Source organism: Scyliorhinus torazame, chromosome 5 (genome assembly GCF_047496885.1).
Source record: "Scyliorhinus torazame isolate Kashiwa2021f chromosome 5, sScyTor2.1, whole genome shotgun sequence".
NCBI lineage: Eukaryota > Metazoa > Chordata > Chondrichthyes > Carcharhiniformes > Scyliorhinidae > Scyliorhinus > Scyliorhinus torazame.
Genome location: NC_092711.1, coordinates 175,993,651 through 176,065,739, shown reverse-complemented (window position 1 = coordinate 176,065,739; position 72,089 = coordinate 175,993,651). Strand labels below are relative to the sequence as shown.

The 72,089-nt window shown below is 46.9% G+C and overlaps 1 protein-coding gene, 3 non-coding genes and 1 pseudogene across 4 annotated transcripts; 3 read left to right on the top strand and 2 right to left on the bottom strand.

Annotated features, from left to right (window-relative positions):
- Positions 1-3,227: 3,227 nt before the first annotated feature.
- On the bottom strand, positions 3,228-4,609 carry LOC140422726 (josephin-2 pseudogene; annotated as a pseudogene).
- A 9,404-nt stretch (positions 4,610-14,013) lies between these two features.
- Positions 14,014-69,385, top strand: LOC140418058 (uncharacterized). The gene is made up of 3 exons (XM_072501485.1): positions 14,014-14,272; positions 16,926-18,303; positions 68,233-69,385. Exons 2-3 carry the CDS (start codon positions 17,284-17,286, stop codon positions 69,328-69,330), a joined length of 2,118 nt encoding a protein of 705 aa, XP_072357586.1. The 5' UTR covers positions 14,014-14,272; positions 16,926-17,283; the 3' UTR covers positions 69,331-69,385.
- On the bottom strand, positions 33,617-33,688 carry trnae-uuc (transfer RNA glutamic acid (anticodon UUC)). Its single transcript has one exon. It is a non-coding gene; the product is annotated as a tRNA-Glu (tRNA).
- Positions 34,939-35,010, top strand: trnae-cuc (transfer RNA glutamic acid (anticodon CUC)). The gene has a single exon. It is a non-coding gene; the product is annotated as a tRNA-Glu (tRNA).
- On the top strand, positions 36,194-36,265 carry trnae-cuc (transfer RNA glutamic acid (anticodon CUC)). Its single transcript has one exon. It is a non-coding gene; the product is annotated as a tRNA-Glu (tRNA).
- Positions 69,386-72,089: the final 2,704 nt, after the last annotated feature.

Here is a 72,089-nt window from a genome sequence, read left to right as displayed (position 1 = left end):
AGGTGGGATGCCTGGAGAGATGGGCAAAGGGACCAGGGGTCAGCCTGCATTGCAGAAGAAAGTGACAGAGGCATCATAATGTCATAATGTTTGTGCAAAGAGGTATTTATTGTGCTGTACATTATCCCACTCCTGGTGGCGTGGTGCCCCCCCCCCCCCACCCCTGCGCCCAGTACCCTCGGTGATCCTCGCCGTGCCTGGCCCTCCTAACTCTAACACTATGTCTGGCCGTGACCAACGTTGACGAAGCTGCACAGGCGTGACTGACACTCATTCACGTGTCTATCTGAAACCGCGCACCAGGGAATGAACGCAGGCGGACCATTTTGGTTGAAGCCACGCTAACGTGACTGACGGATTCGAAGCCGCGGAGGTGGGCCAACGCTCACTCGAGCGTCTGGTTGAAGCTGCACAGGTTGTTGAAGCCATGCAAGTGGGCCAATGCTCACTCGAGTGTCTAGTTGAAGCCGCATAGTTCACTGCTTTTTCTTTCCCTTTGTCTATTTGTTAGATTTCTTTCTCCATCGCATCAGAAAATAAATAAATAAATATTGCCGAATACAAAAAGAAAGAGAATGTTCCGGGTTCTGATTGAGGAGCCGTGAGCTCCATCACAGGGTTCACAGCGGAACATCAATCTCAGTCAATGCAGAAAGATGGTTGGGACCCACACCTTACGGCTGGGGGACAGGAAAGCTGGCGGATGGGTCAGAAGAAGTTTAGAGAACAAAAGGGGTAATAATTCTGAGCAGCCTATATTTAGTGAATAATTAGACAAAGGAATGAGACAATCCAGTCCAGCCGGTGGCTGCAGTTTGCAGCAACACAGTTGGGCAGATAGGGTGGGGCCGCCCCAGTGGATAAAACGTAATCACCAATCGCCCTTGGGCCGAGGATACTGAGCCTCATCTCCCTGTGGCCAGAACCAATAGATACTGAGAACTGAAGGAAAAGGAGAGACATTTAGTAAACCCACAGGGTAAGACTAATCCTGAAGGAACACAAATTTGCTGAGGAATGGCAATGGTGTCACTTTACCTGCCTGAAGACACAGGAAACTGAGCGATAAAATGAAACAATTCAGCTGGACAGCTGGAAACGAAATACAGGCTTGTGTCTCAAAGGAAAACTCCGTCTGTGAAAAAGCATTTTTGCAAACTTTAAACCAAGGCCTTTCAGAGCAAGTAGATAAGGACAAGTACAGCTCCTCCTGCGATTACCAAGGGGGAGGCTGCCCTAAACATTACAGTCATATATTCTCCCCTCCCTTGTTCTGGCGAGTTAGCCACAGTTATAGTTAAAAATGTAACAAATGAATTTACTGTTCCATTTGAGATGCTAATAAGAGGTTTTTTATTGTGTTTAGTTCTAAAAAAATGTTTACAATTAGTTTGGATAGGAAACTAAACTTCATCTAATGTGAAACTCTGATTTAAATAAAATTCCAACCGCTTGGATTTAAGAGATAGGTTTGAAAGTAAGTAACCCATGTTTAGGTCAGTCTGTTCCAAAACAAATATAATACGCGTTTGGCAGCAATCCAATTTTAACTCCCCAGTACATTTGGGTGATAAAAAATGTTGAGAGTGAGTTTTAAAAAAGATATTTTTTTATTCTCCTCTTTTCTCCCAGATTTACACCCAACAATAATCAGTAACAAATATGTCAATCCCCATATCAATAACAATGATCCCATCCTCCCACCAAACCCCAAACATTAGCCCGCATGTTTACATAAACAAATGACAAAAAGAAATCAGGAATCACCCATAGTCGCCATTAACACACACAGCCCCCCTCCCCCCTCCCCCAACCCTCCCCCCCCTCCAACTAATGTTCAATGTTATCCAGTTCTTGAAAGTGCATAATGAATAATGCCCATGAATTGTAGAACCCCTCCATCCTTCCCCTCAGTTCAAACTTAACCTTCTCAAGAGTCAAGAATTCCAACTGGTCCCCCCGCCACGCCAGGGCACAGGGTGGAGAGGCTGCTCTTCAACCCATCAGGATTTGCCTTCGGGCGATCAACGAGGCGAAGGTTACAACATCTGCCTCCGCACCCGTTTCCAACATTGGCTGGTCGGACACCCGAATATGGTTGGAGTTCTGTAAACATCTTCCATGACCAAAAGGGGGAAGTGTTGGAGGTCATTTTGTGATACTGGACTATGATATAAATTATAGGTGGCACTGTAACTACATCTGTGCTCCCATATTACTTTTAAATAGTTCTGATGAAACAAAAGGTACTCATTGGCTTAGATGCATGTTTAGAAGAGGCAATTTGTAGAAATAGATAGTGTATACACAATGCTGTTAACATCAGAAAAGACACAAAATGGCTGTTAGCTATTTTGTGATATAAAATGGCTGAACAAGCCACATTCCCTGTAAACTGTCTCATGAGACCCAAGCGTGGGTATGTATAGAGAGTGTCCCAACAGCCGCTGATAACAGCTTCACAGAACAAGACTTGCAATGTATCCTTGATAAGCTCAAGGTCTAAGGCTGTAGACAGGGCACATTAGTTAGTTTTGAATGACTTCTGTATGAAGTTAGGGGCGGGTAAGACAACAGCCACTTTAACCATATATGTGATAATTGGGTATGCCAGGAAAATTGATTGACTGCATGTAAAAAGTGTGACGTGAATATAGTTGATTGATTGTATGTAAATGAGAAAACAACTAATTCCGCCCCTTGAATCTGTATATTATCCCATGTGAGCTTTAGCTCAAGTGAGAGAAGGTGCTGTCACAGGCTGTGGAGTCTGAGACCTTCCCTCCCAGAATTCTGACATAATAAACTGCTTTTTTTACTTATACTCAGGTCATTGTGTGAATATTTTCACCCCTAACATTATAATTCTTTTATTTCATGATGTGATATTCCCAATGAGAGAGTGACCTCGAGGAATTGAGCTGAGTTCTAACTGTACCATCAAGCAACATTGCATAATATTATGTATTAAAACCCCATTCCTGTTTGTTTCAGTCTGGTCAAGGAACTTAAACTATGTGACGATGGAGCAATATAGGAAATGATAGAGGCAATGATTCAATAACAGTCCTGCTGATATTGTCTCTTTAAACATTTCAAGTTCTTTTATAAATACATTTAGAGTTTCCAATTATTTTTTCCACCTCCCCAGCACGCTGGCTTAATCCATCTCAGCTGGAGGTCTGAGTCAGCCTGCCATCGGCGGCGAGACCTTCCCCCCCCCCCCCTCACCGCTCCCGCTGTCCGATCTCCCGCGTCTCACGTTCAGGGAGCGAGCAGCCAGCTTCCGTCCTCCTCCACCTCCCTCGGCACCACCAGCAGCAGCTCAGAGGGATCCTGGGTGATCTGGTCCTGCAGGAACTTCCTCAGTTCCTCCTCATTCCCGATTGGAACCGGGGCCTTTAGCTTGGAGTCCAGGTTGTAGTAGGCCCCGTTGATTTGCCTGACTGCCACCCAGTGCTTGCGCTGGATGGGGAGTGAGACAAAGCCCAGCGTCATGTTGGAGGGAATGTTGAGGATGAAGCCATGGACCCGGCACAGCACCAAGCTGCTGAGCGACTTGCGTTTATCCCACCAAATCGCAGCGAGACCTTGAGTTAGCAAGGCGGCCATGAGGACGTTGACATCATAGTTCCCGGTTCCTAACAAACTGCGATGTGGATTCACCAGAGAGTCGGGAGCCAGCTCAGCCCGTCCAGCTGCTGCTGGGTGAAGAGCGGCTGCTGCAGGAGGTTGTTGAGGGTGTGGAGGGCGCAGAGCTCTAGGCGCTGCCGCTCGTGGTACAGCGGAGGGGGAGGGGCTCCAACATCCCCACACCCGGGGGGGGGGGGCTCCGACATCCCCACACCCGGGGGGGGCTCCGACATCCCCACACCCGGAGAGTGAGGACAGGCCGCCGGGTGAGTCACTGCCAACCCCGAGGAGGCGCCATTCCCGCCCAGGCCCAGACAGAGAGCCCTTTTTGCATCTTTTAATGACTTATTATTTTTCTTTTTCTTTCTTCAATCTAAAAACAAAAAATTTCTTTAAAAAAAAGTTTTTTTGAATATTCCTCAAAACGTCCCCTGGGACCGGACTTCCGACTTCTTTAAAAAAACACACTCTTGGCGGGAGCCACCCGGTGTGGAACATCTCCACTACATTGCGCCCTGGCTTCGGGCCTGCCGCCTCATCCTCAGTTTGGCTCCACCCCCGTTGCTCCAAATGCGTGTGTCCCGGGCCCGACACCTCAGCTCCGGCCGCCAGACACTCGCGTGGGGTTCCTCGCCGGTTCTGAAAACGGCCCGGCTGGACGCCCGGGACAGCCCCAAAGGCCACCGAAAATCGGGGGGGGGGAGGAGGGGTGCAAAAAAACACGGTAAACCCCCGAAAGCGGCGTAGACAGTGGCCACCGGCGGGAGCTCCTCGAGGACAGAGACTTGAACTCTTTCCACAGTCAGTCCCCTGGAACACTCTCACTCGGGTGTGTGTGTCTCGGTGCTTTTCCAGTCACACTGATGGTTAAAATCTTTTGATGCCGACAGATCGGGCAAACATTTCTCCTTCTAGATTCAAAGGCCGATGATACTCAGATTCCAAGGTATCGAGTGACTCTGTAAGACCGAGACGCGATAATTGAGATTTCTGTCTGTAATTCCTCCTCTTGTAATATCTGTAAAAGGAGTTTACAAAAGTCAATACTCAGTACAGGATAGAAATTCAGAACAGAGAATTCTAGTTTCTGTGAAAATTCCTTCCTCTCATTCCCCAATACCTCGTCTCCAATACCTATTCCCCAGACCTAGTCTCCAGGGAGGGGACTCGGATGGATGGAGCCGAGTTTCCAGGGAGCGGACTCGGAGGGGCAGGGTATCGGAGGAGTGACTGTAGGAAGGATGAGTTATCTGACCACTGCACCCTGGTGCAGGAGGCCATTTAAGCGGGGGAGGAAGTGGTAGTTGTCGGGGATTCTATAACTAGGGGAACTGCTAACATCCTTTGGAAGCAGGACCGAGAGTCCCACATGGTATGTTGCCTGCCCGGTGCCAGGGTGAGGGGCATCTCCAACCAGCTTCAAAGGATATTGGAGAGGGAGGGGGAGGATCCAGTTGCTGTGGTCCACGTTGGGACAAACAACATCAGCAAGACTCGGAAAGAGGATCTGTTTGGGGAAAATCAGGAACTAGGAACAAAATTAAAGAACAGGCCCTAAAAGGATATAATCTCTGGATTATTACACGAGCCACGTGCAAATTTGGCACAGGGATGAGAAAATTAGGGAAGTAAACACGTGGCTAAAGGAGTGGTGCAGGAAAGAGGGCTTCCATTTCATGGGGCACTGGCATCAATGTTGGGACAGGAGGGATCTGTACCGTTGGGACGGTCTCCACCTGAACCGATCTGGGACTAGTATCCTCACGGAAAGGATAGATAGGGAGGTCACTGTGGTGATACACCACTGTACTTCCCTAGCATTGTATATAGTTATATAATAGTTGTGTGTAACGTGGCCCTGTAATCCTGTGTATGGTACTGTGTATTGTACTGTAGCTCTGTAGAGGTTCGGTCACCTGTATGTAACCTGACCTGGCCACAGAGAGCCCCGCCTTAGCCACTCCCCCGGGAGTTCAGTATAAGACCAACTTCTGTGACCAGGTCCCATTTTGTCTGGGGTCGTCTGTGTCAGGTAAGCTTCCTATGTAGTGTATTAAAGCCTTAGTTAAAGTCTCACATGTCTTTGTGGTTCTTGACGCTTAGTGCATCAAGCATTTCATGGGGCACTGGCATCAATATTGGGACAGGAGGGATCTGTACCGTTGGGACGGTCTCCACCTGAACCGATCTGGGACCAGTGTCCTCACGGAAAGGATAGATAGGGAGGTCACAAAGACTTTAAACTAACAAATGGAGGGGGAGGGGAAGGCCTCAGGGGAACTCAATACAGTTCCAAAAACAAGTAGCAGGATGGTCTGGACTGGGTACCAAATACACCGGTTATAAAGTTTACAGGAGGGACAGAGAATATGGCAGAGAGGGTGGAGTAGCCTTACTGATTAGAAATACTATCACCTCAATGGTGAGGATTGGATTTGTTTATTGTCACGTGTATCGAGATACAGTGAAAAGTATTGTTCTGTGTACAGTTCAGACTGATCATTCCATACATGAGAACAATACATAGGGCAAACATCAATACACAAGGCGCCTTTTCCTCCTCCAAAATAGCCCCGTAAACCACCAATACTACCCCTTCCCCAGTCCCCCTGTCGTCAGCACCTCATCCAGCAATGTGGAAGCTGGCTCTACTGGGAAGCTCTGTATCTCCTTTCTGGCAACGTCTCGAACCTGCATATATCTAAATATTTCCCCCTGCTCCAGCCCATACTTCGCTCTCAGCTCCTTCAATCCTGCAAAACGACCCCCAAGAAATAAATCTTTTAGTGTCCTAATTCCTTTCCAATCCCATCTCCTAAAATTTCCAATCCCATTTCCCTGGCTCAAATCTATGGTTATCCTCTCCTTTCTTAAGGAGAAAGTCGACATAGCTTTATTACAGGAAACTCATCTGGATGATAAGGAACACTTTAAATTGAGGCGGGATTGGGTGGGGCAGGTTTTTTCATCTCCTTTTCATCAAGTAGCAGGGATGTGGCAATCCTTATTAATCAAAATACCCCTTTGAAGGTTGAAACCTGCACCAAGGACAAAGGAGATAGATAGGTGATCATTAGAGGTTCGGTGCATGGAGATGTTGCTTCAATAATGAATGTTTATGGATCCCCGAATTACTCCCCGGAGTTCATTACTAAGGCCTTTGTGGATTTTGCAGAGTTAGCTTCAACTAACTCTTTTGTGGTTGGTGACTTCAACTGTCCCTTAAATCCGCTGGTAGATAAGATCCTGGTTACCAGGACCCCCCAACCCCCTTCCACCCCCACCCCCCCTCCACCCCCACCCCGCAAGCCAGGGCATTGGCCTTTACTTGTGAGGAGGTGGGTTATGTGGATGTTTGGAGAACTTTGCACCAGAGGGGCAGAGATTTTACCTTCTTTCCAGCCCCACATCAATGTCATACTAGAATCAACAACATTTTTATGTCAAGGACGATCCTACACCTGGTGTCCTCTTGCACCGTTGTGACCATCGATTGTGGACCATCCCACTGTTTCTCTGGAATTCTACTCGAAAGTTCACCCCCAGGTCGAGAATGTGGAGGTTGCTGCCTCTCTGATAAGAGATACTTAATTTACTAAGCATTTTAAGAACGAGTTGGAGTTTTTCCTTTGGATTAACTCAGCCCCTGGTATTCCCCCTCCATTTTATGGGAGACATGTAAATTTTATGCTCGGATGCTGAAGAACCAGCAACGTCTGGGGGTTTGTTTCACGAAGGCCGAGCAGAATTATGAGGAGATCTCGAATAAGCTATTGCTGAAGGAGGTTAATGTGGCAAGAGTGGCTTTGGACTCCCTATTGATGCAGCAGGTCGAGAAAGGTTTGCGAGGCAGACGTTGTACCAGTTTGGGAATAAACCGAACAAATACTTGACCTGTTTGACAAAGAAAAAGGCCGACATTGGAACAATTCCCTCTGTGCGGCTTGGGGGGGAGAAAAGGGTTGTGAGGACAGAGGAGATAAACAGGGATTTGGGGAATTCTATGCAGGATTATAAAGTCTCTGAAGTCTGGTGAAGTGTTGCTGGATATGGAGCATTTATTCTCTTCCCTGAAGCTTACGGAGGCCTCAGAAAGCCAGTGTGAGCCTCTTAATGCTCCCCTTTCCAGGGAAGAGGTCTCAAAGGCCATGAATGAGCTGCAGCTGGGTAAAGCACCAGGAGCGGATGGCTGTGGGTGTGATTTTTATAGGGGGCTTGAGGACTTGTTGTTGGACCCATTGATGGGTATGTATTGTCACTCTTTTGACTCAGGGATGCTGCCATCGACTCTTCGGGAGGCTAATATCTCTTTGATTCTGAATGACCCAGAAAGTGTGCCTCTTATTGGCCAATATCTCTTTTGAATCTTGACTTCAAATTACGATCTAAAGTTTTAGCGAGAAGGCTGGAGGACATCCTTCCAACAATCGTACGGGGGAGGGGGGGAACCTGGGTTTATAAGGGTTTTCCAGTAACAATGTTGGACGGTTGCTGAATGTGATTCAGGCTTTTCAGAAATACACAGTGGATGGGCTGGTGATCTCCTTCGATGCAGAGAAAGCTTTTGCTCAAGTCGAATTATCTGGTGCATACGGTTCGAGGCTTCGGAATGGGTGAAGATTATATCGAGTGGATTCAATTGTTCGATTAAAGATAAAGTCGCCAAGGTCCCAGATGACCATAGGCTGCTTTCCCCTTTTGAGGGGTAGAGCTGACTGGTGGTGATTTAACCTGAGGATCAACACACCTCAAGCAAGAGACAAGGTTGAGAAGGTGGTGCCTTCATGAATAACCTCAGCCGGGAATTGAAGCCTCGCTCTGCATCACGAACCAGCTGTCCAAACAACTGAGCTAAACCGGCCCCTGTTATATTACAGGCTGGTCAGGGGCAGGGCTCATGGATGGTTTATAGTTGTCGTATTTGAGCTTCAGAGAGGGTCTCGACAAATAAATGTGTCAAGCTGAGGGAGCAAAGGATGTCAATGTCTTTAAGAGAGAGAGAGAGCTGGCCAAGCTTTCCAGAGTCTCCACCCTCCCTGGATTCACTTCCCTTCAGTTGCTGCAAGTCACAAATTGAAGGTCAGAATGAGAAAAGAAATGGAAAGGGGGAGAAAAGAAAGTGTTTTACTCACAGATGTTGGAGACAGGGAGAGGTTTCTAGTCTAATTTTGCTGTTTTTCAGTTAAAAGTGCAGTGTGTAGATTAGTGTATGATTGGCTGAAGCTGCCCCACCCTAATTGCTGAGAGGCAGTTATCTGGCAGTCACCTGAGGCCAGTTTAGGGGCACAAAGGTACACATTGTATTCTTCTCTTTGAAGTTTAAGTAGTGTGAGTCATCCTGAAGTCTGTATAAAAGACAGACAGAAAGCGCACTCAGTAAGCGCTGCGCAAGTCAAGGAGACACAGTCTGAGTGAGTGAGACACATCCAGAGTGGGAATTTGGAACTTGGTAATTTGGTGCAGTGAGGTAATTCGGTGCAGAGTGGGAGAAGGTGCTTTTTCCCTCCTGTTTTGTTCTCTCTCTTTCTTCTGGCCTGTAACTTTTAATCAGCAGGGAGAGAACCTGAGAGCATCTGAGACCCTCAGAAGGTAAGTTAGTGATTTTTCCTCATTTTTACTTTTATTACCTTTTCAAATTGTGTGTGGGGGGATGGGGACGGGAGGACGGGGGGATGGGGACGGGACACGGGGGGTGGGGGGGGGGGGGGGGTGGGGGGAGACTGAAGTGACATCATAGAAAAGCTGTGACCTGATTGGCTGGTTGGGAATCTACACTAAATTAAAAAGATTAACCATTGGTAAACTAATTAAACATAATTACTTAATTATAATTTAGAGGGGTATCTAAGCCAGAGATCGGAGAGTACTGTATTTAGCTTTCACATTTATAGTAGAAATCTAGTGCTAGGAAACATATAGTTAACAGTAACTTTTAAAAAAACTTTTAAATTTAATTTACTAATTAATTGATGCAATGTCAATTAGAGGGGTGCAGTGCTCTGACTGTGAGATGTGGCAGGTTCCGGAGGCTTCCAGCGTCCCGGATAGCTTCATCTGCAGAAAGTGCACCCAACTGGAGCTCCTCATAGACTGCATGGTTCGGTTGGAGCAGCAGTTGGATGCATTTAGGAGCATGCAGGTGGCGGAAAGTGTCATAGATAGCATTTATATAAATGTGGTCACACCCAAGGTGCAGGCAGAGAAATGGGTGACCACCAGAAAGGGCAGGCAGTCACTGCAGGAATCCCTTGTGGTTGTCCCCCTCTTGAACAGGTATACCCCTTTGGATACTGTCGGGGGGGATAGCCTATCAGGGGAAAACAGCAGCAGCCAGAGCAGTGGCACCACGACTGGCTCTGATGTTCAGGAGCGAGGGTCAAAGCGCAGAAGAGCAATAGTCATAGGGGACTCTATAGTCAGGGGCACAGATAGGCGCTTCTGTGGACGTGAAAGAGACTCCAGGATGGTATGTTGCCTCCCTGATTCCAGGGTCCAGGATGTCTCCGAACGGGTAGAGGGCATCCTGAAGGGGGAGGGCAAACAGGCAGATGTCGTTGTACATATTGATACTAACGACATAGGCAGGAAGGGGCATGAGGTCCTGCAGCAGGAGTTCAGGGAGCTAGGCAGAAAGTTAAGACAGGACCTCTAGTGTTGTAATCTCGGGATTACTCCCTGTGCCACGTGCCAGTGAGGTTAGAAATAGGACGATAGAGCAGCTAAACATGTGGCTAAACAGCTGGTGTAGGAGGGAGGGTTTCTATTATCTGGACCACTGGGAGCTCTTCCGGGGCAGGTGTGACCTATATAAGAAGGACGGGTTGCATCTAAACTGGAGAGGCATAAATATCCTGGCCGCAAGGTTTGCTAGTGTCACACGGGAGGGTTTAAACTAGTATGGCAGGGGGGTGGGCACGGGAGCAATATGTCAGAAGCTGAGAGCATTGAGGGAGAACTAGGGAATAGGGATAGTATGGCTCTGAGGCAGAGCAGACAGGGTGAAGTTGCTGAACACAGCGGGTCTGGTGGCCTGAAGTGCATATGTTTTAATGCAAGAAGTATTACGGGTAAGGCAGATGAACTTAGAGCTTGGATTAGTTATTGGAACTATGATGTTGTTGCCATTACAGAGACCTGGTTGAGGGGAGGGCAGGATTGGCAGCTAAACGTTCCAGGATTTAGATGTTTCAGGCGGGATAGAGGGGGATGTAAAAGGGTGGCGGAGTTGCGCTACTGGTTAGGGAGAATATCACAGCTGTACTACGGGAGGACTATGGGCAGTGAGGCTATATGGGTAGAGATCAGAAATAAGAAGGGTGCAGTCACAATGTTGGGGGTTTACTACAGGCCTCCCAACAGCCAGCGGGAGATAGAGGAGCAGATAGGTAGACAGATTTTGGAAAAGAGTATAAACAACAGGGTTGTTGTGATGGGAGACTTCAACTTCCCCAATATTGACTGGGACTCACTTAGTGCCAGGGGCTTAAACAGGGCAGAGTTTGTAAGGAGTATCCAGGAGGGCTGCTTAAAACAATATGTAGACAGTCCAACTAGGGAAGGGGCTGTACTGGACCTGGTATTGGGGAATGCGCCCGAATGAGTTTCAGTAGGGGAGCATTTCGGGAACAGCGACCACAATTCAGTAAGTTTTAAAGTGCTGGTGGACAAGGATAAGAGTGGTCCTCGGGTGAATGTGCTAAATTGGGAGAAGGCTAATTATAACAATATTAGGCGGGAAATGAAGAACCTAGATTGGGTTCTTTTGGAGGCTTTCAAGTGTCAGTTGAAAGGAATTCAGGACCGGCATTTTCCTGTGAGGAAGAAGGATAAATACTCCAATTTTCGGGAACCTTGGATAACGAGATATAGTAGGCCTCGTCAAAAAGAAAAAGGAGGCATTTGTCAGGGCTAAAAGGCTAGGAATAGACAAAGCCTGTGTGGAATATAAGGAAAGTAGGAAGGAACTTAAGCAAGGAGTCAGGAGGGCTAGAAGGGGTCATGAAAAGTCATTGGGAAATAGTGTTCAGGAAAATCCCAAGGCTTTTTACAAGTACAAAAAAAGCAAGAGGGTAGCCAGGGAAAGGGTTGGCCCACTGAAGGATAGGCAAGGGAATCTATGTGTGGAGCCAGAGGAAATGGGCGAGGTACTAAATGAATACTTTGCATCAGTATTCACCAAAGAGAAGGAATTGGTAGATGTTGAGTCTGGAGAAGGGTGTGTAGATAGCCTGGGTCACATTGAGATCCAAAAAGACGAGGTGTTGGGCGTCTTAAAAAATGTTAAGGTAGATAAGTCCCCAGGGCCTGATGGGATCTACCCCAGAATACTGAAGGAGGCTAGAGAGGAAATTGCTGAGGCCTTGACAGAAATCTTTGGATCTTCACTGTCTTCAGGTGATGTCCCGGAGGACTGGAGAATAGCCAATGTTGTTCCTCTGTTTAAGAAGGGTAGCAAGGATAATCCAGGGAACTACAGGCCGGTGAGCCTTGCGTCAGTGGTAGGGAAATTACTGGAGAGAATTCTTCGAGACAGGATCTATTCCCATTTGGAAGCAAATGGACGTATTAGTGAGAGGCAGCATGGTTTTGTGAAAGGGAGGTCGTGTCTCACTAACTTGATAAGAGTTTTTCAAGGAGGCCACAAAGATGATTGATGCAGGTAGGACAGTGGATATTGTCTATATGGACGTCAGTAAGGCCTTTGACAAGGTCCCTCATGGTAGACTAGTACAAAAGGTGAAGTCACACGGGATCAGGGGTGAGCTGGCAAGGTGGATACAGAACTGGCTAGGTCATAGAAGGCAGAGAGTAGCAATGGAAGGACGCTTTTCTAATTGGAGGGCTGTGACTAGTGGTGTTCCGCAGGGATCAGTGCTGGGACCTTTGCTGTTTGTAGTATATATAAATGATTTGGCGGAAAATGTAACTGGTCTGATTAGTAAGTTTGCAGACGACACAAAGGTTGGTGGAATTGCGGATAGCGATGAGGACTGTCAGAGGATACAGCAGGATTTAGATTGTTTGGAGACTTGGGCGGAGAGATGGCAGATGGAGTTTAATCCGGACAAATGTGAGGTAATGCATTTTGGAAGGTCTAATGCAGGTAGGGAATATACAGTGAATGGTAGAACCCTCAAGAGTATTGAAAGTCAGAGAGGTCCCAGGGCAACACGGTAGCATTGTGGATAGCACAATTGCTTCACAGCTCCAGGGTCCCAGGTTCAATTCCGGCTTGGGTCACTGTCTGTGCGGAGTCTGCACATCCTCCCCGTGTGTGCGTGGGTTTCATCCGGGTGCTCCGGTTTCCTCCCACAGTCCAAAGATGTGCAGGTTAGGTGGATTGGCCATGATGAATTGCCCTTAGTGTCCAAAATTGCCCTTAGTGTTGGGTGGTGTTACTGGGTTATGGGAATAGGGTGGAGGTGTTGACCTTGGGTGGGGTGCTCTTTCCAAGAGCCGGTGCAGACCCGATGGGCCGAATGGCCTCCTTCACTGTAAATTTGATGAAAGGATCTCGGTGTACAGGTCCACAGGTCACTGAAAGGGGCAACACGGGTGGAGAAGGTAGTCAAGAAGGCATACGGCATGCTTGCCTTCATTGGCCGGGGCATTGAGTATAAGAATTGGCAAGTCATGTTGCAGCTGTATAGAACCTTAGTTTGGCCACATTTTGAGTAATGTGTTCAATTCTGGTCGCCACACTACCAGAAGGATGTGGAGGCTTTAGAGAGGGTGCAGAAGAGATTTACCTGGTATGGAGGGCATTATCTATGAGGAGCGGTTGAATAAACTCGGTTTGTTCTCACTGGTCCGACGGAGGTTGAGGGGCGACCTGATGGAGGTCTACAAAATTATGAGGAGCATAGAGAGAGTGGATAGTCAGAGGATTTTCCCCAGGGTAGAGGGGTCAATTACTAGGGGGCATAGGTTCAAGGTGAGAGGGGCAAGGTTTAGAGTAGATGTACGAGGCAACTTTTTTACACAGAAGGTAGTGGGTGCCTGGAACCCGCTACCGGAGGAGGTGGTGGAAGCAGGGACGATAGTGACATTTAAGGGGCATCTTTACAAATACATGAATAGGATGGAAATGGAGGGATACGGACCCAGGAAGTGTAGAAGATTGTAGTTTAGTCGGGCAGCATGGTCGGAACGGGCTTGGAGGGCCGAAGGGCCTGTTCACGTGCTGTACTTTGTTTCAGTCTGTGTGAAGATCAATTGCCATTTCCACAAAACCCGCGGTGATTGGCTGGAGGACGAGAGTTCTTCCGGTCCTCCACCTCTTCCCATTGGTCAATGCCTCAGCAGACAGGTCAGGGGTGAACCTTCCCTCGCACATGCGCATTCTCTCCTCACCCTCGGACATGCTCAAGTTCCGGTCCGGGCCGGGGTGGGGGAAATCACCGAGAGGCTTCTTGTTCTGGCCGGAGCAATCAGCTGGTTGCCTGGAAACCTTGTCTCGAGGAGGGGGAAACAATGAATGAGGCGGAGGAAGGTTGTTGACCAATGGGAAGAGTTGATAAACCGCAAGGACTCTCTTCCCCATCCAATCAGCTCCCCCGTTGTCTGAACGCGGAAGCTGGACACTGAGGAAACCTGGGGCTTTACACAGACTGAAAACCTCCTCCTGTCTCCAACATCTGTGAGTAAAACACTTACTTTTCTCCCCCTTTCCATTTATTTTCTCATTCGGACCTTCAATTGGTCACTTGCAGCAACTGAAGGGAAAGGTAGTGAATCCAGGGAGGGTGTAGACTCTGCAAAGCTTGGCCCAGGTCTCTCTCTCTCTTAAAGACATTGACAGCGTTTGCTCCCTCAGCTTGACACATTTTTTGTCTGTGTAAAAGGATGGTCTCTTTCCTAATGTTCACAATTAAAGGGCTGGTTTATCAAGGAGCTGGCTAACATTCAAGGAGATAGTAAATTAATACCAGACAGAGACATGTCTCGTGCTGTTATATGGTACACATTAGATATATTATTTATGGTTCTGCAATAAAGTACAATCCAGTCATCTCTTCCCTTGGAGGGTTATTCATCTCTGGATTTCTCTTCCACATGGACCAGTGGGGTGTGGGGTCATTGAATATATTCACGGATGAGTTGGACAGATTTTTAATAAATTGTTATGTTTTACATCATTTTTAAAGAATGAATGCAACAGAGTAACAGGAAAAAATGGTGGCAAATGGGCACAGAATGGAACAAGAGATATTGCCAACATAAATCCAAGCAACACATTGCAGAATTAATTTGGAACAGGATATTTGAGGGACCAGAGCCTCGAGATGAAATGCCAGATCAATTGAAGAACCAGTTAACAGGTTAAAGTAGTGAGTGGGGAAAGAGGGTAAGATTATATAACAATTCAGTTTGTAAATCCAAAAATATCACAAACGGACTAACAGCATAATCAAATTAAAATGAACAACAGAACATAGATGACATAGAACTCCTGTAGTGCAGAAGGCCATTCGCCCCTTCACATCTGCACTGAGCCTCAGAAAGAGCATTTCACTGAAGCCCACTCCCCATCCTATCCTCATAACCCGGTGCATTGATCATGGTCAACCCACCTAACCTACACATCTTGGACACTAAGGGGCAAATTAGTGTGACCAATTCACTTTCGCTGCACAACTTTGGACAATGGGAGGAAAGTGGTGCAACCGGAGGAAACTCACAAAGACACAAGGAGAATGTGCAAACTCCACACAGACAGCCACCCAAGGCTGGAATTGAACCTGGGTCCCTGGCACTGAGGTAGCAGCATTAACCGCTATGCCCTACTCCCAGCTTAAGTTAAATTTAATTCACTCATGGAATGCCCAGGAGGAGCAAGTCAGTCAAATTGCAGCCTATGTATTTGAGATAGGAGTCCCATACTTTACCCAATGCATCAGACTCGGAATGAATTACAGACATTAAAAATTGCATGGAGATGCTTTCCATAATCAGCCTATGCCAGTTTTGGATCGAGGGAGACCTGACTGGTCTGCTTCTGTATTGAGCCAGATGAATGTTGAGTCCATCCTACCCCAATCCCTTATGAACCTAAGACGAGAGGCCAGTTGATGAAGCCTGATTTTCAGGAGACCATACCCTCCCTTAGCTGCTGGTGATTGGAGCTTAACAGACTTCAGGCGAGGTTTATTTTTGTTCCAGGTAGAGTCATAGATGTTTACAGCTTGTCCATGCCGCCCAGTTTCTATCACTAAGTTAGTCCCACTTGCCAGCATTTGGCCCATATCCCTCTAAACCCACCCTGCCCATGTAACTCTCTAACTGCTTTTTAAAGGACAAAATTGTACCCGCCTCTACCACTGACTCTGGAAGCCATTCCAGATGCTCACCACCCTCTGTGTGAAGAAACTTCTCCTCTGGTCTCATTTGTATCTCTCTTCTCCTATACCCTCTAGACTCCTCTACCTTGGAGAAAAGATGTTGACTATATAACTTATCTATGCTCCTCATTATTTTATAGACTTCTACAAGGTCACAACTAACCTTACCCGTCTCCAGGACCCTCTGGTAATCTATAAAGTTGTGGAAGTGAATGAGCACAGGCCTGGGATGAAAACTCCCTCAGTCTCAAAGACCGGATCCGATGCCCTTTCTAATTTAAAACACCCAGTCTTCACATCCAGCTTGAGAAAACGTGGCAGCAGGTCCTCGAAGAACCTAACCAGAACCTCACCCTCCACACCTTCTGGCAGGCCAACGACTCGGATGTTCTTTTTCTGACCCGGAGTCCTGCAAGTTCTCCATGACTCCACCACACCACTCAGCCGGTTTTCCAAGGATTGAATTCTTGCCTCCGCCGAGGAGTATCTTGCTCAACATTCAGAATTCTCTCCTCCGGATCATCGAGCCTCCTCATGGTGTTTTGCAGCTCAGCCTCATGAGCTCACAGATATTGAGTCAGCACACTCAGCCTCTGGTCAATAACACGGATAATGTCGCTGACAGAGATCGGCCAATGACCGCACAGAATAGATGAGCAGGCTCGATGGGCCAAATGGCCAACTGCAGCTCTTATTTGTTATGATCTCTATGCCTAGGACAGGAAGCAGTGAGCATGGATCTTTCAATCAGCCTGAATCAGCACCTTCAGGAGAATTGGGAGGATGAATATTAGATACAGCAGAGTGAGAATGGAGGGAGAGTGTGTGGGATGGAGATTTACAGCTTTTGGGGAATGAGAGAGGAAAGAATGTTCTCTAGGAACTAGAATTGTCTGTTCTGAATTTCTATCCTGTACTGACCGTGATGTCTTTTGTAAATTGTTTTTACAGGATATTAGAAGAGGAGGAATTACAGACAGAAATCTCAAACTTCACATCTCGATCTGACTGAGTCTCTCAATTCCTTGGAACTGGATATCACCGGACTTTGAATCTGGAAGGAGAAATGTTTGCCTTTTCTGTCGGCTTCAAAAGATTTTAACCATCAATGTGACTGGGAAAGCACCGAGACACACACACCCGAGTGAGAGTGTTCCAGAGCACTGATTGTGGGAAGAGCTTTCACCAGTTGCACAACCTGAAAATACAAAACACCATTTACAGCGGGGAGCGACCGTACACGTGTTCTGTGTGTGGACGAGGCTTCAACTGATTGCCCAACCTGAAGAGACACGAGGAGACCTAAAACATGGAGAAACCGTGGAAATGTGGGGACTGTGGGAAGGGATTCAGGGCTCCATCTGAGCTGGAAGCTCATCGGCGCAGTCACACTGGGGAGAGGCCGTTCACCTGCTCTGTGTGTGAGAAGGGATTCACTGTGTTATGCGCCCTGCGGACACACCAGCGAGTTCACACTGGGGAGAGGCCATTCAGCTGCTCTCAGTGTGAGAAGGGCTTCACTCAGATATCCAGCCTGCAGAGACACCAGCAAGTTCACACTGGGGAGAGGCCGTTCACCTGCTCTCAGTGTGGGAAGGGATTCACTCAATCATTCGACCTGCGGACACACCAGCGAGTTCACACTGGGGAGAGGCCGTTCACCTGCTCTGTGTGTGGGATGGGATTCACTGTGTTATGCGCCCTGCGGACACACCAGCGAGTTCACACTGGGGAGAGGCCTTTCACCTGCTCTCAGTGTGAGAAGGGCTTCACTCAGTTATCCCACCTGCAGAGACACCAGCGAGTTCACACTGGGGAGAGGCCATTCAGCTGCTCTCAGTGTGAGAAGGGCTTCACTCATATATCCAGCCTGCAGAGACACCAGCGAGTTCACACTGGGGAGCGGCCGTTCACCTGCTCTCAGTGTGAGAAAGGCTTCACTGAGTTATCGAAACTGCGGATTCACCAGTGGGTTCACACTGGGGAGAGGCCATTCACCTGCTCTCAGTGTGGGAAGGGCTTCACTCAATCATCCGACCTGCGGACACACCAGCGAGTTCACACTGGGGAGAGGCCGTTCACCTGCTCTCAGTGTGAGAAGGGATTCACTCGGTTATCCAACCTGCAGTCACACCAGCGAGTTCACACTGGGGAGAGGCCGTTCACCTGCTCTCAGTGTGAGAAGGGCTTCACTCAATCATCCAGCCTGCAGTCACACCAGCGAGTTCACACTGGGGAGAGGCCGTTCACCTGCTCTCAGTGTGAGAAGGGATTCACTCGGTTATCCAACCTGCAGAGACACCAGCAAGTTCACACTGGGGAGAAGCGTTAACCTGCTCTTAGTGAGGGAAGGGTTTCAGATATCCATACACCCTGCAGGAACACTAGCGAGTTCACACCTCGAAGAGGCCATTCACCTGCTCTGAGCAGGGGAGACATTCAATGATCCGTCCCAACTACGGAGACACTAGAGAGTTAATTCTGGGGAGAGACCATTCATCTGCTCTCAATGTGGGGAGGGGTTTTGTGATTCATCACACCTATTGTGACTCCAACAAGTTCACAATAAATTACAGATGTTGGCTCCGTTGTTATTGTTTCTGCTCTCACTGACATCCAGGACTGCATTTTGTTCATTCTGACATCTGGTGAATGGTGATGATTGGAGGGTTTCTTTCTGCTGGACTGGCCGGTCTAACACCTCTGCCTCCGGTGGGCTGACCATTTTTGAGGCTAGTTGCGATTATCTGGTTCCAAGTTTGACGAGGAGCACAGAATGAAAAGGTCTTTGCACGTTGGAAGATATTTAGTTCCCAAAGCAGCCACGTTGCCATGAAGATGGGCTATGGTGGTTACAGGGTTCTTTTGCCTAATTTATCTGGGTGTTTCTCGCAGAAGGAGACTGTCATGGTATGAGGGGCAAGTTGTCTGTGGTAGATTGGGAAATTACAATAACCATATCACTGAAAGTGGCAACGCAGGTTGATAAGGAGCTAAGAAGGCAGGCGGCATGCTTGTCTTCATTGGTCGGGGCATTGAGTATAAAAATTGGCAAGTCATGCTGCAGCTGGATAGAACCTTAGTTAGGCCACACGTGGAATATTGCCTACAATTCTGGTCACCACATTACCAAAAGGATGTGGAGGCTTTGGAGAGAGTACATAGGAGGTTTACCAGAATGTTGCCTGGCCTGCAGTGTATCAGCTGTCAGGAGAGGTTGGATAAATTTGGATTGTTTTCACTAGAGCGTCGGAGGTTGAGGTTGATAAAAGATTACAAAATTATGAGTGGCACGGACAGAGTGGATAGTCAGAAACTTATTGCCAGGTTGTAAAAGTCAATTACCAGGTGACATGGGTTTAAAGTGCAAGGGGCAAAGATTAGCCGTGATGTGCAAGGGACGTTTTTTACACAGAGGGTGGTGAGTGCCTGGAACTCGCTGCCGGAGGAGGTGGTGGAAGCAGGTACGATAGTGACGTTTAAGAGGCATCTTGACGAATACATGAATAGGATGGGAATAGACGGATACGGACCCTGGAAGCACAGAAGGTTTTAGTTTAGTCAGACATCCTGATCCAAGCAGGCTTGGTGGGCCGAAGGGCCTGTTCCTGTGCTGTACTGTCCTTTGTTCTTTGTATGACGATAGACAATAGACAGGCAACCACTCGCATTTTATTTACATAAAATATAGATTCCTTTCAGAAGCAAAAGTGAAGCTATTGTGGCTAACAAGAAAAGTTAAAGATTCCATTAGATCAATGGAGGACACAATATAGTCGTGAGCCTGAGGATTGGGAACTTGTTTTGGAATTCAGCAAAGGAGGACCAAGAAACTGATAAAGAGAAAATAGAATATGAGAGCAAACCGGGGAGAACAGGAAAAGCTCCTATAGGAATGTGAAAAGGAAAAGATTCGCAAAGACCAATGTGGGTCCATTCCAGACAGAGACAGGAGAGTTTATAATGGGGAATAAGGAAATGACAGAGAAACTAAACAATTTGTGTCTGTCTTCATGGAGGAAGATACAGAAATTGTCCCAAAAACACGAGAGAACCAAGGGGACTACTGAGCACGAGGAGCTGCAAGAGATTAGTTTGAGTGAAAAAGTAGTACTGGAGTAAATAATGGGAGTGAAAGTTAATAAATCCCCAAAAGCTGCTGCTCTACATCCCAGAGTGTTGAAAGAGGTGGCTGGAGAGATAGTGGATACATTGGTGATCAACTTTCACAATTCTGTAGATTCTGGAATGGTTGCTGCAGATTGGAAGGTGGTAAATGTAACCCCACTATTTAAAGAGAGAGAGAGAAAATGGGGAACTACAGACCCATTAGCCTGACATCAGTAGGAGGGAAAATGCTACAATTTATTATAAAGGATGTGATAACATACGAATTAGGAGCAGGAGTAGGCCACTCGGCCCCTCGTGCCTGCTCCACCATTCAATACGTTCCCGGCTGATCTGATTGAAACCTCAACTCCACAGAGGCTCCTTAGAAAATACATCTTGGGAGAGCATAATAATATTCTTTATTATAATCATCTTTATTATTGTCACAAGTAGGCTTACATTAACACTGCAATGAAGTTACTGTGAAAATCCCTGAGTCGCCACACTCCGGCACCTGTTCGGGTACACCGAGGGAGAATTCAGAATGTCCAATTCACCAAACAAGCACGTCTTGTGGGAGGAAACCAGAGCACCCGGAGGAAACCCACACAGTTTTGGGGAGAATGTGCAGACTCCGCACAGACAGTGACCCAAGCCGGGAATTGAACCCAGGTCCCTGGAGCTGTGAAGCAACAGTGCTAACCACTGTGCCTCCATGCCGCTGTGTCAGTTATGGGGAACAAGGAAATGGCAGAGGAGTTAAACAGATATTTTGAATATCCCATTAATACTAAAGAATACGGAAGGAGCAATTAAATACCATCACTGGAGAAGTTGTATTGGACAAACTAATGGGGATAAGATAAGTCCCCTGGATGGCTACATCCTAGGATCCTAAAAGAAATGGCTACAGAGATAGTGGATGCATTGATTGTAATTTTCCAAAAATCCTTGGATTCTGGAGAAGTACCAGAGGATTGGAAAACTGCCAATGTGACAACCCCCGATTCAAAATGGGAGGGAGGCAAAAAATGAGACACTATAGGACAATTAGACTAACATTTATTGTTGAAAAAAATGTTGGAATCAATTATTAGGAAGTAATAGGAGCACATTGAGAAAATCATAATCTAAACAAGCAGAGTCAGCATGGCTTTGTGAAAGGGAAACCGTGTCTGACTAATTTATCAGAGTGTTTCGAGGAAGTTTCAACCAGAGTGGATAGAGGGGGACCAGTAGATGTGTTGTATTTAAACTTCCAGAAGACCTTTGACAAGGTACCTCACAAAATGTTAAGGCATGAGATAAGAACCCATGGAGTTGGAGGTAGTATATTGACATGGATAGAGAATTGGCTAATGAGCAGGAAACAGCGAGTGGGGATAAGGGGTTCTTTTTCAGATTGGTGGCCTGTAACCAGTGGGGTTCCACGGGGCAGTGTTGGGACCACAACTGTGTACAATTTGTATTAATGACTTGGAGGAAGGAAGCGAACGTACTGCGCCCAAATTTGCAGACAACACAAAAATAGGTGGAAAGGCAAGTTGCGAGGGGGATACAAACGGTTTGCAAAGAGATATTGAGAGGTTAAGCAAGTGGACAAAAAGTTGCCACATGGAGCATAATGTGGGAAAATGTGAAGTTCATTTTAGAAGGGAGAACAAAAGAACAGTATTATTTAACTGGAGAAAAACTGCAGAAAGTTGCAACACAAAGGGACTTGGGGAACTTGTGCATGAAACACAGAAAGCTAGCAGACAGGTGCAGCAGGTAATCAGGAAGGCTAATGGAATGTTGGCCCTGATTCCAAGGGGGTTGGAGTATAAGAGTCGGGAAGTCTTGCTGCAGCTGTACAAGGTGCTGGTGAGACCACATCTGGAGAACTGAGAGCAGTTTTGATCCCCTTATTTAAGGAAATATATTATTTCATTGGAGGCTCTTAAGAAAAGGTTCACGAGGATGATCCCAGTTATGGAGGGATTGTCTTCGGGGCAAAGGTTAAACAGGTTGGGACTCATTGGAATTTAGAAGAATGAGAGGTGATCTCATTGAAACATACAGGATTCTGAAGGAGCTTCACAGGGTAAATGCTGAGAAGATGGTCTACACCTGGACCAGAGGGGTACCAATATCCTGGGGGGTAACTTTGCTAATGCTCTTTGGGAGGGTTTAAACTAGTTCAGCAGGGGCTTGGGAACCTGAATTGTAGCTCCAGTACACAGGAGGTTGGGAGTAGTGAGGTCATGAGTAAGGTTTCAAAGTTGCAGGAGTGTACCAGCAGGTAGGAAGGTGGTTTAACGTGTGTCTTCTTCAATGCCAGGAGCATCCGGAATAAGGTGGGTAAACTTGCGGCATGGGTTGGTACCTGGGACTTCGATGTTGTGGCCATTTTGGAGACATGGATAGAGCAGGGCCAGGAATGGTTGTTGCAGGTGCCGGGGTTTAGATATTTCAGTAAGCTCAGGGAAGGTGGTAAAAGAGGGGGGGGGGGGGGCTGTCATTGTTAGTCAAGGACAGTATTACCGTGGCAGAAAGGACGTTTGATGAGGACTCGTCTACTGAGGTAATATGGGCTGAGGGGAGAAACCGGAAAGGAGAGGTCACCCTGTTAGGGGTTTTCTATAGGCCTCCGAAAAGTTCCAGAGATGTGGAGGAAAGGATTGCAAAGATGATTCTGGATAGGAGCGAAAGCAACAGGGTAGTTGTTATGGGGGATTTTAACTTTCCAAATATTGACTGGAAACGCTATAGTTCAAGTACTTTAGAGGGGTTTGTTTTTGTCCAATGTGTGCAGGAGGGTTTCCTGACACAGTATATACTGTAGCCACTTAAAATGGCTAACTCCCGATTAGAATGGCCAAACCCCGATTTAAAATGGCGAACGGAAGAGACTGATAGGAAAATCAGCCAACAGGACTCAAACAGACAGCTGCAGGTAAAACAGTGTATTCGCCTCTGGGGAAGCCAGGCCGAATCGATACCTGCAGCCATCAACATCACAACACCCCAGCCATCTGCATATTAATCAGCCATCCCCGGGAACAATTGCTACAAATTAGCAACACAAAGCTGACCCAGACCTTTCGGCGCCAGCAGGATCTGACACAAAGAGAGGTAAACGACCACCCCTCGATCAAGGAATCGCTCCAGTATTGGAGACATTGAACCAAGTGATTGGGACCAAGTCCAATCACTTGGAACCAGGTACAAGATCCGCCCCGAGAGGTGGGAAGCCCCTGGGGACTATAAGAATAGGGGCCAAGTTCAACTTGACCCTTCTCCTCCTGTCAGCACCCTTCGAAACCCTTCTGCAAGATAACGTAAGTTTTACTCCAGCGATCGCTACCAGATAGACACTCCTGACTATCGACCTGTACCAGCTTTTGAATCCCGCAGGCTCAGAACCCATTCGAACGACCATTCGTTTCCCCGACCTGGTGGGCCATTTCCAAAGTTACGTATTGGCCTGTTAGTTGTAGGAAGTAGTTTAGCAGTAGATTTAATGTATAAGTATTAATTGCTGTATATAATAAATGAGCATTGATTTAACTCTTACTAAGCGGTGTGTTGGATTATTAATCATTACTCTGACTTGAACCACGTGGCGGTATCAGAAAGATACCTGGCGACTCATGAGCAAAGGTGACAGAATAAGAATAAGTAAACTAAGGCTAAAATTAGCAACATTTTTGGCGACATCCTGATGGGACCGATCTAGAAGTGGAAAACCACTCCGGGAGAACCCAAGAAATTTGAATTAGAAACCAATTGGAAACAGAAAACCACAAGTGTTCAAGCGGTTCTGATTAATAGTCATAATTCGGAAGTGTGTGTATGCATGCGTAACTAACAGGGCTATAAGGTAAAACTGATCGATTTTTGTTGCGTCAAAACTGTTGGAAGTCTGTATTTTCGGAAATTAGCGAAAGCCGTACCCGCATCCACAACACCGCCTTAGCCCCCTGTTCCAAATTTAAACGAAGCAGTCGGATAGGAAAGATGACCATGCAGGCAATGCAGCGCCTCATGAACCCTGAGGAATTTGCGACCAGCAGCAGTAGAGTGGGACAGTGTCCCATTTGGGAGGAGGAAATCCGGAAATATCTCAAAGGCAAAGGATGGCCCCTGTGGAATGATTTCTGCGATAATGAGGAATCAGGTCCCGGACGTATAGGGCATACTTGGTGGGAGAACCTGAGCGAGGTACACAAAAAGACCTTGGGAAAAGGTCGCAAGCCGATGGCAATCGTGTCTTGTTTTGCACGATTGCGAGGCATATAGGAGGTTGTCAAGACGCTCCGCAAAGAAGTTGAGGGCATACATCGGATGAGTAAAGTCGATGTATGCGAAGTTGAAAAAGAGAATTTAGAATTAAGGAGGGAATTGGCAGCAAAGGATGAAGAGGTGGCTGAAGCCAAATGGGGTCACCAGTCTTGTCTGGCGCATTTAAGCAGTTTCCAGTCACAATATGAAAAGGCCTATCAGGACACGCAATGTGCAGTCCTGGTAAGAGAAGAGACAGAAAAACAGGTAGAGATGCTACAGAAACAGTGTAGTGATCTCACGGCAGCATTAAGAGCACTCCACGCTGCCACCACAGAACAAAGACAGAGCACCGTAGATCACGCAAAATGCCGGAAGCAGATTGCAGAGCTGCAATCACTGCTTTCTGTGCAAAAAGGTTTTCAGGACACCTTTGATGGAAAAGTTAGACCAGGAAGACGGCCCTGATTGGGAAGAGTTACATGAAACAGCGCAGAGATATGTTCAGGGAACATGTGCGCAGGGAAAGCCCCAGAGGAGAAAAGCACCCCGACAATCCACACAGAAGATAGTACCGGCTCCAATGAACCCTGTAACCACCCACCGCACAGCCACATCGGACGATGCGGAATATTTATATTCCACCCCACTTAACAGTGACCCAATTACGGGACGCGTGAGAGAAGATCACACCGTTCCTCCCCAGCTCAGACTCCCACCATTTCTTTGCCATAGTTAGACGCCAGGCCCACATGTACGTCCTGGATGAGAGAGAGCATGTAAAGCTCATGGTTCTAAGTTTAGATCCGTCAGTAGCAGCAGCCCTTCCCGACCCACAGAATGTAGGAGGAGGCACCCTTGCAGAAATGCATACCACGATCCTGGATGCGATCGGGTATAACCGGGGTGACCCCGTAGATGGCCTCAATAAATGTAGGCAGAAGAAATCTGAGCACCCCACAGCGTTCGCTGGACGCCTGTGGATTCACTTCGCAGCCGTTTTTGGAGACTTAGACCGTGCCCATTTGTCCCCAGACAACATGGCCAAATGGACCCGCACCCTTATCTCCCATGCCACAGATGCAGGACAGAAATCCTGTACTAGTTATGATCCCTCGGAGGAGGCCCATAATGAGAAATGGGTGGTGAAAAGATTGTTCCGTGTTTGGGAGCAATCTGTTCAGAGCAAACCCACCGTTAAAAACACCGAGGAAAAGCAAGCCGCCGCAGAGATACAGGCAGTGAAAATAACACACCAGAACCCCGCATGGGTAAATGAGGGAAAGAACAGTCCCCCACCCAAGTCACAAGAGTGTTACAATTGCGGACAGTTGGGACATTTCGTGAAAGAGTGCAATGCCCCTAAAAAGCCAGAGAGCCCAACAGACAGGCACTCTGATTAAGAAATGACAGAGCCCATCCATAGCTTTAGCACCCGTTCGGATCAGAAGGACTTGACCGGAACGGACTGACGGTGTACGGGCTCACTCAGTTGTGTCTGCGAGACACCCTTTGGGATAGGTCAGGACGACCCGTAGTTGCAGCAAAGATTCGGGGACAGCCTATCGAATTTCTTTGGGACACAGGAGGGTCCCGCACCACCATAAATTCCTCCACCCTATTTCAAAAGGACACATGGCCCACTACAGCCACTATCGCCCTCAGCGGCTTTACAGGCCACTCACAGCAGGAACACATCACAGCCCCTGTACCCATTCAAATCGGAACCATCACCACCAAACACCCCGTAGTTTTAGTTGACCTGCCCCACACAGCAGAACACGTTCTGGGAATTGATTTCATGAATTCCCATAATCTTTCATTCGATCCAGTCAACCAGTGTGTCTGGAAGATGGCGAAATCCGCAAGAGCCCCCGCAACACTCATCATAGGAGAGTATATGAACAAAATTAGTGCCTTCGGCGAATTTTGGTTCAACCCGACCACGCTTAGCACGGACAAGCAGGTTAGGGCAGTTCTGCAAAAGAACAGGGCAGCATTCGCGACCCACAAGCATGACTGTGGACGGATGACTGGCTCCGTACAAGTAACAGGACCTGACCCTCGACCCCAGAAACAGTACGGATTTCCCCAAGAGGCAGAGGGAGAAATCTCAAAAGTAATGGAGAGCTTATTAGAGCAGGGCGTACTTAGATCAGTATCCTCCACTAATAATGCCCCGATTTGGCCAGTGAGAAAGCCCGATGGATCATGGCGACTGACCATCGATTATCGGGAACTCAACAAAGTCGCCCCACCGTAGCAACAAGTCCTGAGACCATGCTTAAGCAGGGACTCAATTCCCGATAGTTTACGGTTTTGGACGTCAGTGATGGATTCTGGTCCATTCCATTGGCAAAGGCGTGCCAGTACAAATTTGCCTTCACCTTTAAAGCACAGCAGTACACGTGGACATGCCTGCCACAAGGATTCCACAACTCCCCCTCCATTTTCCACCGACAGCTGGCAAATGGTTTAGCCAAATTCTCTCGCCCCGAATGTCTGGTACAGTATGTAGATGACCTACTACTGTAGACAGACACCAAGGAAGAGCACATTGAGCTTCTGTCCGAACTCCTGGAACTATTACATTCAATTGGTTGTAAAGTCAACCCCAAAAAGGCCCAGATTTTGGAAGAAAAAGTGATATATTTGGGAACAATTATCACGCACGGTAAACGCGAGATCGAGCATAAAAGGATTGACTCGATTGCTAAATTGCCCCTTCCCCATATCGTTTCAGCCCTCCGGCCGTTTTCAGGACTGGTTGGCTACTGCCGAAACCACATTGACGGTGTCGCCAGAAAGGCAGCGCCCCTCTCAGACCTCCTAAAGAAAGGAGACCCCTGGGAATGGCTTCCACAGCATACAGATGCTGTGGACTCTTTAAAACAGGCACTCATAGCAGCCCCCGCACTACAAGTTCCAGACCCGCTTTCCCCTTACGCTATAGAGGTAGCGACCACAGACCGCACCCTTTCGGCCGTGTTCCTCCAGGAACGGCACGACCAGTTAAGGCCCGTAGCTTACGCCTCACGACTTTTAGATGCTGTGGAGCAGGGATTTTCAGCCTGTGAGAGGCACCTGCTCGCAGTTTTCTGGGCAGTCCAGTATTTTTCATACATTACCGGACTGAACCCCATCACAATTCTCACCGAACACACCCCCACCCAGCTTTTACTGGACGGACAACTCAAGGACGGTACCGTCAGTCAAATAAGAGCAGCTAGATGGACCCTTCTCTTGCAGGGATGGGACATCACTGTGAAAAGGACAAAGACACACACCTATTTAGCCGACAATTTACAATACCCCGGAACCTCCCATGACTGTGAGATTATCTCTCGACACCACAACACAGGCCCCTTTATCGCTAAAACACCCCCCAGAAAGATAGAGAATTCAACTCCGAGCCCCCCGCACACGGACACGTGTGAGCCCTTAAAGATTTATGTGGATGGATCTTCCAAGGTCTTGGATGGGAAACGCATAACAGGTTGCGGTATCTATGTCGAGGACGTGCAGGAACGCGCCCTCGAGGAAATATCGTTAAAACTACCCGGACACTTAGGCGCGCAGGCAGCAGAGCTCGCGGCCATCGTATATATATAGTTGAACACCCAGATTCCTTCCCCAGCCCAGCAGACATATACTCCGACAGCCTCTATGTCTGTAACAGCCTTACGGAATTTCTGCCCCTGTGGGAAGCAAGAGGATTTGTTTCCGCAGACGGAAAACCCCTCCCCTCAGCCCCATTGCTCCGTCATATTTTAGAAAAAGCCCAGAACAGGACTTTTAGAATCATCAAAGTCCGCAGCCACCATCGTTCCTCCCTGCCTGGAAATGTAAAAGCCGACGCACTGGCTAACGCAGGTTCCAGACATGGGTATTTTTGGAAACCCCCTGAAAGCGCGCAGTGAGTGCAGTTCAGGTCTCACAGACATAGATCGAGGATCTAGTGGAGGCCCAGAAGCAGGACACCAATCTCAAGGAGATTGTAAAGGGAAACTATCCAGCTCCCTATGAGAGATTTAGAAATACACTGACCACACATGACGGTGTGGTGTGAAAGGACACCCTTTATGTGGTTCCTGAACAGGACAGGAACCAATTGATTTACTTGTTCCATGACGGTCATGGACATCAGGGAATCGATCCCACTACAGCCCATCTCAAGCAGCTTTGTTGGTGGCCGAATATGAAGGAAGATGTAAACCATTACAGAGAAAATTGTCTTATCTGCGCCCAGAATAATCCGGACAGATATGCCAAAATGGCCCAACTCAGCCACACCCGACCTGTTAATGGTCCCTGGACTAACCTCCATATTGATTTTATAGGACCATTGCCCCCTTGCAGGAATGGCTATAAATATGTACATGTGGTCATAGACACATTTACAAAATGGGTGGAAGCATTCCCAGCCCACACAAACACTGCAAAAACCACATCCAAGATTTTGACCCACCACATGTTTACAAGATTGGGACTCACCCGCACATTGAATCCAACCAAGGTTCCCATTTTACGGGACGTGTCATGCAGAACGTCCTCACGATATTTGGCATCATCCAAAAATTCCACATAGCACACCACCCACAGTCGAGTGGTATCGTGGAGCGCATGAATCGGACCCTAAAAACCACCCTCAGAAAAATGGTCCAGCAGAACAACACCACTTGGGACTCAGTCCTCCCTTTTGCGCCGATGTTTTGCGTAACACTATTTCTACCTCCACAGGTTACACCCCACACACCCTCATGACCGGACGCCCCATGCAAGGCACAGAATATTTGTTAGGTTTGGACCTGACCAGCCCCGAAGTGACGGCTCTCACACACGAGAAAGCCGTGGAGCAATTGTTGCAAATGTTAAAACGGCTCAGCTAGCAGCCGCAGTAAAATTGGGCACCAAGAAGAAACAGAGCAAGGCTTATTTCGACAAGACAGTGCATGCGACTGAGTACAGTATCGGACAGCAAGTGATGCTTTCTGTATATAACCCCAGCACGTTCCTGTCACCAAAATATTCGGGTCCGTATTCCATTGCGGATAAAGTAAGCCCTTCCGTTTACAAAATAAAATACCCCAATGGTAAGACTGCGTGGTTTCATATAAACCAGCTGAAGGCTTATGGAACACAGTCGAACCACGCACACCACGTCATGCTTGACGCAGCACACCACACCCCGCCCACAGCTAACATAACCCTACCAAACCCCACCACGTCCAGCCCAGCCACGGACTCGACCTCGACTCCATCCCCGAAATATACACTCCGCCCCGGAACGCCCACAGACTGCAGCAGCAGAGACAGCGACTGTGACTCGGACGATAGCCACAGCACACCTCCCTACTATCCTCATACACCAGGACCCACACCTAGCGACTCCTACTTCGATACACGTGATCCCTTCCTGATCACTTTCCTGAACAAGCCCCACCACCAACCACCGAACCACACTGACGACCCCGATTTTGTCCCCAAACAACTAGACACCAATTACTGGCACCGAGACAACTCGTACCGACTCGTCCGCAACGACGAGAGTGACCCCCACCTCACACCATGCAGCCCTTTCAGCCCTAATCCACGCCAGAGTTTGGCACCCGGGAGAAGGTGACGACCTCGGGTCTGACTCCCAAACCGCCAACCCCTTTGCGACCCTGTTTGCAACCGAGAACAGAGGTGTCCAGATGATGTTTTAAAGGAACCGCTTGGGAGAAGTGTTGTCCTTTCTGATGGCACCTGCAGAATTTTTTATGGTGTTTGTAAGTTTGTTAAATGTTGTATGTCCGACAGGAGAATTTTTCTCACTGCCACACGCCTATTCGGCCGAAACTTCTGAGAACTTGCCTTCAGAGACTAACCATTGCCAGACGCCAATTCACCTGAAACCTCTGAGCACTTGCCCACAGAGACCCACTGTTGCCAGACACTTGTTCAGCGGAACTAGCTTGTCTGCAGACACTTGTTCGGGTACCAGACGCCCGATCGTAACTGCCCTTCTGGTTCGAAGGATAGAACCACGACGGCAGCCCCACCACGATGACTACATTTTTGCCCGTTCTTGTCGGTTGCTCAGGCAGTGGAGAAACGGCTTGAGACCCGCCCTGCCTGGAAACCCCCCACTGGTCAACTACGCTCGGGTAGTAGAGCCACGGCATTGGTAGCCGTCCTACCCGGGGACTCCATCCAAATCGTACCCGTCGCTGCCCATACGCACCTCATTTTGGCATTTTTCAGTTCAAAAGGTTTTGTTTGTTTAGGTAGCCTTTAGGTTGCCAGCCATCTGCTATTTACATCCTGGAACATTTGGATGCTAAATCAGCACTGGTTCATCATTGGGAAGTGTGTCTTCTCCTAAAATTTGTTTTTTTTTTAAATGAGGGAGTCACACATAGTGACCAACTATAAAGGGAATAATTGGCACAAAAGGACAGACACACTAGCATACCAGATATTAAACAAAGATAGTTACAGACGCTATGCTTGTTTCCACAGAACTCCAGAAGCTCCAGGATCGGAGAAAACAAAGAAAGAAAAGGAAAGAGAACAGCCATGAGGACTTCCTTCATATGGATCAACATAATGTTATTGGACATTTGGTTGCGCGTGACCGCAAACCCCATGACTTCAACCCCCCCCCCCCCAGCCGTTAATGTTTCATTGCCCCGCAGTACCCAGAGCCCAGTCACCAGCGACACTACATCTTCTTGGTGTGCCAGGTTCATAACCTGGTACGTCTACGAAAATAAAGAAGGATAACCTACCGCGCTCGAACCCCGGTATATAGGATCAGATCCCTTATGTTCGGTTATGACCAGACCCCCGACCCCCGCGATCTATTATAAAATAATAAAGTGCATTCACTTGCGTTTATTGTTGTTGTAAATAAAGAGATGTGAAAAACTTTTTCATGAGCAAAAATTGTATGATCCTGAGCTTGACTGCCAAGCCAGGAAAGACTGTCTGAAATGCTATGATTTTGTTGTATGATTGAGGAAGGTAGGATAATGGAATGTTTAAGCGAGTGTAGTATATTAAGGATAAGTTAGAGGTTCCAAGTTTGTTGTTTTGTAATGCATGTCCCTGTCTGACATAGCGCCCTTAGAATTGTTAGTTAAAAAATTTTGTGCATAGATATGGTCAGTGCAGAGGCCATGAAGGAAGTGCCCCTCACCCCCCGGGTCAGGGAATGGAAAGTAACATCATGATGTGATCCTTCAATCTTCGCGTTAGGATCACAAGGAGGAAATGTAGCCAGTTAAAATGGCTAACTCCCGATTAGAATGGCCAAACCCCGATTTAAAATGGCAAACGGAAGAGGCTGATGGGAAAATCAGCCAACAGGACTAAAACAAACAGCTGCAGGTAAAACTGTGTATTCGCCTCTGGGGAGGCCAGACAGAATCGATACCTGCAGCCATCAGCAGAACAACACACCGGCCATCTGAATATTAATTAGCAATCCCCGGGAACAATGTGCAACAAATTAGACACAAAGCCAACCCAGACTAGTCGGCGCCAGTAGAAGCCTACACAAAGAGAGGTGAACGACCACCCCAAAACCGCCCACTGATCAAGGAATCGCTCCAGCATTGGAGAATATCGAACCAAGTGATTGGGACAACGTCCAATCACTTGGAACCAGGTACAGGGTCCGCCCCGAAAGGCGGGAAGCCTCTGGGGACTATAAGAATAGAGTCCAAGTTCAAATCGATCTCTCTGCACCCTTCTTCTCCTCTCTCCATCCCTCGAGACCCTTCTGCTGACCTTCTGCAACAGCTGCTAAAATGGTAAGTCTTACTTCAACACTCGCTACGAGATAGGCGCTCCTGGCTATCGACCTGTACCAGCTTTGAATCCCGCAGGCTCAGAACCCATACGAAAGGCCATTCGTTTCCCTGACCTGGTGGGCCATTCCCAAAGTTAAGTATTGGCCTGTTAGTTGTAGGAAGTAGCTTAGAAGTAGAATTAACGTATAAGTATTTACTGTATATAATAAATGTGCGTTGATTTAACTCTTACTAAGCGGTGTGTTGGATTATTGATCATTACTCGGACTTGAACCACGTGGCGGTATGAGAAAGATACCTGGTGACTCAAGATCAAAGGTGATAGAACAAGAGCAATTAAACTAAGGCTAAAACGAGCAACATTTGTCCTCTGCTCGCTTTTAAAGGCTTCCCAATCCTCTGGCTTCCCACTAATCCTCACCACTTTGTAAACTTTTTCTTTAGTTTTTATGCTGTCCTTGACATCCTTCATCAGCCATGGATGCCTTGTCCTCCCCTTAGCATATATTCTGCTCCTTGGGATGAATTTCTGTTGTGCCTGCCTAATAACCCCCCAAAGCCCCTGCCATTGCTGTTCCACTATCTTCCCTGCTAGGTTCCTTTTCCAATCAACTCCGGCTAGCTCCTCTCTCATGTCTTTGTAGTTACCTTTATTTCATTGTAATAAAATACGGTGAATGGCCTCCTGCACTGTAGGGATGTGAGAATCCCAAAATTATTGCACAGTACTTGGAAAACAGTGGCAGGATTGGGCAGAGTCAGCATGGATTTATGAAAGGGAAAATCATGCTTGACAAATCGACTGGAATTCAGCAAAATGAGGGAGATGTTGACGCGGATCTGGGTTCGATTCCCGGGCAGGGCATGATGCTTTATTGTTGTCCAGCAAACCGTTCAACGAAGCTGAATCGCAGTTTCACAGAAAAGAGCTGTGCCAGAATCAGTTAAGTGAGATTTGTTGTTTCACATCAGAGCTGAAAAAGTCACAAGTGCAGCAGGTTGAGAACAAGTACATATGCTGGAAGAGACGGAGAGATGCTGACGTCAACCAAAATTTGGGTGGTAATGGGCCAGATGTTATTGCTCACCAGATACAAGTATCTCCCAGATCTGGGTGCAAATCTCGGGCGTGGCATCAGGAAAATTTCTCACTCAAATTATTGACTAAGTTTTAATGCAGTCCCCGCGTTCTGCTGGCACAGTTTTCTGTGAAACTGCGATTCAGCTTCATTGAACATTTTGCTGGACAACAATAATTCATCATTCCCTGACCGGGAATCGAACCCGGGCCGAATCCTAACCACTCGACCACCAGGGAAACTGTCTTTGTTCTCCACCTGCTGCCCTTGTGACTTTTTCAGCTCTGATGTGAAACGACAAATGTCACTGAACTGATTCTGGCAGAGCTCTTTTCTGTGAAACTGCGATTCAGCTTCATTGAACATTTTGCTGGACATCAATAATTCATCATTCCCTGACCGGGAATCGAACCCGGGCCGCGGAGGTGAAAGCGCCGAATCCTAACCACTAGACCACCAGGGAAACTAACGATAAAAGTTGTAACCTGAGTTGACAGTATATCACTCACCTTTTATTTTGATTTCCGAGTTTTCATTAGAAGTATACAAAATTACATGTTTAAAATGAACACAAGTGACATCTTCAGCCAATCACAACACCGATTGTTGTTCGCTGGAACATGAAATCGACAGTGAGGTGAAATAGTCCCAAAAGCTGCTCATGTGTAACTTCCAATTTCCAAAACCCACCAACCTTATCACTGTGGCCCCTGTGAAACTGACAACTCGTCATCCAGCGGACATTCATTCGTCATTTCAAATAACTCATTTTAATTTTTGAAAACATAGTTAATCCTTTTCGCAATTAAGTTTTGAACAAAATTAGAATAGTTTCCAATTTTTGTTGATCTTTTTCTGAACTGAAACTATCACACGTTTGCGGAACAAACACAAACTCTCCTGTTTCACACTGGGCAGGGACATTAAAACTTAGTCATCTGTAATTATGAGGCAAAGCTTCCTCGTTCCGATTTGTTGTTAAACATTAACACAACACGTCATCCCACAGCCTTGTGACATTTACACTTTCACAAGTTTGGAATGTGTTTCTTTCTTCCCCGGCTCCACAGTGGGTGAGAGAGGGACAAGCAGCAGGATTTTACCCTAATTCTCCATTCACTCGCTGCCAGCAGAACGCGGGGACTGCAGCTTCAATCAGCGGCTAACTGCCCATCACGGGGACACTGTAACCAGGAGCAAAGCTCCCAATACACCGAGCACAGGCTCAGAAACATGCAGGTAGATTATACCCCGCTCACTTAACCTCCGAGCAGCATTTACACAATCCCTCAGTGAGTGGCGCTTCCTTTGAGCTTCTTCTGTTGTATTCAGCTCCTGTGACCTCAATGGACTGAATAATTTCAGTTCGAAGTTTTCTTGTCATCACGCCCGAGATTCGGACCCTGATCGGGGGGGGGGGGGGGGGAATTACTGTGTCTGTGTGAGCATCAAAATCTGGCCCAATACCACTCAAATTTTTGCTTGCTTCATAATCTCTCTCACTTTGCAGCCAATCACTGTCTGTTTCTTCCTGCCTCTGTCTTTGTTCTCGACCTGCTGCACTTGTGACTTTTTCAGCTCTGATGTGAAACGACAAATATCACTTAACTGATTCTGGCAGAGCTCTTTTCTGTGAAACTGCGATTCAGCTTCGTTGAACGTTTTGTCGCAATTAAGTTTTGATCAAAATTTGAAGTTTCCTCTTTGTTAGTTTCCCTGGTGGTCTAGTGGTTAGGATTCGGCGCTCTCACCGCCGCGGCCCGGGTTCGATTCCCGGTCAGGGAATGATGCTTTATTGTTGTCCACCAAACCGTTCAACGAAGCTGAATCGCAGTTTCACAGAAAGGAGTCAGAATCAGTTCAGTGACATTTGTCGTTTCACATCAGAGCTGAAAAAGTCACAAGTGCAGCAGGTCGAGAACAAATACAGAGGCAGGAAGAAACGGTCAGTGATTGGCTGCAATGCAAGTGAGAGAGATGTTGACGCAAGCGCAAATCTGCGTGGTATTGGGCCAGATGTTATTGCTCTCACAGACAGAAATATCTCCCCGATCTCGGTGCAAATCTCCAACGTGATGACAAGAAAACATCTAACTGAAATTATTCAGTCCATTGAGGTCACAGGATCTGAATACACCTAAAGAAGCTCAAAGGATGTTCCACTGACTGAGGGATTGTGTAAATGCTGCTCGGAGGTTAAGTGAGCGGGGTATAATCTACCTGCATGTTTCTGAGCCTGTGCTCGGTGTATTGGGAGCTTTGCTCCTGGTTGGAGTGTCCCCGGGATGGGCAGTAACCCGCTGATTGAAGCTGCAGTCCCCGCGTTCGGGTAAAATCCTGCTGCTTGTCCCTCTCTCACCCACTGTGGAGCCAGGCAAGAAATAATCTCATTCAAAACTTGTGGAAGTGTAAATGTCCCATGGCTGTGAGATGACGTGTTGTGTTAATGTTTAACAACATATCGGAACCAGGAAGCTTTCCTCATAGTTACAGATGAGTACTTTTTAATATTCCTGCCCAGTGTGAAACAGGAGAGTTTGTGTTTGTTCCGCAAACGTGTGATAGCTTCAGTTCAGAATAAGAACATCAAAAATTGGAAACTATTCTAATTTTGATCAAAACTTAATTGCGAAAAGGATTAACTATGTTTTCAAAAAGTAAAATGAGTTATTTGAAATGACGAATGAATGACCGCTGGATGACGTGTTGTCAGTTTCACAGGAGCCACAGTGATAAGGTTGGTGGGTTTAGGAAATTGGAAGTTACACATGAGCAGCTTTTGGGACTATTTCACCTCACTGTCGATTTCATGTTACAGCGAACAACAATCGGTGTTGTGATTGGCTGAAGATGTCACTTGTCTTCATTTTAAACAGGTAATTTTGTATACTTCTAATGAAAACTCAAAAACCAAAATAAAAGGTGAGTGATGTACTGTCAACCCGGGTTACAACTTTCCTTGTCAGTTTCCCTGGTGGTCTAGTGGTTAGGATTCGGCGCTCTCACCGCCGCAGCCCTGGTTCGATTCCCGGTCAGGGAATGATGTATTATTGTTGTCCAGCAAAATGTTCAACGAAGCTGAATCGCAGTTTCACAGAAAAGAGCTCTGCCAGAATCAGTACAGTGACATTTGTTGTTTCACATCAGAGCTGATAAAGTCAGAAGTGCAGCAGGTCGAGAACAAATACAGAGGCAGGAAGAAACGGTCAGTGATTGGCTGCAAGTGAGAGAGATGTTGACGCAAGCGCAAATCTGCGTTGTATTGGGCCAGATGTTATTGCTCTCACAGACAGAAATATCTCCCCGATCTCGGTGCAAATCTCCAACGTGATGACAAGAAAACTTCTAACTGAAATTATTCAGTCCATTGAGGTCACAGGAGCTGAATACACCTAAAGAAGCTCAAAGGAAATGGGGGGAGCAGATCCGTGGAGATTTAGCCGGCCGCCGGCGAGGGAGTTCTCGTACTACTCCCACGTCCACAAGGTGTACTCCCGAATTGACTACTTTGTTGTGAGTCTGGACCTGCTGGCCGGAATGGTGGGGGCAGAATATTCGGCAATTGCCAGATCGGACCATGCTCCGCACTGGGTAGACCAGCAGTTTTGTAAAGACAGCTTTCAGCACCCACCATGGAGGCTGGAAGTTGGACTATTTGCAGATGAGGCGGTGTGTGAGAAGCTGAGGAAATGCATGCAGAATTACCTGCAGGTGAACAATACTGGAGAAGTCTCAGCAGCGGTGCTCTGGGAGGCACTGAAGGTAGTGTTGAGAGGGGAGCTGATTTCAACCCGGGTGTACAGGGACAGAACAGATAGGGCAGAGACGGACCGACTCATTCAGGAAATTCTACGGACGGACAGGAGTTACGCGGAATCCCCGAGGCCAGAGTTACTCAGGAAACGACAGAGGCTGCAGGCCGAATTTGGGGTGCTGACTACAGGCAAGGCTGTAGAGCAGCATAGGAAGGTAACGGTGATTTATGAGCATGGGGAGAAGGCCAGTAGAATGCTTGCACAGCAACTGAGGAAGAGGGAAGCGGCTAGGGAAATAGGGAGGGTAGTGGATGGGGACGGTAATCTAGTGGGTGTTCCAGCAGGGCTAAACAAGGTCTTTAGGGACTTTTGTAGGAACCTGTACACTTCGGAACCACCCGGGGGAATGAGGCGATTCCTGGACGGACTGACCTTCCCAAGAGTGGGGAGACGTTGGTGGACGGACTGGGGGCCCTGGTCAGGATCGAAGAGGTATTGGGGGCCAGAAGGTCATGCAATTGGGTAAAGCCCCGGGGCCGGGCGGGTATCTGGAGGAGTTTTACAAAAAATTTGCTGGGATAGTGGGGCCGGTGCTGGTCAGGGTCTTTAACAAGGCAACAGGCAGAGGGAGTTTACCCCCGACGATGTCGCAGGCCACCATCTCGCTCATTCTGAAACGGGATAAGGACACGGAGGCCTGTGGGTCACACAGGCCGATCTCTTTGGTTAACGTAGACGCCAAGCTACTGGCCAACATTTTGGTGACCAGAGTTGAGGACTGTGTACCGGATGTAACTGTGGAGGACCAAACCGGGTTTGTAAAGGGGAGGCAGCTGGTGGCCAACATAAGAAGGCTGCTCAACGTGATTATGATGCCCCTGGAGAGTAGGGAGGTAGAGATAGTGGTAGCCATGGATGCTGAAAAGGCTGTTGACCGGGTCAAGTGGGATTTTCTGTGGGAGGTACTAGGATGGTTCGGGTTCAGGGCGGGGTTCATCGACTGGGTTAGGCTATTGTCTCCGGCCCCGGAGGCGAACAGGACAACATCGGACTACTTTAGACTGCACCGTGGGACAAGACAGGGCTACCCTCTCTCCCCACTACTGTTTGTGCTGGCCATAGAGATTGCACTGAGATTGCACTGTAGAATTGCACTGAGATCTTCTAGGGGCTGGAAAGGGCTAGTCCGGGGGGGGGGGGGGGGGGGGGGGGGGGAAGAGTCGAACATAGAGTCTTGTTATATGCAGATGATCTGCTGTTATATGTATCAGACCCAATGGTGGGGATGGACGGTATTATGGCAACTCTGAGAGAATTTAGCCGGTTCTTCGAATACAAATTGAACATGGCTAAGAGCGGGTTGTTTGTAATTCAGGCGAGGGGGCAGGAGAGTAGGCTGAAGGGGTTGCCGTTCAGGCTGGTGGGGGAGAGTTTCCGATATTTGGGGATTCAGATGGCACGGGACTGGGACAGGTTGCACAAGCTCAACCTGTCCCAACTGATGGAACGAGTGAGGGAGGAGGTCCGGAGGTGGGATGCGCTCCCGCTGTCATTGGCGGGGAGGGTGCAGACTGTTAAGATGACGATTCTCCCGCGGTTCTTGGCTGATCTTTTGTGGACTCAGCTCCACTTTCCGGCCCGAACACCATAACCCTTAATCCCTTTATTCTTCAAAAAACTATCTATCTTTATCTTAAAAACATTTACTGAAGGAGCCTCTACTGCTTCACTGGGCAAGGAATTCCATAGATTCACAACCCTTTGGGTGAAGAAGTTCCTCCTAAACTCAGTCCTAAATCTACTTCCCCTTATTTTGAGGCTATGCCCCCTAGTTCTGCTTTCACCCGCCAGTGGAAACAACCTGCCCGCATCTATCCTATCTATTCCCTTCATAATTTTATATGTTTCTATAAGATTCCCCCCTCATCCTTCTAAATTCCAACGAGTACAGTCCCAGTCTACTCAGCCTCTCCTCGTAATCCAACCCCTTCAGCTCTGGGATTAATCGAGTGAATCTCCTCTGCACACCCTCCAGTGCCAGTACGTCCTTTCTCAAGTAAGGAGACCAAAACTGAACACAGGATACTCTCTCACTTGCATTGCAGCCAATCACTGACCGGTTCTTCCTGCCTCTAGTAGGTACTAGAAAGGGTTAATGAGCTACAATTTTCTGGAGCTCGGTGCACAACACAACATGAAGTAAGAAGATAGACTTCAGTCAACAGAAGAAGAGACAGCTCCACAGTCACCTGGAAGCTGAGAGCTGGTGATCCAGAGTGAACGGACTGATCCACTGCTTTTGTTAATTATTGTGATTTTGTACTTATTACAATTAACTTAATAAATTCTGTGACAATATTCTTGTACCTGGAATGGTCTGTAACTAGTCAGGAGCTGCAGGTAACTTTCACAACACAGTCTGACATGTAATTGATTTGAGTGTTACAATTGAGATTGGAGCCCAACCCGGATCTTACAATAGGGTCAAATTTCACATTCTGTTTGGGTAACCTGCACCAACAGTGATGGCTTTTGTAAACTCCTTTTACAGGTTATTAGAAGGGGAGGAGTGACAGACAGAAATTTCACACCAAACACCACATCAAGATGTGACAGAGTCACTTGATTCATGGGAGCTGAATATCATCGACCTTTGAATTTAGAATGAGAAATGTTTGTCTGTTCTTCTGCTGAAAGAGATTCTTAAACATCACTCAGTGTACAGACACTGAGACAGGCTCATCCGAGTGAGGCATCACTAAAAAAATCCATTTTATATCTTGCAGCTCACCCAAAGATGGAAATTTCAGCACACATTTCTCCATCTTGTATTTTTTAATGTTTTGTTTGCCCGTTAAATATCCTCGACCTCTGGATGTTTCATTACAGAACTCAGCTCGAAGACATCAAAACTTGTATCCGGCCTTATCTGTGTGCCGCATTCATCAATTCAACTTTGCAGCAGCTCAGTCCCAGCTTTGGAAACATCTTCATCTTTCTGTGAGGCCCCGGCCCCATTGACTGTGACAGGGTTCATACTGTCTCCCTGAGATTGTTGATGTAAAGTCACGTCAGACCCACACTGCCCGATTTCCAATCCAATTTATTTAAAGGTCCCAGAAGTCTGACTCCAACCTTAAATGTTGTTCTGATCCTGTCAGTAACATTGTTTTGGAACTCACTAGTACCACCACATAGGCAGTCATCAACATGCATCATAAAGATGCCCGAGAGTTTCCCGCCATGGTACCAATAAAGCACGGCAGCTTCTGCCTTCAGGTAGAGACAACCAGACTTGAACAAAACTGATCTAACTGAGAAGTGCCATACATTGAACAAAACATCGTTCAAAACATAAGACAAACTTATTGAACTTCCAAAGTCTTCCATCTACATCTGGCACCGTAGGAGGTTGTAGAAACACTGCCCTCTGGAGGTGATCCCCAGCGCAAATGCAGCTTTTATGTTTCTTGACTGAAAGTTCCGGGAAAATGTCACGAAAAGGGCCAAAGAAATTTCAGAATGACCTTTCCCACTGTGGGTGAGTCCATTCTGACCTCTTTATCTCCCAAAGCTTCTTCAAATCCCTGACCATTAACTGCACCTTGGGCCTTATAAACGCCATCCGGTTGGACCTTTTCTGTGCAGATCCATCGATGTGATGATGCTGGCTGACCCCTATCTGGGACCTCTGAACACACGCCAAACTCTGTCCAACTGCCAAATCTTTCTGTTTAGCCTCCCGTACGCCTTTATCCCCTCATTTTTCGGCAGCTACAAAACCCTCTCGGTCACGGGGACCTCTGCATCACCCCCTAACATATCCTTGCCGTAAAACCGACAATTCCCTGCCTGAAATGTTCCAGTTATTGAAATTACATTGAATGGATGTCAAAGAAACAGACCAGAAACAGCTCCCTGAGGTTCTGAGGAATCCCCAGTGGTCAGTCAAACTGAACTAAACACGGGTGGTATAAAACAAACAATACTCACCCCGGTATCTGCTGTCCACGGGGACTTTCCTTTAATCAGAGACGTCAGTGGATCCTGTTCCTGACACCAGACTGTTGTGGGACAAATGTCACTCAAAGTCCAGAGTTGGTTAAAGTTTGGGAATCTTTATTACAAACATGCAGGGAATGCTTCAGCGAACCGAAGCATCTCTGGGAGTAGTTACAATAACACACGTTTATACACAGTACAGTTGCAGCTGTTTTGTCTGTAAGTTAGTGGGAAAGTACAGGACGTAAAGGGAACAACTCGAAAACAGCTCACTTATTGGCTATAGTGACTTCATCTCTCACAAAACACATCTCGGGAAACAATAGCCAGACCAGTAATCCAGAGATCCAGGATAATGCAATAGGGATCCAGGTTCCGCAGATAGTGGAATTTAAACTAATTAAAAATCTGGAATTAAAAGATATCGATGACCATGAAAGCATTGTCAATAGTTGTAAAAACCCATCTGGTTTCTTTTAGATCCACCTGTAGTGGGGGAATAACACTATTTACTATCCAGGATAAAATAAATGTACTTCAGCCTTTGTGGATCATTCCAGTGGAAACGTGCTCTCCCCCAGGCTCAAAGAGCATCGGTCCACTGGAAGCAAAATCGTGAGACCGGCCAATCCAGCAGAAAGAAACCCTCCGACCCTCCCACTTCACCAAGTGTCAGAATGAACAAAGTTTGATTTGATTAAATTTATTCACATGCACCGAGGTACAGTGAAACGTATTGTTCTGCGTACAATACAGACAGATAATTTTATGCATGAAAAACATGGGACATATGATAAATACACAATTTAAATACGTAGACATCAGGTGAAGCATACGGGTCATTCAGGATTCTGGTAACAGCGGAAAGAAGCTGTTTTGAATCTGTTATTACGTGTTCTCAGACTTTTGTATCGCCTGCCCAATGGAAGAGATTGGAAAAGAGAATAACCTCGGTGAAAGGGTCTTTGATTTTGCTGCCCGCTTTCCCAAAGCAGCGGGAGGTGTACACAGAGTCAATGGATGGGAGGCGGGTTTGTGTGAGGGACTGGGCTGTGTTCACAACTCTCTGTAGTTTCTTAGTCTTGGGCTGAGCAGTTGCCATACCAAGTGTCATGAGAGTCCCTTTAAGAAATGTTTTTGTCTTATCACATGGCTTCAGTGATGTCATTATGTGGGTGGAGCTGGGCTGTGGCTCTGGGAGTTGGTTTTACTTCTGCTTTGGTTTGGGGCTGTTTTGTGGCTCTGTGTTTTTTGCTTTCGCTTTCACATTTTTGGCTGCTGTACTCAGAAAGAGGAGTATTTTGGCCTGTCTCTCTATCCTCATTTTAAAAGCTGTTTCCAGACTGCTTGATAACTTGAAAAGAAATAATTGCTTTCTGGAAGGAATTCAAACTTGCTGTTTTGGAAAGGAAACAAGAGCATCCAAACCAGGTTTTGAGTGCTGTGTGCTGGGCCACACCTTTGAAAAGGAGGTACTGGTTTATGGGATTTTGTTATTAAATTGGAACAGTTAAAGGGGGGAATTTATTAAGGGTTATACATAGATTACTGTAGCTGTGTGGGGTATTTATCTTTGTAATTTATAAAAATGCTTACCGTGTGTGTTTATAAAAATGTTAACTAAATTCGTAGAATAAAGCTTGTTTTGATTAAAAGTGCTTGAGGCCTCTGTTGAATAATACCTGAAAGGCAGCCCTTGTGCTCATCGGAACCAAAATCAATAAACAATTGTAGGTCAGGTGAACTCCATGATATACTTTGGAGTTTTCTAAACTCTGGCCCATAACACAAGCTGTGATTCAGCCAGATAAGATGTTTTCTATGGTGCTCCTGGAAAGGTTGGTGCACCTGTAATAATTGGTAAAAGGCAATGATAATAATCTTTATAATTATCACAAGTAGGCTTACGTTAACGCTGCAATGAAGTTACTGTGAAAATCCCCTAGTCGCCACACTCTGGCGCCTGTTCGGGTTCACTGAGGGAGAATTCAGAATGTCCAATTCACCTAACAAGTACGTCCTTCGGGACTTGTGGGAGGAAAACGGAGCACCCGGAGGAAACCCACGCAGACAAGGGGAGAACATGCATACTCCGCACAGACGGTGCCCCAAGCGGGAATCGAACCTGGGACGCTGGCGCTGTGAAGCAACAACGCTAACCACTGTGTTACCGTGCTGCCCATGTGGCAATCGGTGTGGACATGCTGAATTTCCTTAGTTTCCTGAGGAAGTATATGTTTCTTGGTTGTAACGCTGATGTGGGTGGACCAGGACAGAATGCTGGTGATGTGCACACCTCGGAATTTGAAGCTAACCATCTCCACCTCGGCCCCATTAATGCAGAAAGGGGTGTGTACAATGCTTTGCTTCCTGAAGTCAATGACCAGCTCCTTACTCTTGCTGACATTGAGGAAGAGATTGTTGTCATTACACCATGCCACTAGGTTCTCCATCTCCCTCCTGTACTTTGACTCATCGTTGTTTGATATCCGACTCATTACGGTCGTGTCTTCAGCAAACTTGTAGATGGAGCGGGAGCCAAATTTTGCCACAGTCGTGTGTGTATCATGAGTGTAGTAGGGGGCTAAGTGGGGCCTTGTGGGGCCCCGGTATTGAGGACTATCATGAAGGAGGTGTTGTTGTTTATCCTTACTGATTGTGGTCTATGTACTAGGAAGTTGAGGATCCAGTTGCAGAGGGAGGAGCCAAGCCCTAAGTTTTGGAGTTTTGATATGAGCTTGGCTGGGATTATGGTGTTGAAGGCGGAGCTGTAGTCAATCCATAAGAGTCTGATGTAGGAGTGCTTGTTTTCGAGATGATCCAGGGGTGAGTATAGGGTCAGGGAGTTGGCATCTGCTGTGGACCGGTTGTGGCGGTGTGCGAATTTCAGTGGATCAAGGAATGCTGGGAGTATGGAGTTGATGTCTCCAACATCTCGAAGCACTTCATAATGATCGATGTCAAGGCACGTTGACTGCTTCTTCTTTGGCACCGGTATGATGGTGGTCTTCTTGAAGCAGGTGGGAACCTCGGAGTCGGGAGAGGTTCAGGATTCCGCAAACACACCTGCCAGTGGGTCAACGCAGGATCTGGGTTCATGACCTGGGTTCTCGTCTGGACCCATCGCTTTACGAGGGTTCACTTTCAAGAAGGCCAATCTGACTTTGGAGGCTGACGGTGGGTATGGGTGTGTCCAAGGCTGCTGTTACAGTTGACAAGTTTGTTGGTTTCCTGCTCAAAACAAGCATCAAATGCATTGAGTTTGTCGGGAAGGGGTGCGCTGTTGCTGAAGATTCTACTCAGCTTTACTTTGTAGCCTGTTATATTGTTTAAGCCCTGCCACAACCGACGAGAGAGTCCACGTCATTAGTCTGTGACTCTAGCTTAGTCTGGTATTGTCTCTTGGAGTCCCTGATGGCTTTGCAGAGGTCGTATCTAGATTTCTGTATAGATCCGGGTTGCCCGAGTTGAACGCCTCAGACCTGGCGCCCTTGATGTTTGTGTCGCAGTGGTCAAGGATGTTAAGGATGTTGGGGTCCCTTTCGGGACAGGAGATGTGTTGGTGGAATTTTGCCAGTACACTCTTGAGGTTGGCCTGGTTAAAGTCCCCGGCCACTATGCACAAGGCCTTCGGGTATTCTGTTTCACTGTTATTTATAGTGGTGTACAATTGATCAAGCGCCTTCTTCTAATCAAAGCCCCCTCCCTCCCGGCTTACTCACTCTTCCAACTTCTTCCATCGGGCAGGAGATACAGAAGTCTGAGAACACGCACAAACAGACTCAAAAACAGCTTATTCCCTGCTGTTACCAGACTCCTAAATGACGCTCTTATGGACTGACCTCATTAACACTCCACCCTGTATGCTTCATCCGATGCCGGTGCTTATGTATTACATTGCATACCTTGTGTTGCCCTATTATGTATTTTGTTTTATTCCCTTTTCTTCCCATGTACTTAATGATCTGTCGAGCTACTCGCAGATAAATACTTTTCACTGTACCTCGGTACATGTGACAATAAACAAATCCAATCCAATCCACTTCACTTCCGCCTGGGGTGGGATGTAGACCGCCGTGATGATGGCAGAAGTGAACTCCTTGGAAGGCAGTATGGATGGCACTTCACAGTCGGGTATACCAGGTCCAGGCAGCAGTAGTTCGCCAGGGTCGCCACGTCCGAGCACCAGGAGTTGACGAGGAGACAAACCCCTCCACCCACTCCAGGTTCAGTCCTGGATGTGATTAACAGCAGGAAAAACAGCAGAATCTAACCTGACATCACTTGTGAACCCTTTGATGTCTGAGCATGTTGGATGACTGAGTGAATCCCTCCCCACAGTGAGAGCAGGTGAATGGCTTCTTTCCAGTGTGAACTCACTGGTGTCTCCACAATGTGGATGATGTTCTAAACCTATTTGTACAGTGAGAGCAGCTGAAGTTTCTCCTCAGTGTGAATGCGCTGGTGTTCCATCAGTACCTGAGAGCTTTTTGAAACCCACTCCCACAGTCAGAGCATTTAAAGGGTCTCTCATTGGTGTGAGTGACATTGTGGCTCAGCAAGTGATGACCGAGTGAATCTTTTCCCAGTCGGAGGGTTGAACGGGCTCTGCCCGGTGTGACCTCGCTCGTGTTTCATCAGGTTGGATGAGGTTCTAAAGCTCTTTGCGCAGTGAGAGCAGCTGACCGGTCTCTCCTCAGTGTGAATGCACTGGTGGGATATCAGTAGCTGTGAGCTTTTGAAACCCCTCCTGCAGACAGAGCATTTAAAGGGCCTGCCCTTGGTGTGAGTGACATTGTGGCTACGCAGGCCGGATAATTGAGCAAATCCCTTATCACACACAGTGCAGATGAACGGCCTCTCCCCGGTGTGAAGTCGCTGGTGTACCTGCAGGTTGGAAAACTGAGTGAATCCCATATCACACACAGTGCAGATGAATGGCCTCTCCCCGGTGTGAACTCGTTGGTGTGTCTGCAGGTGGCATAACCGAGTGAATTCCTTCTCACATACAGTGCAGGTGAATGGCCTCTCCCCGGTGTGAACTCTCTGGTGTCTCTGCAGGTGGGATAACTGAATGAATTCCTTCGCACAGTCAGAGCAGGTGAATGGCTTCTCTCCAGTGTGAACTCGTTCGTGTCTCCGCAAGTTACCAATGTCAGTGAATCCCTTTTCACACTGAGAGCAGGTGAAAGGCTTCTCTCCAGTGTGACTGCGTTGATGCCTTTCCAACCTGCATGGGGCTGTAAATCCCTTCCCACACACAGAGGAGGTGAATGGCCTCTCTCCAATGTGACTGCGTTGATGCCTTTCCAGCCCGTACGGGCCTTTGAATCCCTTCCCACAGTCCTCACATTTCCATGGTTTCTCCATGGTCCGGGTGATCTTGCGTCTCACCACGCTGGACGATCAGTCGAAGTCTCGTCCACACACAGAACACGTATACAGTCTCTCCCTGCTGTGAATGGTATCGTATTTTTTCAGGCTGTGTAACTGGTTAAAGCTCTTTCCACAGTCAGTGCACTGGAACAATCTCACGTGGGTTTGTGTGTGTCTCAGTGCTTTTCCAAACAAACTGATGTTTAAAATCTCTTGAAGCAGACAGAATAGACAAACATTTCTCCTTCTAGATTCAAAGGTCAATGATATTCGGTTCCCAGTTCTTGATGTGATATTTAGTTTGAGATATCCACCTCAAACTCCTCTCGTTCTAACTTCCTGCAAAAAGATTTTACAAAAATCATCACTGTCAGTACAGGATAGAAATTCAGAACAGACAATTCTAGTTTCTATCAAACATTGTTAGCTCTCTCTCTTTCCCTCAAATGCTCTAAATCTCAATCCCACACACTCTCCCTCCATTCTCACTCTGCTGTATCTAATATTCATCCTCCCAATTCTCCTGAAGGCACTGAATCAGGCTGATTGACAGATCCATGCTCACTGCTTCTTGTCCTGGACACAGAGGCTGCCAGACAGATATATGTCTCTGTTACTGGATGATAAATGTGTGTAATATAGAGACTGGATTCACTTCCTTCCCCTCGCAATTCTTATGAAGGTGCTGATTGATGCTGATCAACAAATCTAAACTCACGAACAACCTGTACAAGAGTAGAGACTCTCCATTTAAGTATATTTACTGATTAAAGATGGGGTGATTCTGAGGAAGAATTTGATTTAGTCATGGAGTGGACATGATCAGGAACCCACTGGAAGTCGAGATGATCAATAATTCAAAATAAAATATGAAGAAAATAAGCTTTCAGGTGAACAGGGATATCGAGGGGGAATGGGACTGACTGGATTGCTGTACAGAGCGTCAGCATTGACTTGAGTTACCAAATGGATTCCGTCAGTGCTGCAATGACTGTATGACTGGAAATATATAATGTAGGTCCAGTACTATATTACACAACTAGAAATAATAATACATGTATTTTGTTACAGAACCATCAATAATATATCTAATACATTCCATATAGCACTAGATATATCTCTGTCCGATATAAATTTTTTAAAAATTAATTTACGGGGTGTGGATGTCGATGATGAGGCCAGCATTTATTGCCCATCCCCAGTTGCCCTTCAGAAGGTGGTGATGAGTTGCCTTCTTGAACCGCTGCAGTCCTTGAGCTGTAGGTACATCCCATGTGCTGTCAGGGAAGGAGTTCCAGGATGTCGCCCCAGCAACAATGAAGGAAGGACGATATATTTCCAAGTCTGTCTGGTGAGTGACTTTGAGGTGAACCTCCAGGTAGTGGGGTTCCCAGTTATCGGCTGCTCTTGTCCTTCTAGATAGTAGTGGTCATGGGTTTGGAAGGTGCTGTCGGAGGAACCTTGGTGAGTTACTGCAGTGCACATTGTAGATGGTATACACGGCTGCCACTGTTCGTTGGTGGTTCGGAATGGGGAGCAGTCAAGCAGGCTGCTTTGTTCTGGATGGTGTAGAGCAGCATCTTGAGTGTTGTTGGAGCTGCACTCAACCAGGCAAGTGGTGATTATTCTATTACACGCCTGACTTGTGCCTGGTATATGGTGGACTGGCTTTGGGGGTCAGGAGGTGCATTACTCACTGTAGTCTTTGGCCTGCCCTGGTGGCGACCATATTAATATGGCTAGTCCAGTTCAGTTTCTAATCAATGGTAACCCTCAGGATGTTGGTTGTGGAGGATTCAGCGATGCTAATGCCACTGAAGGAGATGGTCATTGTCTGGCACTTGGTGCAGCACAAATGGAACTTGCCACTTATCAGCCAACATCTGGACACTGTGCAGGACATGCTGCATTTGGACATGGACTGCTTCATTATCTGAGGAGTCACGAATGGTGCTGAACATTGTGCAGTCATCCACAAACCCACTTCTCATCTTATGATGAAAGGGAGGTCATTAATGAAGCAGCTAAAGATGGTTGGGCCTAGGAGTGTGCCCTGAGGAACACCTGGAGCAGAGATGATTGACCTCCAACCACCACAACCATCTTCCTTTGTGCCAGGTATGACTCCAACCACCGGAGAGTTTTCCCCGATTCCCATTAACTTCAGTTTAACTCTTTGATGCCATAGTCGGTCAAATGCTGCCTTGATACCAAGGGCAGTCACTCTCACCTCACCTCTGGCATTCAGCTCTTTTGTCCATATTTGAACCAAGGCTGTAATGAGGTCAGGAGCTGAGTGACCCTGGTTGGACCCAAACTGAGCGTCCGTGAGCAGGTTTTGCTGAGCAAGTACCACTTGATAACGCTGTTAACGACTCCTTCCATCACTTTGCTGTTGGTGGAGTATTCCGACAGGGAAGTAATTGGTTGGGTTTGATTGTCCTGTTTACTGTTCCCTTTAATGTCAGCCATCTCCTGGGGAAACCAGCCCTTTAAATGTGAACATTAGGAAACAGACCATCATTTTCGCCAGACAAATAAATGTGTCAAGCCGAGGGAGCAAAGGATGTCAATGTCTTTCAGACAGCCAGAGAGAGAGAGAGACCGCCAAGCTCTCCAGAGTCTGCACCCTCCCTGGATTCACTTCCTTTCCCTTCAGTTGCTGCAAGTCACCAATTGAAGGTCAGAATGAGACAATAAATGGAAAGAGGAAGAAAAGAAAGTGTTTTACTCACAGATGTTGCAGACAGGAGTCTGTGTGCAGCTCAAGCTCAAGCTCAAGCTCACCCAGGGTTGGCGGAACAACAGCTTTGCACGGCAAAACCTCCATGTCCAGCTTCCGCATTGAGACAATGGGTGAGCTCTGATTGGTGGAGGAGCAGAATCTTTCCGGTCCTCCAATCTTCCTATTGGTCAACAACCCAGCAGTAAGGTCAGCGGAAGTGAGCTCTCCTGCACATGCGCAGCGTCCCCTTTCCTTAGACATGCGCAGTCCCGGGTTAGAGGAGGGGTGGATCACCGACGGCCGGAACTGTCAGCCGGTTGCCTGGAAACCTTGTCTCGAGGATATGTGGGGGAAGGGGAACAATGGGTGGGGGCGGGGCTCCCGCGTCTGCGCGCTGGGCAGTGACGTCACCTCGGAGCGGACTTATTGATTTAGAGGACGTACTCCTTTGTAATGTCACAATGTGGAGGTTGGACAATGAGTTTCAGACTAAAACGTCCTCCTCTGGGCAACATCTGGGAGCAAATCAATGTCTCCCCCTTTCATAAGGTCATAAAATATAGGAGCAGAATTAGGCCATTCAACCCGATGAAAAATCTGTCTAACTCCTTCCTAAATTTACTCACTGTCTCAGCTCCACCGCACTCTGGGATAGTGAATTCCACAGATTCACAGCCCTTTGGGAGAAGCAGCTTCTCCTCAACTCTTCAGATTTTCCTCCCTCTTTTTTAAAATAATCTTTATTGTCACAAATAGGCTTACATTAACACTGCAATGAAGTTACTCTGAAAAGCCCAACTTCCTTTTCGAGCACACACGGAGAATTCAGAATGTCCAAATTATCTAACAGCACGTCTTTCGGGGCTTGTAGAAGGAAACTGAAGCACCCGGTGGAATCATAGAATTTACAGTGCAGAAGGAGGACATTCAGCCCATCACATTGGCACCAGCCCCTGGAAAGAGCACCCCAGCCCAGCCCACGCCTCCACCCCATCCTCGTAACCCAATCAACCCACCTAACCTTTTTGGACACTAAGGGGAATTTATCATGGCCAATCTACCTTTTATCATGGCCAATCCACCTAACCTGCACATCTTTGGACTGTGGGAGGAAATGGAGCACCCGTACAAAACCTACAAAGACACGGGGAGAACATACAGACTCCACACAGCCAGTGACCCAAGCCGGAATCGAACCTGGGACCCTGGAGATCTGAAGCAACTGTGCTAACCACTGTGCTACCATGCCGGCCATCTTATCCTAAGACTTATCCTTATCCTAAAGTTCTTATCCTAAGAACCTCTTGTTCTGGAATGCCTGAAAGACGTGCTATTAGGTGAATTGAACATTCTGAATTCTCCTTCAGTGTACCCTAACAGGCGCCAGAATGATGCGACTTGTAACTTCATTGCCGTGGTTTAAAATTTTTTTTAAAGTACCCAATTCATTTTTTCCAATTAAAGGGTAATTTAGCATGGCCTGCATATCTTTGGGTTGTGGGGGCGAAACCCATGCAAACACGGGGAGAATGTGCAAACTCTGCATGGACAGTGACCCAGATCCAGGATCGAACCTGGTACCTCGGTGCCATGAGGCGGCAGTGCTAACCACTGTGCCGCCATTGCGGTGTTAATGCAAGCCTACTTGTGACAAAAATAAAGATTATTATTATTAAGTGGGAGTAGCCTCTCCAAGGCAGCCTTCAGGATGCGCGACAATGCCAAGCAGAAACTTATAGCCAAGTTCCGCACACACGAGTACGGCCTTGACCAGGACCTTGGATTCATGTTGCCTTACATTCACCCCCCCCCCCCCCCCCACCACCACCATCTGGCCTGGGCTTGCGAAATTCTACCAATTGTCCTGGCTTGAGACAATTCACCTCTTTAACCTGTGATTATCCCTCTCTCCAGTCACTCCGTCTGGACCTGTAAAGATTAATTACCTGCAAAGACTCGCATTCAAAAGTAACGTCTTGTATCATTGACTTTGTCTATGTATATGTTTCTGGAACCCACCTCTTCATTCAACGGAGGAAGGAGCTGTGGTCCGAAAGCTAGTGATTCGAAACAAACCTGTTGGACTTTAACCTGGTGTTGTAAGACTTCATACTGTGCTCACCCCAGTCCAATGCCGGCATTACCATATTAAAGTAAAGGGGCAAAGTGGCAGCCCGGTGGCACAGTGGTTCGTGCTGCTACCTTACGGCGCCGAGGTCCCAGGTTCGATCCCGGCTCTGAGTTACTGTCCGTATGGAGTTTGCACATTCTCCCCGTGTTTGCGTGGGTTTCACCCCCACAACCCAAAGATGTGCAGGGTATGTGAACTGGTAATGCTAAATTGCCCCTTAATTGGAAAAAATAAATTGGGTACTCTAAAATTTTTTAAAAAGTAAAAGGGCAAAGTCTATTTATTGTTTAAGGGATACATTCCTAATAAAAATATTGTTTATCCATTATTGCTTCTAGTTTTTTGCAGTAAAAGATATAAAACCTGAAGTTTTTGCCTTATGACTCTTTAATTTGTTCACTGGGTTTAGAATTTATTTAAAGTTACTTATCTTTTCAGAAATCTTAAACAGTTGATTTAGAGCTACAAGTTTCAACTTCCCATTAAGCCTCAGGCAACTTCTGTCTCTCTATTGCCCATGTCAATGACAGCCTAGTAACAGAGCGGAGGACTGGATATGCCGTCACTCCCTGTAGGAGCTGGAATCAGTAGAAAGAAGAACCATAGTTTCTGGTTGAGCTTTGTGTTATCTGTCTGACCATGATGACCATATATAAATAGCTAACAAGGTAATATGTTGTGATGAGGGTTTAGAAACAAACCCTGGGTAGACCAGTTCATTGAAGCTGTGGGCTTGTCAGCTGTACAGTGAAACCAGGCATCCAACAGCCACAGAGACCTCTAATATTGGACACTGGGTTTAACCCTGTTCTGTATTAAACAGACCTATCTGATACTGGCGGTGATATAGTTAATCTGACCCTTCATTCAATTCCAAAAGTGAATAACATTGATTCAAGCACAGTGATTACTCTGTTAATCTGTGAACAAAGTGGTGTCAGTTCATGCAGATCTCTGTCTGAACTCGATTTCAGTACTTATTTTTGTTACTGACTGGTCTCGTGTCCAATCTAAAAGGACGGTAGCACAGTGGTGAGCACAGTCACTTCACAGCTCCAGGTTCAATTCCCGGCTTGGGTCACTGTCAGTGTGGAGCCTGCACGTTCTCCCCATGTCTGCGTGGGTTTCCATCGGGTGCTCCAGTTTCCTCCCACAGTCCAAAGATGTGCAGGTTAGGTGGATTGGTTGTGATAAATTGCCCTTAGTGTCCAAAAAAGATTAGCTGGGGTTACTGGGTTACGGGGGTAAGGTGGAGGCATGGGCTTAAGTAGGGTCTCCTTCCAAGAGCCAGTGCACTCGATGGGCCAAATGGCCTCCTTCTGCACTGTAAATTCCATGATTCCTTCTCTGACACAGCTCAGAATAAGGATGTTTGATTTGTGTTTCCTGTCTGCAAAGCCTCTCTGCTCATCGCCTGGGAAAGGTGATTACAAAGGACATTGTTGTAAGTAAAGGGTAGAAATCCAGAACTGACAATTCTAGTCATCAGAGAACATACTTTTCCCTCTCAAATTATAAATCACTGTTCCCCACACACTCCCTATTGATTATAGATCGAATACATCCTCCTATCACATTACCATGGGCACCTCACCAACAGAGACAGGAAGGTGCTGGAGGATAGACTGGAAATGGGGCTCTACCAATCAGGGCATGAGGTTTGGGACGATGTGGGGGGGTTATGGTATCGTGACCCACAGGGTTCAGTTCTCATGTACAAAGCAAGGAGTCATGGGAACAGGGTACAAAGAGAAACAATTTGGATCCTGAACATTGTGAACATCCTTTTACTTTGGTTGTCTTTGATCCTCAAGTCATTCTGTCTTTATCATCTTGTTTGTTTCATTAATTAATATTTATTATAAAAATGTTGATTTTTCGGACTTTTCATGATTAGATTGATGCACTTGCGGGAAAGTGGGTGAGAGGGGTTGACAGGCTCTTTTTAAAAATAAATTTAGAGTAGCGAATTATGTTTTATCCAATTAAGGGGCAATTTAGCAGAGCCAATCCATCAATCCTGCACATCTTTGGGTTGTGGGGGTGAGACCCACGCAGACACGGGGAGAATGTGCAAACTCCACACGGTCAGTGACCTGGGGCTGGGATTGAACCCGGGGCCTCAGCGCCACGAGGCAGTGGTGCTAACCACTGCACCACTGTGCCATCCCTGGCAGACTCTTTTATCAGAAAGTGAGTCCCTCCAATGTAATTGGCAAAGGAGCCAGAGAGAGAGATGAGATTTTATTTTTGACACATGAAGTGTGTGTGATTCTCTAATTTTGGAGATGCACTCATCCAGGTAACTGGAGAGTGATCCATCACACTCCTGACCTCTGGATAATGGATAGGCTTTCAGGAGTTAGGAGGTGAGTGACTCACAACAGGATTCCCAGCCTCTGACCCATTCTTGTAGCCACAGTATTTATATGGCTAGTCCAGTTCAGTTTCTGGTCAATGGTAATGTTGATAGTGGGGTAAATGGGGTGGTTAGATTCTCATGAGGGAGGTGGTCATTGTCTGCCATTTGTGTGGCTCAAAGTTACTTGCAGGACTGCAGAGCTCAGATCTGATCCATTGGTTGTTGGATTGTTTAGCTCTGTCTGTTGATTGCTGCTTTTGATGTTTGGCATGCAAATAGTCCGGTTTCATTCTTAATAACACTCCTGCCTCGCAGTGCCAGGAACCCGGATTCAATTCCAGCCTTGGGTGACTGTCTGTGTGGAGTTTGCACATTCTCCCCGTGTTTGCATGGGTTTCCTCCATCGCTCTGGAGTCCTCCCATAGTCCAAAGATATACAGGTTAAGTGAGGTTATGGGGATATGGCAGAGGAATAGACTGAGGTAGCTGTTCTGGGTACGGTTGGTGCAGACTCGATGGGCCGATTGGTCCCCTTCTGTACTGTAGAATTCCATTCTATGGAATAAACATCCTTGCAGATTCTTACAGCTTTGTGGCTGGGCCATTTCAGAGTCAACCACATTGTTGTGGATCTGGAGTCACATGTAGTCCAGACCAGGTAAGGAGGCAGATTTCCTTCCCGAAAGGGCATTAGTAAACCAGATGGGTTTTTTCACCAACAATGGAGATCATTAGACTTATAGTTTGTGTTTTTAATATATGTATTTTATACCAAATACAATCAATTATACAAACAAACAACAACCAAATACCGTTGGCTTTCAAACAGTTTCTCATTTTCCCCCTTTTTCTTCCTAAACTACCCCAACATCCCTTTCCCAACTGACCCCCCCCCCCCCCCCCCCCACCCTCCCCTCCCCCACCGGGCGACAAACAGATCCTAAATAGAGACAGAAAGACCCTCCGTCTTACGCAGAACCCTCTTCACCCTCGGAGAACCCTTCTCCAACTACAGAAATTCCGCCAAATCCCCCAACCATGCCGATACCTTCGGTGGGGCGACCGACCTCCAACCCAGTGAGATTCGCCGCCGGGCAATCATAGTGGTGAAGACCCACTTCCCCTCCAGCAGCTCTGGCAGATCCGAAACACCAGAAAACCCCACCTTGGAAATCAATGGCCAGAATCCCCCAACTTCGGGCACACCCAAAACATGTGAACATGATTGACAGGCCCCCTCCTGTACCTCTCACATCTGTCCTCAACCTCAGGGAAGAACCCATCCATACCAGCCCGAGTCACAAATGCAAAAAACATAACATTTACAAAACTTGTATATACACGTCGAGACAGAAATTTAGAAGGATTCCCAAGGCAGCGGGAGGTGTTGACAGTCAATGGATGGGAGGCGGGTTTGTGAGATGGACTGGGTGGTGTTCACGACTCTCTGAAGTTTCTTGCAGTCTTGGACCGAGCAGTTGCCAGGCCAGGCTGTGATGCAATCAGATAAGATGCTTTCTATAGTCCATCTGTTAAAAGTTGGTAAGAGTCAATGTGGAAGTGCCGAATTTCCTTAGTTGCCTGAGGAAGTATAGGCGCAGTTGTGCTTACAGCAGAATCCAACCCCTGTCATCACTCATGAACTTGCTGGTGCCTCACCAGGTATGTTGACCGAGTGAATCCTTTCTCACACACGGTGCAGCTGAATGGCCTCTCCCCGGTATGAAGACACTGGTGTGCCTGCAACGTGGCTAACTGAGCGAATCCCTTCCCACAGACCGAGCAGGTGAATGGCCTCTTCCCAGTGTGAACTCGCTGGTGTGCCTGCAGATTGGGTACCTTAGTGAATTCCTTTCCACACACAGTACAGGGGAACGGCCTCTCCCCGGTGTGAATTTGTTGGTGTGCCTGCAGGTGGGATAACTGAGTGAATCCTATCCCACACTGAGAGCAGGTGAATGGCCTCTCCCCAGTGTGAACTCGCTGGTGTGCCTGCAGGTTGTGTAACTGAATGAATTCCTTTCCACACACACTGCAGGTGAAGGCTTCTCCCCAGTGTGAATTCGCTGGTGTACCTGTAGGTGGGATAACTGAGTGAATGCTGTCCCACACTGAGAGCAGGTGAATGGCCTCTCCCCAGTGTGAACTCGCTGATGTGCCTGCAGGTTGGATAACCGAGTGAATCCTGTCCCACAATCAGAGCAGGTGAATGGCCTCTCCCCAGTGTGAATTCGCTGGTGCGTCAGCAAATAGGCTGAGGTTCGAAACCTCTTTGTGCAGTGAGAGCAGCTAAACGGTCTCTCCTCAGTGTGAATTTGTTGGTGTGTCAGCAGTTGGGATGAATAACTGAACTCCTTTCCGCACGTGGAGCAGGTGAATAGCCTCTCCGTGTCGTGGACTGGCTGGTGCCTGTGTAGGTTGGATAACAGAGCAAATCCCTTCCCACACATGGGGCAGGTGAATGGCTTCTCCCTGACGTGGACTGACTGGTGTGTGTGCAGGTTGGATAACAGAGCAAATCCCTTCCCACATGTGGAGCAGGTGAAAGGCCTCTCTCCAGTGTGACTGCGCCGATGAGTTTCCAGTACAGATGGGAATCTGAATCCCTTCCCACAGTCCCCACATTGCCACCGTTTCTCCATGGTCCAGTCACACTTGTTTAAAACTTTCTGAAGCAGAAAGAAGATAAACCTTTATCCTCGATTCAAAGGCCGATGATATTCAAGTCCCGGTGAATTGAGTGACTCAGTCAGATCGAGACGTGAGGTTTGGTTTAAGATTGCTGTCTGGAATTCTTCCTCTTCTAATATCCTGTAAAGGAATTTACAAATGTCATCACTGTCAGTACATGCTAGAAATTCAGAACAGACAAATCTAGTTTCTCTGGAATATTCTTTCCTCTCTCATTCCCCAAAAGGTGTAAATCTCCATCCCACACACTCTCCCTCCATTCTCACTCTGCTGTGTCTAATATTCACCCTCCCAATTCTCCTGAAGGTGCTGATTCAGGCTGATTGACAGATCCATGCTCACTGCTTCCTGTCCAGGACACAGACATCTGAAAATATTTGAGCAGGCTGCCAGCCTAACGGAAATATGTAACTGGACTAAAATTGTGTTTAATGTACAGGATTGTTTCAGATGGTTAAGATACAGGGGGCTGTGATTGATCACGATCTTGAACTTGCTGCCAGTGAGGGACCTCAAGCAGAGCTGATCAATAATTTCTAACTGAAATTGGATGGATGCTGCAGGGTTACAGAATGGGACCCACTCCAGACTGACAGAATTGGTCGACATCAACTCGAGTTGTCCTTCTGTGCCACAACGACGTTATGACTGGAAATCTGTTGGGTGAAAATATTCACGAATAGACCTTTCTGGTGAGCAAGAGAAGCAATGTATTGTTACAGAGCTCTGGGAGAAGAGTCCCAGAACCCGTGGAAACATCTTCCCGTTCGAGCCAGGGCTTACGCTGGTTTAATATACAGTTTCAAAAAGCGGAATTAGTTTGTGTACTCATTTACATGTAGCCAATCGATTCCCCTATTTACACATTCAGATCACATTTCTCCAATCAGGTCCTTACACATTAGGTTTGTAATTGATAATGTGGAAAGATGTGTCATTTGAAACATGGAAGTCTGACAATATCTGATTTAAGAAACATGAGAGGATGCAGGGAAAGACCCCACGAATGGTTAATAGCAGCTGCAAAGAGCAGGATTATAAAATGCAGATTCCTTCTTCCAAACAGACTTAGCAAACAGACAGGATTTTTGTAAGCATCTGGAAAAGCATGGATGAGAGTTTCACTTGAGTTAGGTGATAAATGTAAACCTTTCAAGTTATAACCAAGTGGATTTTTAGCATACAGCTAAAAGCAATGTTTCACACCTTCTTGAAATTAACTATCTTAGTAAGCAGCTGGAAAGGAAAGGATGAGATTCAGTTGAATTTGGTGACAATACCGTGTGAAATGTTGCTAATATCAGGTAAATTAAAGAAAATTGGAGACTATCAGTCTACGAGAAACATAATTTAAAGCTAAAATCAAAGTGAAAATTATGAAAATTATGGGGACACAATTGGAAAATAAAACTATAGAAATGACAGGGACCAAGATTCACACCCCTCTTGAAATCAAAGCATTTTGAATATCACAAAGGAACTTTGAACATCACAAAGGAACTTTGAACATCACAAAAGACGATGTAATCAGATCTGAGGGCTGAGGCCATGCCCAAAATGAATACTTAGTCGTGTGTTAGAAAAATTCAGATTAAAGGTACCTTTTACAATCCAAGTGAAATAAAAGTTACTTTACAATAAAGACATAAAAACTTAATAACTGTTTGAAAAATATATCAACCCAGAGACCAGAGCAGGAACTACAAGAACCAGAGGGAGGGAAAGAGAGAGAGAGAGAGAGAGAAGGGACAAGAGAAGCAAGCAGAGTCAGCTTACAGTCAGCTCGGTCATGGGACAAAGCAAGGTAGCCGAGCTAAAACAGCTAATACATCTAAGGAAGGCTAGAATTTAAAGAGGAGGCAGAGTCAGCTCAGAGACAGCCAGCAGAGTCAGCTCTCACAGCTCGGTACGTGGGAAAGATAGGACATAGCAACCAATGGAGGGATGCTTTTCTAATTGGAGGGCTGTGACCAGTGGTGTTCCACAGGGATCAGTGCTGGGACCGTTGCTCTTTGTAGTATATATAAATGATTTGGAGGAAAATGTAACTGGTCTGATTAGTAAGTTTGCAGACGACACAAAGGTTGGTGGAATTGCGGTTAGCGATGAGGACTGTCGGAGGATACAGCAGGATTTAGATTGTCTGGAGACTTGGGCGGAGAGATGGCAGATGGAGTTTAATTCGGACAAATGTGAGGTAGTGCATTTTGGAAGGTCTAATGCAGGTAGGGAATATACAGTGAATGGTAGAACCCTCAAGAGTATTGAAAGTCAAAGAGATCTAGGAGTACAGGTCCACAGGTCATTGAAAGGGGCAACACAGGTGGAGAAGGTAGTCAAGAAGGCATACGGCATGCTTGCCTTCATTGGCCGGGGCATTGAGTATAAGAATTGGCAAGTCATGTTGCAGCTGTATAGAACCTTAGTTAGGCCACACTTGGAGTATAGTGTTCAATTCTGGTCGCCACACTACCAGAAGGATGTGGAGGCTTTAGAGAGGGTGCAGAAGAGATTTACCAGAATGTTGCCTGGTATGGAGGGCATTAGCTATGAGGAGCGGTTGAATAAACTCGGTTTGTTCTCACTGGAACGCAGGAGGTTGAGGGGAGACCTGATAGAGGTATACAAAATTATGAGGGGCATAGACAGAGTGGATAGTCAGAGGCTTTTCCCCAGGGTAGAGGGGTCAATTACTAGGGGGCATAGGTTTAAGGTGAGAGGGGCAAGGTTTAGAGTAGATGTACGAGGCAAGTTTTTTACGCAGAGGGTAGTGGGTGCCTGGAACTCGCTACCGGAGGAGGTAGTGGAAGCAGGGACGATAGGGACATTTAAGGGGCATCTTGACAATTATATGAATAGGATGGGAATAGAAGGATATGGACCCAGGAAGTGTAGAAGATTGTAGTTTAGTCGGGCAGCATGGTCGGCACGGGCTTGGAGGGCCGAAGGGCCTGATCCTGTGCTGTATATTTCTTTGTTCTTTGTTCAACCGAGCTAACCAGCGAATACATCTAAAGAAGACCAGATTTTGAAAAGATTGATTGTCAAGTTGGGCCTGAAGGTCCCTTCAACCAACCAGAAGGATCCAGAAGCAAGATCTTTTTACTTTTCTGTAAAGACAGTGATTGCATCTTTTAAAAGAAAAAATATATAATCATAAAATAACTTAAAAGTTTTAATCTGAAATAGTGGTTATTCCAAAGTCTACTTTACTTACTTTACAATGCGGGACCCAGGATCGATACTACTAAGTGGTAAGTAAATGAAATCTTCAGTGAAGGTATGGGTTATACCGGGGGATAACTTGAAAATATAGTTTGACCTGAATAGCACCCACCGAATCCCTGTTCACTATTTAGAATGTCGGCCCTTTTTGGTATAGGGGGACTTCTAAGAATAGTGGTGAGTTTTCAACAACAGGTTACATTGTTCCAATCAGCTCTTTACATTTGTGATGACATATTGGTCATGGTGTCTCAGGTAGTGATGCACAAAGAGGGCCTCTTCCTCTTTTGGTTGCTATTTTGAGTTTGGTCACTCGCTCCTGTGGTTGTGGAGCAATGGGTCAGTTACATACACAGGATGCACCTGGTCAGGGGACACTTGTTTTCATCAAAGTTTGTGTTCAGCAGAATTCAGTGTTCATACTTTCGAAGGTGACAGGGTGTGTATTATACGGCCTTTGGGGCATGCGGCTTCACAGATGTTCCGTATCTACACCTTACCTGTAGCTCATCAACTACCCTTCACATGGAGTCCTCCGCACATTGCTCGATATTTCTGTCATCCTTGTTGTTGCCAGGTGCACATATCAAAGGGTTCAATGTTCCAGTCTCATCGTCTGTCACTGCGCTAGCAACAGGCATCATCTGAGCCACCATGACTTTACAGCAAGTATTAAAACATCCAATAATTAAACAACATATTACAAGGATTATGACTCGCCCATGTGTCAGGTATGATCACCAGGATCCTCCCGGTAACCAATCTAACCATCCATTCCCCGGTGATTCATGTAACTTTTTAACCTCCTGGTGGATATGATCCGCAAGGTTAGTGATGTTCTCCGAGCTGTCAGGAATATAGGTACAACATTCGGAGCCAATTCTGGTACAAGTTCCACCCTCACTAAGCAGGAGGTAATTTAGGGCCATTCGGTTTTGCAGTGTCACTGTCCTTATTGCTACCATTTCGGTGCTTATCTCGATCAGTGCCTCGGTAGTATCGTTTGCCACTTCTTCCAGAATTTTAGCGACCGTTCGTAGTTCTTTTATGGCAAAGGCCACTCCTATGGTGGTGGTGGTGGTGGTGGGAGGGGGGGGGGGGGGGGGGGAAAGAGTAAAATTCCAAAGTATCGCTGTGTCTCGGTTATCTCTTTTTTGTAAGGCCTGGGTTCTCTCTCAGGGTCCGTATGTGGTGTACATAGGGAACAACATATCCTAAGTAGCAGGATCCTGTCCACTTACTGGGAGCCATGGGTAAGCTTTGTGTCCACAAATAAAGTGGACATTATAATGTACCGTTATATGCTGTGTATCGCATCGGATTAGTTCCCATTGTCACTACCCAGATCCACTCTCTTGCCCCTGGGTATGTGTTATTGGGCAACTCTTTCAGCTATGCATATCCCTTGGAGATGTCATATGTCCATCGGCATGTGCTGTGTCCCACGCTAATCACCCCGGGCCATCCCGTTGGGGTTCTTTGCAGACATAACACCTCATTAGTCCACCTCATATCAGTGATTGCGAACCATGGTGGAGCTTGGGTGAAATTATACCGGGGTTGGTAAAACCCGGTGAACACCCCTGAGATGGTACCCTGCCTTCTTCCATTGTTCTAGATGTATGGCGTATATATCTATCCCCGCGATATCGTCCATCGATTTCCCCCGCGTCTCGTTCTGCTTAATTATTCACGCTGCCACCTCCGTTATATTAAAGGGCACTGATCTCAGGGGTATTCCCCCTTTTGCATGGATTGGCACATGGGCACACACCCAACAGCTAGAGACATCTATGCCTTTCGCATATAAACATGACATGTACAAGTAGGTATTTACATGCAAGTCCTGTTAATTCTGCGTTGGGAGTCTACTCCCGGTTACTACCATCAAACATATTATCATTCTTACAGCAAACATCATGGGTCTTCTGCAGTTCTTCGGAATTTTGGTTGTGTGGAGTTACCTGATTTGAACATAAATACATATTTTTACTCTCGGTATACTTTTAATTGTGCCCAATGTTTCCATCGTCCCATACCCTTTATGTTCGCACATACACAGGTATCCCCACTGATCAGGACTTGATACGGTCCTGTCCATCGGGGGCGAATCCAGGCTTTCCAGGTAGCACCTTTACCATCACCTTCGTCTCTGCTGTAGGGACATCAGGGAATGTGGTCCAAAATAAGTCCAGATTTTTCTCCTTTGTCTCCTGCCCAGTCCACACTGGCTGCCGCGTTTCCTTTAACTGATTACTGAGCTCTAATATGTAGCTACGCGTCCTGTCCCTTATCGGACTATTTCTTCTCCCCGTTATTATCCCCTGCACAGTTGCATAGCTCATCCCGTCGTCACCTCATAGGATGATAATCCAGTTGTTCGGTTTGGGCTCGCTTTTAACTTCATTAGGACAATGAGCAGCACATCTACCCATTGCTGCCGATTCTCCCCTAGAGCCTTTGTCAGGGCAGTTTTTAGGGTCCTATTCATCTGCTCTACCATTCCTGAGCTTTGGGGATGGTCAGGGATGTGGAATTTTTGTTCGATCCCCATCGACTCACATGTTTTCTTCATTACTGTTCCAGTAAAGTGTGTTCCTTGGTCCAAATCTAGTTGCAAGGGTATCCCCCAGCGAGGAATCACATCCTTGTCTAATATTCGTGCCACGGTTTTGGCTGTGCAGTCGCGGGTTTGGAATGCCTCCACCCATCTGGTAAATTGGTCAATTATTACTAGGCAGTATCGTTCTCCCTGGCTCGGGGGTTGTGATCCGGTAAAGTCAATTTGGAGATTCTCCCAGGGTCCCTTTGGTCTCGGCTGATGTGCCAGCCAGATCTTTACGGGGCGCCCCAGGTTGTACTGCGCACATGGGATGCATCTCTGACAGTGCTTAGCTATATCTCTCCCCATTCCTGGCCACCACCATTCCTTTCCGATAAGTGTATCATGGCCTCTCTTCCTGCCTGGTCCATACTATGGTGTAATTCAAGGAGGGTCTGCCTGACGCAGGCAGGGGCAATTACCCTTCCATTCTTCCTCAAGATCCCTTTCTTATCTGGCTTCCCCCCTTTTTTTTTATCCCATTCCTCCTTTTCTTCCCTTGATATGTGTTTGTGTAATTATTCAACACTGACATCATCGACCTGGGCACTTATGACGGGAATGTCGTGTTCCAGGGCAATTTGGGCCGCCTTGTCTGTTGCTTCATTACTTTTTTGTTGGGGTGTCTCTGCCTTCTGGTGGGCCTTAATGTTTATCACTGCTACCTGTCACGGTAACTTTGTGGCTTCTAATAAGGCTTCTATACATTGTTGTTGTTTTATCCTATCTCCTCCAGAAGTGACAAAGCCTCTCCTTTCCCATGCCATCATATAGTTGTGCACGACCCTGAAGGCATACCTATTATCTGTGTATATGTTCACCGTCTTCCCCTTGGCCATGATCAGGGCCTGAGTGAAAGCCATCAATTCAGCCACCTCTGCTGACAGTGCTTCTTCCAGCCTTCCCAAGAGGACTTTTCTTAATTTGTCATCTACTAATGCCCATCCGGTTCGTGGGGACCATTGACATATTTTCTCATTCCATCTGCATCCAGGTGAGTTCTGGGGTTTCTAGAGGGTCTTCTTCTACTATCATACCACTTACCTCCTCAACTATCTCAGAGTATACATAGGACTCTCCTGTGTATATGATTCCTTCTGCAGGGTTTTCCCCGGTGTCCTTTATGATGACCACTGATCTATCATTAGGAATTAAGTAAGTAGTCTTACAACATCAGGTTAAAGTCCAACATATTTGTTTCAAATCACCAGCTTTCGGAGCACAGCTCCTTCCTCAGGTGAAGGAGCTGAATTTTCCTCAGCTGAAGGTGAACTTTCACCTGAGGAAGGAGCTGAGCTCCGAAAGCTAGTTGGACTTTAACCAGGGGTTGTAAGACGTCTTACTGTGCCCACCCCAGTCCAACACCGGCATCTCCACATCATTAGGAATTAAGACTGTTTCCCAGTGGGCCTGTTGTAGGTTTGAGACTGATCTGAGCTTACTGTTGTTCAACATTTCTACAATGGTATGCCTGGTGTGTAAGATGATATCGCCGCTCATTACTGTAGGTTCGCTGACCCTGACCGCCCATGCTGCGCAGTCCAGAACTGCCACGCAGCGAGACAAGCCCGTCTTGTTGAGTAATATGCCACTGGTCTTCGCCTGTCCCCGTGGACTTCGGTCACTACTGCGGCATGGAACTCACCTTCGTTCCTGTAATGTATATGGATCGGCTTTCTCTGGTCTGGTGGACCGAGGCCGGGTGCAGAAGTCAATGCTTGTTTTAACTTCCCGTGTGCTTCTTCCTGTTCCAGTCCCCAGTCTATGGAGCAGACAGATTCCTATTGGCTGATTGCGGCAGGGCTCCACTGTGACGTCACAATGCGGAAGTGACATTTTGAGCCTCACAGTTATTCCTATTGGACAAGTGATCCACTGTGACGTCTAAAGGATGGAAGTGACATTTTGAGCTTCAGAGTGATTTCTATTCAGAGTGATTCGTACAGGATTGCATTGTGACGTCACAGGAATGGAGGGGCATTCGCAGTCAGTTTCGGACAAACAAAATGCTGCAGATTGGAAATCAGCACAGTGTGTCCGGCGGTGAAAGCCCCGCCCACCCCCACGTGGGGCCCGTATCCACCCCCTATTGGCTACAGGAACAATGGAAAACTGGGGACGACCGGAAATACGCTGGGCCTGCAGCAGATCAGTGTTTGTGTCTTTGTGTCAATGGCTGCACGGAGCTTCCTCCACTGGTCTGCCCAGCAAAGCTGCTGCTCCTCTGTCTGAGTGAATATCGATTTTCACACAGACTGAAACTTCCTCCTGTCTCCAACATCTGGGAGTAAAACACTTTCTTTTCTCCCCCTTTCCATTTCTTTTCAAATTCTGACCTTCAATTGCTTTTTAAAAAAAATAAATTTAAAGTATCCAATTATTTCTTTATTCCAATTTGGCATGGCCAATTCACCTACCCTGCATATCTTTGGGCTGTGGGGGTGAGACCCACGCAGACATGGGGAGAATGTGCAAACCCCACACGTATAGTGACCTGAGGCCAGGATCGAACCTGGGACCTCAGCGCTGTGAGGCAGCCATGCGATCCATTGTCACCGTGCCACCCCTGACCTTCAATTGTTGACTTATTTAAATCCCCAGGCCTCCATGGGAGGCAAGGGAGGAGATTGAAGAGGATCTGACAATTTCAAATCTTCTGTGGTCACAGGAGCGGAGCTAGAGGACAGGAGGAGAGATAATGTAGTACCATTATTCAAGTGAAGTAAGAAAATACCAGGAAATTACAGACCAGTGAGTCTAACTTCAGTGTGTGGAGATGCCGGCGTTGGACTGGGGTGAGCACAGTAAGAAGTCTTACAATACCAGGTTAAAGTCCAACAGGTTTGTTTCAAATCACTAGCTTTCGGAGCACTGCTCCTTCCTCAGGTGAATGAAGAGGTGGGTTCCAGAAACATATATATAGACAAAGTCTAAGCTGCAATATGATGCTTTGAATACAAGTTTTTGCAGGTAATTAAGTCTGCAGGTCCAGACGGAACAACTGGGGAGAGGGAGAATCACAGGTTAAAGAGGTGTGAATTGTCTCAGGCGAGGAGAGTTGGTAGGATTTTGTTTCGATTTGGATTTTGGTCAGACATCAGTGGTCGTTAACTATTGGAAAAAAACTCTGTGGGGCAGAATTGATCAAGGATAGTCAATATGGTTTTGTCAGGGGGAGATCGGGTCTTTCAAATTTGATCTGAATTTTTTGAGGAGGTGACTAGGTGATGAAGGCTGTACAGTTAATGCAGTATAAGTGGACTTCTGTGAGCTTTTGATAAAGCCTGACACGGAAGACTAGTGAGGAAGATAAAAGCCCTGGGGATACAGGGCAATTTGTCAAATTGAATCCAAAATTGGCTTTCTGGCAGGAGGCAGAGGGTGATGGTCGAAGATTGTCTTTGTCACTGGAAGTCTGTGTCCAGTGATATTCCGATGGGATCAGTACTGGGTCCCTTGTTGTTTGTGGTGTACATTAATGATCGGGTGTGAATGTAGGAAGTAAGTATGTTTGCAGATGACACAGAAATTGGTGGTGTGGGAAATAGTGAGGAGGAAAGCCTTAGATTACAGGATGATGTGGACGGACTGGTTAGATGGACAGAACAGTGGCAAATGGAATTTAACTCTGAAAAGTGTGAGGTCATGAATTTTGGGAGGATTAACAAGGCAAGAGAATATACAATGAATGGTTGGACCCTAGGAAGTACAGAGGACCAGAGGGACCTTGGTATGCATGTCCATAGGTCCCTGAAGACAGGAAGACAGGTAGATAAGGTGGTCACGAGGGGATATAAGAGTATAGGTCATAGGAGCAGAATTAGGCCATTCAATCCATCGGGTTATGGGATTCATGCTTCTATTGGCTGAGGTATAGAATATAAGAGCAGGGAGCATTTGATCGGCCAAAGCATACAAGGCTGTGGATCAAGTGGTGGGAAATGGGATGAGAATAGATAGGTACTAGATAGCTGATGCTGAAATGATGGGCTGGAGGGCTTCTTGTTCTGCTGTAAAACTCTGATTCTATGAGGACAGAGAGATGTCTGGTGTTGTTTTATTGCACAGATTAGATATATTATTGATTGTTCTGGAATAAAGTACATTGATTATTCTGGTTTTGTAATATAGTCCTGTAGCTACGTTATATATTTCCAGTCAGATTTATAACAGAAGACGAGGAGTCCATTGGACGTTTCAAGTCGATGCCCACTCTGTTGAGCAATTCTGTCAGTGTCGAGTGGGTCACATTCTGCGACCCTGCATTGCCCATCCAATTTCAGTTAGAAATTATTCATCATCTTTGCTTTAAAAATAAAGTTTTTCAGTTTTACAAATTCTTATAGAACATACAAATTTTTATAAAACCCCAAAACATCTACCAAGAAAAAAAGAAACAAAACACAATCCGACACAAGACAACTCCACCCCCCCACCTCCCAATCCCCCCCACCTCCCAATCTCCCCCCCCACCCCCCGCCACAGCAACTGATAGTGACCAGCTCCTTGAAGTAAGTAATAGAAGGCCACTACCTTGAGTAAAACTCTGGACTGATCCCCTCACGGTGTATTTAACCTTTTCAGTATAAAAATTCCATTAGATCCCCACACCATGCTGGGGCACTTGGTGGGGTTGGAGACCTCCACCGAGCAGGACTCACCTCTGGGTGATCAACGAGGGGAAGGCAAGAACATCGGCCTCCGCTCTCCCGTCTGCAGCCCCAGCGAGTCCGACACCCCAAATATGGCAACCAAAGGGCAGGGCTCCAGTTCGATATTGATAATCGCCGACATGGTACTGAAGAAGGAGACCTGAAAGCTCACTAGTTTGGGACAGGACCAGGACATGTGTGTGTGGTTGGCCGGCCGGACCTCTGGAACACCGCTCACACCTATTGTCCACATCCGGGGAAAAACTGCTCATCCTCTCCTTGGTTAGGTGTCCCCTAAACACTACCTTGAGCTGGACCAAGCCCAGTCTCGCACACAAGGACGTGGAGTTCACCCTGCCAAGGACTTCACTCCACACCCCATCATCTCCTACAGGCCCCACATCCTCCTCCCACTTCACTTTCACTCCATCCACTGAGCTTACTTCTTCTGAAAGGATCCGCCCATAGATTCCAGATGTGTTACCCTCCTCCGATCCCGCAAGTAAAAGGATCCTTTCCATTAGAGATGCTAGCAGAGCTTGCCCTTGTTTCTCAAAGTACTTCCCAACCTGCTTCTCAAACTCCGAGGCCAGTGCCCCCACCAGCATATCCCTCGTGATAGGAACGGCTGCACCCACTGGAGTCAACTCCACCAACCTCCCTCCTGGTGAGCCACACGCACTCACCAAATCCGTCGAAGGGTTTCCTCTCGTAACTTCCTTCCCATCAGACTTTTTTAAATTTTCAGCATGGTTTTGTCGACGTGTTCACTGAACCTTCAGCTTGACCCAAGTTTGTTCACATAAATTCCCCGGGAATTGGGCAAAAAGGACGAAAAAAAACAACCATCCTGATGGTGCGACGTAGTGTGTGACCTTCTCCAACATACAGCCACCGGAGATCTGACAGGAAGCAGTGAGCATGGATCTGTCAATCAGCCTGAATCAGCACCTTCAGGAGAATTGGGAGGGTGAATATTAGATACAGCAGAGTGAGAATGGAGGGAGAGTGCGTGGGATGGAGAGTTACAGCTTGTGGGGGATGAGAGAGGAAAGAATGTTCCAGAGAAACTAGAATTGTCTGTTTTGAATTTCTATCCTGCACTGACAGTGATGTCTTTTGTTAACTCCTTGTCCAGAATATTCAACAGTGAGGATTTACAGAAAGAAATCTCAAACCAAACATCACATCAAGATCTGACCGAGTCACTCGGTTCATTAGGTCCTGAATATCATTGGCCTTTGAATCTGGAAAGAGAAATGCTTCCCTGATTTGTCAGCTTCAAAAGATTTTAACCATCAGTGTGACTGGAAAAGCACCGAGACACACACACCCGAGTGAGAGTGTTCCAGAGCATTGACTGTGGAAAGAGCTTTAACCAGTTACACAGCCTGAAAAAACATCACACCATTCACAGCGGGGAGAGACCGTACACGTGTTCTGTTTCAACTGATTGTCCGACCTGGAGAGACACGAGGATACCCAAAACATGGAGAAACCGTGGAAATGTGGGGACTGTGGGAAGGGATTCAGGGCCCCATCAAAGCTCGAAGCTCATAGACGCATTCACAGTGGGGAGAGGCCGTTCACCTGCTCTCAGTGTGGAAAGGGATTCATTCAGTTATCCAACCTGCAGAGACATCAGCGGTGTAACACTGGGGAGAAACCGTTTACCTGTTCTCAGTTTGGGAAGAGATTCACTCAGTTATCCAGCCTGAACTCACACCATCGAGTTCACACTGGGGTGACGCCATTCACCTGCTCTGAGTGTGGGAAAAGATTCACTCGGTTATCCAGCCTGAAGTCACACCAGCGAGTTCACACAGGGGAGACACCGTTCACCTGCTCTCAGTGTGGGAAGAGATTCACTCACTTATCCAGCATGCGGAGACATCAGCGAGTTCACACTGGGGAGAGGCCATTCACCTGCTCTCAGTGTGGGAAGGGATTCACTCACTTATTCAATCTGCAGACACACCACCGACTTCACACCGGGGAGAGGCCATTCACCTGCTCTGACTGTGGAAAGGAATTCTCTCGACTATCCCACCTGCAAACACACCAGCGAATTCACACTGGGGAAAAGCCATTTAGTTGCTCTCAATGTGGGAAACGATTCAATGATTCATCCGCCCTGCGGAAACATCAGCGAGTTCACACTGGGGAGAGGCTGTTCACCTGCTCTGTGTGTGGGCGGGGATTCACTCAGTTATCCACCCTGCAGACACACCAGCAAGTACACACTGGGGAGAGGCCATTCACCTGCTCTGACTGTGGGCAGACATTCTCTCGGTTATCCAGCCTGCGGAGACACCAGCGAGTTCACACTGGGGAGAAGCAATTCACCTGCTCTCAGTGTGGGAAGGAATTCACTCGGTTATCCAGCCTGCAGACACACCAGAGAGTTCACACTGGGGAGAGGCTGTTCACCTGCTCTGACTGTGGGAAGGGATTTACTCAGTTATCCACACTGCGAGTACACCAGCGAGTTCACACTGGAGAGAGGCCCTTCACCTGCTCAGTGTGTGGGAAAGGATTCAGTCAGTCATCAGACCTGCTGAGACACCAGCGAGTTCACAAGTGATGACAGGGGTTGGATTCTGCTGTTATTGCTGCTGTTAATCACACCCAGGACTGAACCGTGTTGGTTCTGACACTTGGTGCAGTGGGAGGGTGGGAGGGTTTCTTTCTGCTGGATTGGCCATGACTTTGCTTCCAGTGGGCTGATGATCATTGAGCCTGGGAGAGCACATTTCCACTGAAATAATCCACAAAAGCTGATGGAAGGACATTTATTTTATCATGCAAAGTAAATAATGTTTTTCCTACCCCTACAGGCAGGTCTAATATAAATACATTTGTCTCTTTGGGAAGGATGCATCATCAATGTGTGCACACTCTCCCCGTGTCTGCGTGGGTTTCCTCCGGGTGCTCCGGTTTCCTCCCACAAGTCCCGAAAGATGTGCTTGTTAGGTGAATTGGACATTCTGAATTCTCCCTCCGTGACCTGAACAGGTGCCGGAATGTGGCGACTAGGGGCTTTTCACCGTAACTTCATTGCAGTGTTAATGTAAGCCTACTTGTGACACTAATAGAGATTATTATTAAAGAAGGAAGTAAAGGATTAAACTGAAAGTGCTGCACAAATCTGAAAAGGTTTGTGTTCGGTCAAAGGTGGGACCGATTTTAAGAAGCAGCAAAAAATGAACAAAAATATAATAAAGAGGTAGGAAGGAAATAGAGTCTGAGGGTAAACTAGCTCGAATATAAAAATAGATCGAATCAGATGTGGCATGATTTTACAGTTGGGAATTCAGAACTTCAGCTTGGAACTGCCAACAAACAGTCTCGTCCATAGTACTTGAGGAAAAGGACAGTCACATTGCTGGGTGTTTATTGTAGACCCCCAGATAGTCAGCGGGAAATTGAGGAGCAAATATGTGCGCAATTCATGGCGGTGTGTAATAATAATAATAGGGTAATTATCTAAGGTGATTTCAACTTTCCCAACATTAATTGGAATAGTCATCAATAGTCATCATGTTAAAGAGTTTAGATAATCTTTATTAATGTCACAAGTAGGCTTACATTAACACTGCAATGACGTTACTGTGAAAATCCCCGAGTCGCCACCTTCTGGCGCCTGTTCAGGTACATGGAGAGAGAATTCAGAATGTCCAATTCACCTAACAAGCAGATGGAGTAGAGTTCTGAAAATGTATGCAGGAGAACCTTTTAGCTCAATATGTAGAGGGTCCAACAAGGGATGGTGCAGAGCTGGACCTAATTCTGGGGAATGAAGCCAGCAGGTGGTTGATGTGTTGGTGGGGGAGCATTTTAGTGATAGCGACCACAACATGGTACAAAATAAAATGGACAAGTTGCAAAAAAAGGTTGTGTATTGGGAGAGAGCGGATTTTAGTAAAATAAGACCATGGAAGGGCAAGAGTTACTTGTGGGAAAATCTACAGAAGAGCACTGGGGTCATTCAAAAAGGAAATGGGGAGGGTATAGGCCCAACATGTTCCCTCGAGGGTAATAGGAAGGAATAACAAGCACAGAGAACCATGGATGGCCAGAGACATTCAGGATAAGATGAGAAGGAAAAGAGAGTCTTTTAGCAAGTACAAGGGGAGCAATCAACAAAGGTATTAGTGGAGTATAGAAAGTGCAGGATGGAGTTTAAGAAAGCAATTAGGAGAGCAAAGAAGGGATATGAGAAAGTTCTGGCTGGTAAAAGTAGGGAAAATCCCAAGATGTTCTCCAAGTATATCAATAACCGGGGAAAGAGTCGGGCCCATTCGGGACCAGGGGGAATCTGTGGGTGGAGCCAGAGGACATTGGCAGGATGTTGAACGAATTCTTCACATCTGTCTTCACCCAAGAGAATGAGGAGGTAGATGTGGAACTCGGGGAGAGAGACTGTGAGGTTCTTGAGCAAATAGGGAATGACAAGGTATTGGAGGTGTTGGCAGGCTTAAAAGTGGACAAATCTCCATATGCAGATGATGTATGTCCCTGGATGCTGTGGGAGGGAAGGGAGGAGATTGCAGGGACTCTGCCCCAAATTTATAACTGCTCTCTGGCCACAGAGGACTGGAGAATAGCTAATATGGTCCCACTATTTAAGAAAGGTTGTAGAGATAAGCCAGGGAACTACAGAGCAGCGAGTCTCACGTCAGTGGCAGAGAAACTGTTGGCAAAAATTCTGAATGAGAGAATCTATTTCCACTTGGAGAGGCAACGATTGATCAGGATTAGTCAGTATGACTTTGTCAGAGGGAGGTCATGCCTAACAATTTTGATTGAATTTTTTGAGCATGTGACCAAGTGTGTAGATGAGGGTAGTGCAGTTGATGCTGTTTAAGGGGCTGTTTAGCACAGGGCTAAATCGCTGGATTTAGACCAAGCAGACCAAGGCAGGGGGGGGGGGGGGGGGGGGGGGGGGGGGACTGGAAAGGACTCTCGCTGGAAATCACATGAGAGAGGAAAAAAAGACCAGTCGTCAACCTGCTGGTTGTGAAGGCAGTCTCATTGGGGAACAAGCTGAGGAAGGAAGGCTATGTTTGCTGGCTCTCTCTGTCTTTCTGCCTTGTCTAAAATTGTGTGTGGCTCTCACCCTGCAGTCAGAGAACTCTCAGTGTGACTGGTCTGCATTTAAACCTGCAAAGCTGGGACCAGTTGGTGGTAAATCCCAGATTTATCCACCTGGACCAGCTTTACACGGGAAACCCCAGGTCAACAGCCTGAAGACCCTGCAAACTTTATCCTTTGTTTTGTAACACCCTCCGAAGCGAGACTTTATCTGTTTGGTGTTTGTTTGTCTATGTGTGTACTAGAGGA

Bases quoted from the DNA above. Each gene is read 5' to 3' on its own strand.
- LOC140418058 (XM_072501485.1), top strand. From the start codon at position 17,284: ATGGAGAAACCGTGGAAATGTGGGGACTGTGGGAAGGGATTCAGGGCT. The intron at 18,304-68,232 runs TAACCTGCTCTT...GAGGATACCCAA, and splicing joins TTCACACTGGGGAGAAGCGT to AACATGGAGAAACCGTGGAA.